Source organism: Protopterus annectens, chromosome 14.part0 (assembly GCF_019279795.1).
Source record: "Protopterus annectens isolate FY-2018-M chromosome 14.part0, PAN1.0, whole genome shotgun sequence".
Classification (NCBI taxonomy): domain Eukaryota; kingdom Metazoa; phylum Chordata; order Ceratodontiformes; family Protopteridae; genus Protopterus; species Protopterus annectens.
Window position 1 is genome coordinate 835,159,341 of NC_056748.1, and position 72,089 is coordinate 835,231,429.

The window sequence follows — 72,089 nt, forward strand, 5'->3', positions numbered from 1 at the left end:
GGTGCTGCTTACTAAGAAATGTAAATTTTAAGTTTCTGTTATCCTGGGAACCATAGAAGTGTCAAGAATGATGTAATGTGAAATGACTGAGCAGTACTGTGTTATCAATTAAGACTTTCTCAGAGAGAGAGAGAGAGAATTAAGCATTTTGGATTTTGTCTGAAGACATCAACTCCCTAGCACTCTGACTTTGCTCTGTAAGTGGGATCTTAGAGCTTAGTATTTCTCTTAAAGTCAGATAGAAATTTAGCCAGATTAGTCTAGATGTTTTCTATGTTTATGTCAGACTATTTTACAGTATTGTTTTAAAGCATTTTCCTGTGATCTCTGAACTATGTAATGTTATTGTCTTGAAGTAATAAGTATTGTCCTGTGCTATTATTTATTAAATATTTTTAAACCTTTCAACTGTGGCTTTTTTCTGTAGAGATAATTTAAACTCAGAGTACGTTGCATGTAATCAGGATACTGTGAATGCCACTCCAATAGCTTTAGCCCTTGTTCACACTTACTATTTGGATAACAGTAATATTGCATGGTGAAACTGGTCACCATTTTGGGAAGGGCCTTATAGTAGCTGATATTAGTGGTTAGTGGCAATGATTTCTATCTTATAGTCTGGAGAGAAGGGGCATAGCTGGAGAACCTGTGCCAGCCTTCCTCAGGAGTGTCTGTGTGTTGTATATAACTCATATATCAAAGTGTGTGTGTGTGTTTCAGCTACTTAGGCAGGGACATGAAGCACTGGCTGGCTGGACAGAGGATGCTGGAGGTTTTGGCTTGACCACTAGGTTGAGATCTGTACTCTATAGCTGTTCCAGTTGGAAGTCTTATTGGGGCTCTGAAGAGAAAGGGAAAAAACAGCCCCAGATTGACTGTGATCTCTATGTGCTCTTAAAGGTACTTTGCTGTATGTGTACTTGTTATCCTTCCTAATGTGAACACCCCTCACTGGTGCTAGTGGTGAGGACTGAAGCTCTTTGATTACTGGGCCAGTGCATGGGCATCACAAAATGCTTAACTGCTTAAGTGGTGAACTGCTTGTGAAGGAACTGCTTAAGAACTGCTTAAGTGATGAATTGCTTGTGCACTGTTTAAGAACTTAAAAGGAAAAGTGCTTGTGAACTGCTTAAGTGGTTAAGAATGGCTTAAGTTGTGAACTGCTTAAAAGGAAACTGCTTGTGAAGTGCTTAAGAACTGCTTAAAAGGAAAACTGCTTGTGAACTGCTTAAGAACTGCTTAAGTGGTGAACTGCTTGTGAGGGAATTGCTTAAGTGGTGAACTGCTTGTCAACTGCTTAAGAGCTGCTTACAAGGAAAACTGCTTGTGAACTGCTTAAGTGGCAAACTGCTTAAGAACTGCTTAAAAGGAAAACTGCTTGTGAAATGTTTATGTGGCAAACTGCTTGCAAACTGCTTAAGAACTGCGTAAAGTGCTTGCAAACTATTTGGGAACTGCTTAACAGGAAACTGGAAAAGAACTGCTTAAGTCCTGAACTGCTTAAGAACTGCTATATGAACTGCTTGAAAGAAGAACTGCTTAAGGCTGCTTAAGTGATGAACTGATTAAGAACTGCTTAACTGCTTAAGAACTGCTTAAGTGGCATACTGCTAGTGAACTGCTTAAGAACTTTTTAAAAGGAAAACTGCTTGTCAACTGCTTAAGAACTGTTTAAGTGGCGAACTGCTTAAGAAAGGAAAACTGCTTGTGAACTGCTTAAGAACTGGTCAACTGTTTAAGTGGCAAAATGCTTATGAACTGCTTTAGAACTACTTAACTGCTTAAGGACTGCTTAAGTGGTGAACTGCTTGTGAAGGAACTGCTTAAGAACTGCTTAAAGGAAACTGCTCAAGAACTGCTTAAGTGCCGAACTGCTTGTCAGAGAACTGCTTAAGTGAAGTGCTTGTGAGAAAACTGCTTAGGAACTGCTATGTGAACTGCTTAAAAGGAGAACTGCTTAAGTGATTAACTACTTATGAGAACTGCTTAAAAACTGCTGAAGTGGCGAACTGCTTGTGAACTGCTTATGAACTGCTTAAATGGAAACTGCTTAAGTGGCAAACTGCTTAAAAAGAAAGCTGCTTTTGACCTGCTTAAGAACTGCTTAAAAGGAAAATGGCTTGTGAACTGCTTAAGAACTGCTTAAAAGGAAAATGGCTTGTGAAATGTTTAAGTGGTAAACTGCTTGTGAACTGTTTAAGAACTGCTTAACAGGAAACTGCTTAAGAACTGCTTAACTGGTGAACTGCTTGTGAACTGCTTAAAAGGAGAACTGCTTAAGAACTGTGTATTAACTGCTATGTGAACTGCTTAAAAGGAGAACTGCTTAAGTTGTGAACTGCTTGTGAATTGCTGAGGAAATGCATAAAAGGAAAACTGTTTACTGCTTAAGTTGCAAACTGTTTAAGAAATGCTTAAAAGGAAAATTGCTTGTGAAATAAGTGGAAAACTGCTTGTGAACTGCTTAAACTGCTTGTGAACTGTTTAAGAACTGCTTAACAGGAAACTGCTTAAGGACTGCTTAAGTGAACTGCCTGCAAGAACTGCTTAAGAACTGCTTAAGTGGTGAACTGCTTGTGAACTGCTTAAAAGAAAAACTGCTAGTAAACTACTTAGGTGGTGAACTGCTTAAAAGCTACTTAAATGCTTAACTGCTTAAGTGGTGAACTGCTTGTGAGGGAACTGCTTAAGAACTGCTTAAAAGGAAAACTGCTTGCAAACTGATTAAGAACTGCTTAAGAGGCATTTTGCTTAACTATTAAGAACTGCTTAAAAGAAAACTGCTTGTGAGCTACTTAAGAACTGCTTAAGTGGTGAACTGCTTGTAAACTGCTTAAGAACTACTTAACTGCTTAAGAACTGCTTATGTGGTGAACTGCTTGTGAGGGAACAACTTTAAAACTGCTTAAGTGGTGAACTGCTTAAAAGCAAAATTACTTATGAAATGATTAAGAACTGCTTTACTGCTTAAGAACTGCTTAACTGGCATACTGCTTAAGAATGTTTTAAAAGGAAAACTGCTTGTGGACTACTTAAGTGGCCAACTGCTTGTGAACTGCTTAAGAACTGCTTAACTGTTTAAGAACTACTTAACTGATGAACTGCTTGTGATGGAACTGATTAAGAAATGCTTAACTGGTGAGCTGCTTAAGAACTGCTTAAGTGAACTGTTTGTGAACTGCTTAAAAGGAAACTGCTTGTGAACACACTGCCTGTGAACTGCTTAACTGCTTAAGAACTGCTTAAGTGAAATGCGTGTAAGGGAACAGTTTAAAATCTGCTTAAGTGGCAAACTGCTTGTGAACTGCTTAAGAACTGCTTAAAAGGAAACTGCTTATGAACTGCTTAAGAACCGCTTAAAAGGAAAACTGCTTAAGAAATGCTTAACTACTTAAGAACTGCTTAAGTGGTGAACTGCTTGTGAGGGAACTGCTTATGTGAACTGCTATTGGACTGCTTAAAAGGAGAACTGCTTAAGAACTGCTTAAGTCCCAAACTATTTGTGAGAGAACTGCTTATGAACTGCTATATGAACTGCTTAAAAGGAGAACTGCTTAAGTGGCGAATTGCTTATGAACTGCTTAAAGGGAAAACTGCTTTTGAACTGCTTAAGAACTGCTTAAAAGGAAAATGGCTTGTGAACTGCTTAAGAACCGCTCAAAAGGAAAATGGCTTGTGAAATGTTTAAGTGGTAAACTGCTTGCAAACTGTTTAAGAACTGCTTAACAGGAAACTTCTTAAGACCTGCTTAATTGATGAACTGCTTGTGAACTGCTTAAAAGGAGAACTGCTTGCTTATGAACTGCTTATGAACTGCTATGTGAACTGCTTAAAAGGAGAACTGCTTAAGAACTGCTTAAGTGGCAAACTGCTTGTGAAATGCTGAGGAACTGCTTAAAAGGAAATTGTTTGTGAACTGCTTAATTGGCAACCTGCTTAAGAAATGCTTAAAAGGAAAATTGTTTGTAAAATGTTTAAGTGGCAAACTGCTTGTGAACTGCTTAAACTGCTTGTGAACTGTTTAAGAACTGCTTAACAGGAAACTGCTTAAGAACTGCTTAAGTGAACTGCTTGTGATAACTGCTTAAGAACTGTTTAAGTGGTGAACTGATTGTGAACTGCTTAAGAGCTACTTAACTGCTTAGCTGCTTGAGGGAACTGCTTAAGAACTGCTTAAAAGGAAAGCTGCTTGTGAACTGCTTAAGAACTATTTAAGAACTTCTTAAGTGGCGTAATGCTTAACTACTTAAGAACTGCTTAAAATGAAAACTGCTTGTGACCTGCTTAAGAACTGCTTAAGTGGTGAACTGCTTGTGAGGGAACTGCTTAAGTGGTATACTGCTTAAGAACCTTTTAAAAGCAAAACTGCTTGTGCACTACTTAAGTGGCAAACTGCTTGTGATCTGCTTAAGAACTGCTTAACTGTTTAAGAACTACTTAACTGGTGAACTGCTTGTAAGGGAACTGCTTAAGAAATGCTTAACTGGTGAACTGCTTAACTGCTTATTAAATCCCCAAATTATGTGAATATTCTACAAAAGGGCCTTACAGAAACAGATGCCTGGTTCCAGAGCCATGGGCTCAAGCTTAATGCCAAGAAATTTATAGTTATCCCCTGTGGAAAAAAAACATGTACCCATGATTTACCACATAGATGGTAGTACACTAAACATCGAAAGTGTGATGAGGGACTTAGGGACACAGGTGGACAGTGATCTCACTTTCAATAACCACATCACCACAACAGTCAGGAAATCCCTCTATGTGGCACACCTCATCACTAAAGGCTTTTCATCCAGAAAAAATTAGGTAATTGTCCCACTGTACTCATCTCTCATTAGACCCATTATAGAGGATAATGCCCCATTTGGTATGTACCTCACAAGACATCTGCAACAGCTGGAAAGGCCACAGAAATACCTCACTAAAAGATTCATAGGCCTAAAGCAGATGCCATATGCTGACCATCTAAAAAACTCCAGCTATACTCTGTGGCATATCTTCTACTTAGAGTCGATCTCTGCTTAACATACAAGGCCATGTCAAACCCTGAGCTGTTGGACATGCTCCACTTAAAGAAATCCCAATCCTTCAGTGCCACATGCTCCAGGGATCTAAACCTTGTCATCACAATGAACAAAACATGCTGGAGGGATAGGTTCCTGACCCAGAGTCTCCCCATACTCTGGAATAGACTGCCCATACATGTCAAGCAGAGTGCCTCCTTGGCCCACTTCAAAAGGAACCTTGATGATTGGATGGGAGATAGGAAATTCACCCCAGGGATCATGTCAGTCGCCCTGCTAAACAGGGGTCCAGAGAAGTAAATATTGTAGAAATAAATATCCAGTGAACTGTTATGGCTAGGCTTGTAGAGGCCCTAGGGCCGATAGCCTAATATCAACCTATGAACCTATGAACATGTAAGAGCTGCTTAAGTGAACTGCATGTAAGGGAACTGCTTAAAAACTGCTTAAGTGGCAAACTGCTTGTGAACTGCTTAAAAATGGTTAAAAGGAAAACTGATTGTGAACTGCTTATGATCTGCTTAAAAAGAAAACTACTTAAAAACTGCTTAAGTGGCAAACTGCTTAAGAATGGCTTAAAAGAAACACTGCTTAAGAATTGCTTAACTGCTTAAGAACTGCTTAAGGTAACTACTTGTAAGGAAACTGCTTAAAAATTGCTTAAAAGGAAAACTGCTTATGAACTGCTTAAGAAGTGATTAAAAGGAACATTGCTTGTGAAATGTTTAAGTGGCAAACTGCTTGTGAGCTGCTTAAGAACTGCTTAAGTGGAGAACTGCTTGTGAAATGCTTAAAAGGAGAACTGCTTAAGAACTGCTTATGTGCCTAACTGCTTATGAGATAACTGCTTAAGCACTGCTTATGTGAACTGCTTGTGAGAGAACTGCTTAAGAATTGCTTAACTGGTGAACTATTTAAAAACTGCTTAATTGAATTTCTTGTAAAGAATCTGCTTAAAAACTGCTTAAGTGGTGAACAGCTTGTGAACTGCTTAAGAACTGCTTATAAAGAAACTACTTAAAAACTGCTTAAGTAGCAAACTGCTTGTAAGCTGCTTAAGAACTAGTTAAAAAGAAACTGCTTATGAACTGCTTAAGAACCGCTTAAACGGAAAACTGCTTAAGAAATGCTTAACTGCTTAAAAACTGCTTAAATGGTGAACTGCTTGTGAGAGAACTGCTTAAGAACTGCGTATGTGAACTGCTTTTGGACTGCTTAAAAATAAAACTGCTTAAGAACTGCTTAAGTCCCAAACTACTTGTGAGAGAACTGCTTATAAACTACTATGTGAACTGCTTACAATGAGAACTGCTTAAGAACTGCTTAAGTGGTGAACTACTTGTGAGAACTGCTTAAGTGGCAAACTGCTTACGAGGTAAAATGCTTGTGAACTGTTTACAAACTGCTTAAAGGGAAAACTGCTTAAGAACTGCTTAAGTGGGAAACTGCTTAAGAACTGCATAAAAGGAAAATGGCTTGTGAACTGCTTAAAATAAAAATGGCTTGTGCACTGCTTAAGAACTGCTCAAAAAGAAAATGGCTTGTGAAATGTTTAAATGGTAAACTGCTTTGAACTGTTTAAGAATTGCTTAACTGGTAAACTGCTTGTGAACTGCTTAAAAGAAGAACTGCTTAAGAACTGCTTAAGTGGAAAACTGCTTGTGAACTGCTGAGGAACTGCTTAAAAGGAAAACTGTGAACTGCTTAAGTGGCAAACTTCTTAAGAAATGCTTAAAAGGAAGATTGCTTGTGAAATGTTTAAGTGGCAAACTGCTTGTGAACTGCTTAAACTGCTTATGAACTGTTTAAAAACTGCTTAACAGGAAACTATTTAAGAACTGCTTAAGTGAACTGTTTGTGAGAACTGCTTAAGAACTACTTAAGTGGTGAACTGCTTGTGAACTGCTTAAAAGAAAAACTGCTTGTGAACTGCTTAATTGGTGAACTGCTTAAGAACTACTTAACTGCTTACCTGCTTAATTGGTGAACTGCTTATTATGGAAATGCTTAAGAAATGCTTAAAAGGAAAACTGCTTGTGATCTGTTTAAGAACTGGTTAAGAACTTCTTAAGTGGCGTACTGCTTTACTTAAGAACTGCTTAAAGGAAAACTGCTTGTGAGCTGCTTAAGAACTGCTTAAGTGGTAAACTGTTTGTGAACTGCTTAAGAACTACTTAACTGCTTAAAAACTGCTTAAGTGGTGAACTGCTTGTAAGGGAACTGCTTTAGAACTGCTTAAGTGATGAACTGCTTAAAAAGAAAACTACCTATGAACTGATTAAGACCTGCTTAATTGCTTAAGAACTGCTTACGAACTTTTTAAAAGGAAAACTGCTTGTGAACTACTTAAGTGGCAGACTGCTTGTGACCTGCTTAAGAACTGCTTAACTGTTTATGAACTACTTAACTGGTGTACTGATTGTGAGTGAACTGGTTAAGAAATTCTTAACTGGTGAGCTGCTTAAGAACTGCTTAAGTGAACTGCTTGTGAACTGTTTAAAAGGAAATTGCTTGTGAACACACTGCTTGTGAACTGCTTAACTGCTTAAGAACTGCTTAAGTGAACTGTGTGTAAGGGAATTGCTTAAAAACTGCTTAAGTGGCAAACTGCTTGTGGACTGCTTAAGAGCTGCTTAAAAAGAAAACTACTTAAAAACTGCTTAAGTGGCAAACTGCTTATGAACTGCTTAAGAACGGCTTAAAAGAAACACTGCTTAAGAACTGCTAAACTGCTTAAGAACTGCTTAAGTGAACTGCTTGTAAGGGAACTGCTTTAAAATTGCTTAAAAGTAAAACTGCTTATGAACTGCTTAAGAACTGATTAAAAGGAAAACTGCTTGTGAAATGTTTAAGTGGTAAACTGCTTGTGAGCTGCTTAAGAACTGCTTAAGTGGTGAACTGCTTGTGAACTGCTTAAAAGGAGAACTGCTTAAGAACTGCTTAAGTGCCTAACTGCTTGTGAGAGAACTGCTTAAGCACTGCTTAAGTGAACTGCTTGTGAGAGAACTGCTATGTGAACTGCTTAAAAGGAGACCTGCTTGAGAAGAACTGCTTAAGTGACCTGCTTGTGAGGGAACTGCTTAAGAGCTGCTTAACTGCATAAGAACTGCTTGTGAACTGCTTAAGAACTTTTTAAAATAAAAACTGCTTGTGAACTGCTTAAGTGATTAAGAACTGCTTAAGTGGCAAACTGCTTAAGAACTGGTTAAAAGGAAAATGCTTAATAACTGCTTAAAAGGAAAACTGCTTGTGAACTGTGTGAAGGCTGCCAGCCTAGCTAGATAGAATTTTGTAAATAATTATATGCCAGTGATTTCTATCTTATAGTTGGAGAGAAGGGGCATAGCTGGAGAACCTGTGCCAGCCTTCCTCAGGAGTGTCTGCGTGTTGTATATAACTCATATTTCAAAGTGTATGTGTTTCAGCTACTTGGGTAGGGACACGAAGCACTGACTGGACAGAGAGGGCACTAGAGGTTTTGGCTTGACCACTAGGTTGAAATCTGTACCCTATAGCTGTTCCAGTGGGGATTCTTATTGGGGCTCTTGGAGAGAAAAAAAAAACAGCCCCAGATTGACTGTGATCTCTATGTGCTCTTAAGGGAAATTGTACTTTGCTGTGTGTGTACTTGTTATCCTTCCTAATGTGCACACCCCTCACTGGTGCTAGTGGTGAGGACTGAGGCTGCTTGATTACTGGGCCAGTGCACAGGCATCACAAACTGCTTAACTGCTTAAGAACTGCTTACGTGATGAATTGCTTGTGCATTGCTTGTGCACTTTTCCTTTTAAGTTCTAAAGCAGTGCACAAGGAATTCATCACTTAAGCAGTTCTTAAGCAGTGCACAAACTGCTGAACTGCTTAAGTGATGAATTGCTTGTACACTGCTTAAGAACTTAAAAGGAAAAGTGCTTGTGAACCGCTTAAATGGTTAAGAACTGCTTAAGTGAACTGCTTATAAGGAAACTGCTTGTGAACTGCTTAAGAAGTGCTTAAGTGGTGAACTGCTTGTGAGGGAACTGCCTAAGTGATGAACTGCTTGTCAACTGCTTAAGAACTGCTTACAAGGAAAGCTGCTTGTGAAGTACTTAAGTGGTAAACTGCTTACGAACTGCTTAAAAAGAAACGGCTTAAGAACTGCTTAAGTGCCAAACTGCTTGTGAAAGAACTGCTTAAGCACTGCTTAAGTGAACTGCTTGTGAGAGAACTGCTTTAGAACTGCTTAAGTAGTGAACTACTTGTGAGAACTGCTTAAGAGCTGCTTAAGTGGCGAACTGCTTAAGTGGAGAACTGCTTAACTACTTAACTGCTTAAGTGGTCTGCTTGAGAGGGAACTGCTTATGTGATGAATTGCTTGTGCACTGCTTAAGAACTTCTTAAAAGAAAAACTGCTTGTGAACTGCTTAAGTGGTTAAGAACTGCTTAACTGGTGAACTGCTTAAGAACTGCTTAAAAGGAAACTGCTTGTGAACTGCTTAAGAACTGCTTAACTTCTTAAGAACTGCTTAAGTGGTGAACTGCTTGTGAGGGAACTGCTTAAGAATTGCTTAAGTGGTGATCTGCTTGTGAACTGCGTAAGAACTTCTTAAAAGGAGAACTGCTTATGAACTGCTTAAGAACCACTTAAAAGGAAAACTGCTTAAGAACTGCTTAACTGGTGAACTGTTTGTGAGGGAACTGCTTAAGTAAACTGCTTGTGGACTGCTTAAAAGGAGAACTGCTTAAGAACTGCTATGTAACCTGCTTAAATGGAGAACTGCTTAAGTGGTGAATGTGTGAGAACTGCTTAAGAAATGTTTAAGCGGTGAACTGCTTAGGAGCTGCTCAAAAGGAAAATGGCTTGTGAAATGTTTAAGTGGCAAACTGCTTGTGAACTGCTTAAGAACTGCTTAACAGGAAATTGCTTATGAACTGCTTAACTGGTGAACTGGTTGTGAACTGCTTAAAAGGAGAACTGCTTAAGAATTGCTTAAGTGGTGAACTCCTTGTGAACTGCTTAAGAACTGCTTAAAAGGAAAACTGCTTAAGAAATGCTCAACTGATTAAGAACTGCTTAAGTGGTGAACTGCTTGTGTGAACTGCTTAAGAACTGCTTAAGTGGTGAACTACTTCTGAACTGCTTAAAAGAAACCTGCTTGTGAACTGCTTAAGTGGTGAACTGCTTGTGAACTGCTTAAGAACTACTCAACTGCTTAACAACTGCTTAAGTGGTGAACTGCTTGTGAGGGAACTGCTTAAGAACTGATTACAAGGAAAACTGCTTGTGAACTGCTTAAGAATTGCTTAATAACTGTTTAGGTGGCATACTGCTTGTTAACTGCTTAAGAACAGCTTAAAAGAAAAACTGCTTGTCAGCTGCTTAAGAACAGCTTAAGTGGTGAACTGCTTGTGAGCAGGTCTATATTAGAACATCAAAGTTTCAGAACTTTGAATGTTCTAATATTGACCCCTATTACGTGAAAACTGATAACATCGAAAATTCAGAACAGCGAATGTTTTCCTAGGGAGTTCCAAAACACATACACACAACACAAACACACCAAACAAACAGCAATCCACACACATACACTTAAAATCTTACATCTAACCTACACTAAACTGTACATACACCACTATCTACCCACTTACCTTAACCCAAACCCTAATCCTAAGGTCTGTCACTTTCACACACACACCTCACCCACACCCTAACCCTAACTCACCTACCCTGCCCTAACCCTCACGTCCACACATTCGCACACTTACCTGACCCATGCCCTAACCCTAACTCACCTAACTGCCCTAACCCTCACATCCACACAATCATACAATTACTTGAACCCAACCTGTAACTTTCCACCACAGTGCTGAAAATAGCAAAGTGACAGGAATGGACAACCAAATTAATATAGACCCCTTGAGAACTGCTTAGGAACTACTTAACTGCTTAAGAACTGCTTAATTTGTCAAATGCTTGTGAGGGAACTGCTTTAGAACTGCTTAAGTGGTGAACTGCTTAAAATAAAAACTGCTTATAAACTGATTAAGAATGTTTAACTGCTTAAGAACTGCTTAAGTGGCATACTACTTGTGAACTGCTTAAGAACTGCTTACCTGCTTAAGAACTACTTAACTGGTGAACTGCTTGTGATGGAACTGCATAAGAAATGCTTAACTGGTGAGCTGCTTAAGAACTGCTTAAGTGAACTGCTTGTGAACTGCTTAAAAGGAAACTGCTTGTGAACAAACTGCTTGTGAACTGCTTAACTGCTTAAGAACTGCTTAAGTGAACTGCTTGTAAGGGAACTGCTTAAAACTGCTTAAGTGGCAAACTGCTTTTGAACTGCTTAAGAACTGCTTAAAAGGAAAACTGCTTAAGTGGCAAACTGCTTATGAACTGCTTAAAAACTGCTTAAAAGGAAAACTGATTGTAAAATGCTTAAAAGGAAAACTACTTAAGAACTGCTTAAGTGCCAAACTGCTTAAGAACTGCTTAAAATGAAACTGCTTAAGAACTGCTTAACTGCTTTAAAACTGCTTAAGTGGTGAACTGCTTTTAAGGGAACTGCTTAAAACTGCTTAAGCGGTGAACTACTTGTGAACTGCTTAATAACTGCTTAAAAGAAAATTGCTTGTGAATTATTTAAGTGGCAAACTGCTTGTGAGCTGCTTAAGAACTGCTTAAGTAGTGAACTGCTTGTGAACTGCTTAAAAGGAGAACTGCGTAAAACTGCTTAAGTGCTGAACTGTTTGTGAGAGAACTGCTTAAGCACTGCTTGTGAGAGAACTGCTTAAGAACTGCTATGTGAACTGCTTAAAAGGAGACCTGCTTAAGAAGAACTGCTTAAGAACTGCTTAAGTGGTGAACTGCTTAAAAGGAAACCTGCTTGTGAACTGCTTAAGAACTGCTTAAAAGGAAACTGCTTGTGAACTACTTAAGAACTTAACTGCTTAAGAACTGCTTTAGTGGTGAATTGCTTGTGAGGGAACTGCTTAAGTGATGAACTGCTTGTAAACTGCTTAAGAACTGCTTAAAAGAAAAACTGCTTAAGAATTGCTTAATTGGTGGACTGTTTGTGAACTGCTTAAAAGGAAAACTGGTTAATAACTGCTTAAAAGGAAAACTGCTTGTGAACTGTGTAAAGGCTGCCAGCCTAGCTAGAATTTTGTAAACAATTCTATGCCATTTGTAAATATTAATATAATCCACATGGTTGGTTTACAAATGTAAAGAGAATGATATGTTATGATTAAACTATATGTTGTACTGAGCTTTGAAAATGTAACCACAGTGCACTCTGCTGGAAGAAAGCTGATAAGTTGTGTCAAGCATTGTATGACTGTTTGATCTCAAGCCCGGAGACAGGATGTTTGGGGCAAGAAATTATTTCTATTGTCTTGATTTAAGTGATAATTACTAAGGTTTTACATTTATAATGTCTTTTATTGCTGTGGCTTCCTGACCAAGTGCTGCTTATTAAGAAATGTAAATGTTGAGTTTCTGTTATCCTGGGAACCATAGACGTGTCAAGAATGATGTAATGTGAAACAACTCAGCGGTACTGTGTTATCAATTAAAGACTTTCTCAGAGAGAGAGAATTAAGCATTTTGGATTTTGTCTGATGACATCAACTCACTAGCACTCTGCCTTTGCTCTGTAAGTAGGATCTTAGATCTTAGTATGTCTTTTAAAGTCAGATATAAATTTAGCCAGATTAGTCTAGATATTTTCTATATTTATGTCAGACTATTCTACAGTATTATTTTAAAGCATTTTCTTGTGATCTCTGATCTCTGTACTGTCATTGTGTTGAAATAATAAGTATTGTACTGTGCTGTTTTTTATTATAAATATTATTAAACCTTTCAACTGTGGCTGTTTTGTGTAGAAATAATTTAAGCTCTTAGAGTACATTGCATGTATTCAGTGATACCATCAAAGCCACTCCAATAGCTTTAGCCCTTAGTCACACTTACTATTTGGATAACAGTAATATTGCATGTTGAAATTGGTCACCATTTTGGGAAGGACCTTATAGTAGCTGATATTAGTGGTTGGAGGCAGTGATTTCTACGTTATAGTCTGGAGAGAAGGGGCATAGCTGGAGAACCTGTGCTAGCCTTCCTCAGGAGTGTCTGTGTGTTGTATATAACTCATATCACAAAGTGTGTGTATGTGTGTGTGTGTGTGTGTGTGTGTGTGTGTGTGTGTGTGTGTGTGTGTGTGTGTGTGTGTGTGTGTGAGCTACTTGGGCAGGGACACAAAGCACTGGCTGGACAGAGAGGGTGCTGGAGGTTTTGGCTTGACCATTAGGCTGCGATCTGTACCCTATAGGTGTTCCAGTGGGGAATCTTATTGGGGCTTTGGAGACAAAGGGAAAAACTAGCCCCAGAATGACTGTGATCTCTATGTGCTCTTATGGGAAATTGTACTTTGCTTTGTGTGTACTTGTTATCCTTCCTAATGTGCACACTGCTCACTGGTGCTAGTGGTGAGGACTGAGGCTCCTTGATTACTGGGCCAGTGCACGGGCATCACAAATTGCTTAACTGCTTAATAACTGCTTAAGTGCTGAACTGCTTGTGAGGGAACTGCTTAAGAACTGCTTAAGTGATGAATTGCTTGTGCACTGCTTAAGAACTTCTTAAAAAGAAAACTGCTTGTGAACTGCTTAAGTGGTTAAGAACTGCTTAAGTGGCAAAATGCTTAAGAACTGCTTAAAAGGAAACTGCTTGTGAACTGCTTAAAGGGAAAACTGTTTCTGAACAGCTTAAGAGCTGCTTAACTGCTTAAGAACTGCTTAAGTGGTGAACTGCTTGTGAGGGAACTGCTTAAGAACTGCTTACGTGAACTGCTTGTGGACTGCTTAAAAGGAGAACTGCTTAAGTCCCAAACTACTTGTGAGAGAACTGCTTATGAACTGCTATGTGAACTGCTTAAAAGGAGAACTGCTTAAGAACTGCTTAAGTGGTGAACTACTTGTGAGAACTGCTTAAAACTGCTTAAGTGGCAAACTGCTTGTGAACTGCTTAAGAGGAGAACTGCTTAAAGGGAAACTGCTTAAGTGGTAAACTGCTTAAGGACTGCTTAAAATGAGAACTGCTGTTGAACTGGTTAAGAACTGCTTAAAAGTAAAATGGCTTGTGAAATGTTTAAGTGGTAAACTACTTGTAAGCTGTTTAAGAACTGCTTAACAGGAAACTGCTTAAGAACTGCTTAACTGGTGAACTGCTTGTGAACTACTTAAAAGGAGAAATGCTTAAGAACTGATTATGAACTGCTACGTGAACTGATTAAAAGGAGAACTGCTAAAGAACTGCTGAAGTTGTGAACTGCTTGTGAAATGCTGAGGAACTGCTTAAAAGGAAAACTGTTTGTGAACTGCTTAAGTGGCAAACTGCTTAAGAAATGCTAAAAGGAAAATCGCTTGTGAAATGTTTAAGTAGCAAACCGCTTGTGAACTGCTTAAACTGCTTGTGAACTGTTTAAGAACTGCTTAACAGGAACCTGCTTAAGAACTGCTTAAGTGAACTGCCTGTGAGAACTGCTTAAGAACTGCTTAAGTGGTGAACTTCTTGTGAACTGCTTAAAAGAAAAACTGCTTGTGAACTGCTTAAGTGGTGAACTGCTGGTAAACTGCTTAAGAACTACTTAACTGCTTAAGTGGTGAACTGCTTTTAAGGGAACTGCTTAAGAACTGCTTAAAAGGAAAACTGCTTGTGAACTGATTAAGAATTGCTTAACTGCTTAAGAACTGCTTAAGTGGCATACTGCTTAAGAACTTTTAAAAGGAAACTGCTTGTGAACTACTTAAGTGGCAAACTGCTTGTGAACTGCTTATGAAGTTCTTAACTGCTTAAGAACTACTTAACTGGGGAACTGCTTAAGAAATGCTTAACTGGTGAGCTGCTTGTGAACTACTTGTAAACTGTTTAAATGGAAACTGCTTGTGAACACACTGCTTGTAAACTGCTTAACTGCTTAAGAACTGCTGAGGTGAACTGTGTGTAAGGGAACTGCTTAAAAACTGCTTAAGTGGCAAACTGCTTGTGAACTGCTTAAGAACTTCTTAAAAAGAAAACTATGCTGGAAGAAAGCTGATAAGTTAATTGCCAAGCATTGTATGACTGTTTGATCTCAAGCTCAGAGGCAGGATATCTGGGGCAGGAAATTCTTTCTAATGTCTTGATTTAAGTGATAATTACTAAGGTTTTACATGTATAATGTATTTTATTGCTGTGGCTTTCTGGCAAGGTGCTGCTTACTAAGAAATGTAAATTTTAAGTTTCTGTTATCTTGGGAACCATAGAAGGGTCAAGAATGATGTAATGTGAAATGACTGAGCAGTACTGTATTATCAATTAAGACTTTTTCAGAGAGAGAGAGAGAATTAAGCATGTTGGATTTTGTTTGAAGGCATCAACTCCCTGGCACTCTGCCTTTGCTCCATAACTAGGATCTTAGAGCTTAGTATTTCTCTTAAAGTCAGATAGAAATTTAGCCAGATTAGTCTAGACGTTTTTTATATTTCTGTCAGACTATTTTACAGTATAATTTTAAAGCATTTTCCTGTGATCTCTGAGCTCTGTAATGTCATTGTCTTGAAGTAATAAGTATTGTCCTGTGCTATTATTATTTATTAAATATTTTAAACCTTTCAACTGTGGCTGTTTTGTGTAGAGATAATTTAAGCTGTTAGAGTACATTACATGTAATCAGTGATACTGTCAAAGCCACTCCAATAGCTTTAGCCCTTAGTCACACTTATTTGGATAACAGTAATATTGCATGGTGAAATTGGTCACCATTTTGGGAAGGCCCTTATAGTAGCTGATATTAGTGGTTGGTGGCAGTGATTTCTATCTTATAGTTGGAGAGAAGGGGTATAGCTGGAGAACCTTTGCCAGCCTTCCTCAGGAGTGTCTGTGTGTTGTATATAACTCATATTTCAAAGTGTATGTGTTTCAGCTACTTGGGCAGGGACACAAAGCACTGACTGGACAGAGAGGGCACTAGAGGTTTTGGCTTGACCACTAGGTTGAAATCTGTACCCTATAGCTGTTCCAGTGGGGATTCTTATTGGGCCTCTTGGAGAGAAAAGAAAAACCAGCCCCAGATTGACTGTGATCTCTATGTGCTCTTAAGGGTAATTGTACTTTGCTGTGTGTGTACTTGTTATCCTTCCTAATGTGCACACCCCTCACTGTTGCTAGTGGTGAGGACTGAGGCTGCTTGATTACTGGGCCAGTGCACAGGCATCACAAACTGCTTAACTGCTTAAGAACTGCTTATGTGATGAATTGCTTGTGCATTGCTTGTGCACTTTTCCTTTTAAGTTCTAAAGCAGTGCACAAGGAATTCATCACTTAAGCAGTTCTTAAGCAGTGCACAAACTGCTGAACTGCTTAAGTGATGAATTGCTTGTACACTGCTTAAGAACTTAAAAGGAAAAGTGCTTGTGAACCGCTTAAATGGTTAAGAACTGCTTAAGTGAACTGCTTATAAGGAAACTGCTTGTGAACTGCTTAAGAAGTGCTTAAGTGGTGAACTGCTTGTGAGGGAACTGCCTAAGTGGTGAACTGCTTGTCAACTGCTTACGAACTGCTTACAAGGAAAACTGCTTGTGAAGTACTTAAGTGGTAAACTGCTTAAGAACTGCTTAAAAAGAAATGGCTTAAGAACTGTTTAAGTGCCAAACTGCTTGTGAGAGAACTGCTTAAGCACTGCTTAAGTGAACTGCTTGTGAGAGAACTGCTTTAGAACTGCTTAAGTAGTGAACTAATTGTGAGGACTGCTTAAGAGCTGCTTACGTGGCGAACTGCTTAAGTGGAGAACTGCTTAACTACTTAACTGCTTAAGTGGTCTGCTTGAGAGGGAACTGCTTATGTGATGAATTGCTTGTGCACTGCTTAAGAACTTCTTAAAAGAAAAACTGCTTGTGAACTGCTTAAGTGGTTAAGAACTGCTTAACTGGTGAACTGCTTAAGAACTGCTTAAAAGGAAACTGCTTGTGAACTGCTTAACTGCTTAAGAACTGCTTAAGTGGTGAACATCTTGTAAGGGAACTGCTTAAGGATTTCTTAAGTGGTGATCTGCTTGTGAACTGCGTAAGAACTTCTTAAAAGGAGAACTGCTTATGAACTGCTTAAGAACCACTTAGAAGGAAAACTGCTTAAGAACTGCTTAACTGGTGAACTGTTTGTGATGGAACTGCTTAAGTGAACTGCTTGCGGACTGCTTAAAAGGAGAACTGCTTAAGAACTGCTATGTAAACTGCTTAAATGGAGAACTGCTTAAGTGGTGAATGTGTGAGAACTGCTTAAGAAATGTTTAAGTGGTGAACTGCTTAGGAACTGCTCAAAAGGAAAATGTCTTGTGAAATGTTTAAGTGGCAAACTGCTTGTGAACTGCTTAAGAACTGCTTAACAGGAAACTGCTTATGAACTGCTTAACTGGTGAACTGGTTGTGAACTGCTTAAAAGGAGAACTGCTTAAGAATTGCTTAAGTGGCGAACTCCTTGCGAACTGCTTAAGAACTGCTTAAAAGGAAAACTGCTTAAGAAATGCTCAACTGATTAAGAACTGCTTAAGTTGTGAACTGCTTGTGTGAACTGCTTAAGAACTGCTTAAGTGGTGAACTGCTTCTGAACTGCTTAAAAGAAAAACTGCTTGTGAACTGCTTAAGTGGCAAACTGCTTGTGAACTGCTAAAGAACTACTTAACTGCTTTACTGCTTAAGTGGTAAACTGCTTGTGAGGGAACTGTTTAAGAACTGCTTAAAAGGAAAACTGCTTGTGAACTGCTGAAGAACTGCTTAATAACTGTTTAAGTGGCATACTGCTTGTTAACTGCTTAAGAACAGCTTAAAAGAAAAACTGCTTGTCAGCTGCTTAAGAACAGCTTAAGTGGTGAACTGCTTGTGAGCAGGTCTATATTAGAACATCAAAGTTTCAGAACTTCGAATGTTCTAATATTGACCCCTATTACGTGAAATCTGATAAAATCGAAAATTCAGAACAGCGAATGTTTTCCTAGGGAATTCCAAAACACATACACACAACACAAACACACCAAACAGCAATCCACACACATACACTTAAAATCTTACATCTAACCTACCCTAAACTGTACATACACCACTATCTACCCACTTACCTTAACCCAAACCCTAATCCTAAGGCCTGTCACTTTCGCACACACACCTCACCCACACCCTAACCCTAACTCACCTACCCTGCCCTAACCCTCACGTCCACACATTCGCACACTTACCTGACCCACGCCCTAACCCTAACTCACCTAACTGCCCTAACCCTCACATCCACACAATCATACAATTACTTGAACCCAACCTGTAACTTTCCACCACAGTGCTGAAAATAGCAAAGTGACAGGAATGGACAACCAAATTAATATAGACCCCTTGAGAACTGCTTAAGAACTACTTAACTGCTTAAGTTGTCAAATGCTTGTGAGGGAACTGCTTTAGAACTGCTTAAGTGGTGAACTGCTTAAAAGAAAAACTGCTTATAAACTGATTAAGAACTGCTTATAGGTTCATAGGTTTAGGTTTATAGGTTTATACTAGGCTATCAGCCCTAAGGCATTTATAAGCCTAGCCCAGAGTTTTTGTGGCTTACGCCACCCCTTATGTTAAAAAATACTGTACCCATTAGTTTGTTTTGCCTCTGTCCAGCAGTGACACAGAGATGATTCCCAGGGTAAACCTACAATCTCCCATCCACCGGTCAAGATTTCTCTTGAACAGAGCCAGCGAGGTGCTCTGCCTCACATGGACCGGGATTTTATTCCACAACATAGGGAGTCTCTGGGTGACAAATCTATCCCTCCAGCATGTCCTATTTATATCCGTGCTAAGGTTTAAGTTGCTTGCTCTAGTGGATCTGGTAGATTTGGATTTTTTGAGGTGGAGCATGTCCATTAATTCCGGGTTGGACATGGCCTTGTATGTCAGGCACAGGTCACCTCTGAGCACGGTATGCAACTGAATAGAGCTGGAGTTTCTTCAGTCTGGCAGCATATGACAGATTTTGGAGTCCCTTTATCCTTTTGGTGAGGAACTTTTGGGGTCTCTCCAATTGCTGCAGGTGTCGGGTGAGATACATCCCGAATGGGGCATTGTACTCGATCATTGGTCTGATAAGTGAAGAGTACAGGGGAACAATGACCTCACTTGATCTGGATGTGAATCCCTTCATGATCATGTGGGCAATGTAGAAGGTTTTCTAACCACTTTAGCAATGTGAGTGTCAAAAGAAAGGCCACTGTCAACCTGGGTCCCCAGGTCCCTGATAACCTCTTCTGTGCTTAGTGGATTGCTACCTATATGGTAGCTTGGGGTTACCTTGTTTTTCCCGAAGGGTATGACTATACATTTTTTGGCATTTAACTTCAGGCCATGGCTCTGGCACCAGCTATCAGTTTCTGTGAGACCCCTCTGAAGGATATCTGTGTCCAATGTACTTTCCACTATGGCTCCCAGTTTGCAGTCATCTGCAAACTTTGTCAGCCATAGTCCTCCTATGTTAGCCTGTACTTCTGAGAAGTAGATGCTGAACAACAGGGGGCCAAGGACTGAGCCCTGTGGGACACCACTTGTGGCCAGCTTGGAGTCTGACATGGTGCCAGCTACTCTAACCCTGTGGGTTCTGTCCTTTAGACAGTTTGCAACCCATCTTTTGACATATGGGTTTACATTTAAGCTGGTAAGTTTCTCTATAATACCCGAGTGGGGTATTGTGTCGAAAGCTTTTGCAAGGTCAAGGTAGGCTGTATGGACTGCCTTTCCCTCATCAATGGCCTTGGTGACTGTTTCGAAGAAGTCGACCAAGTTCAAAAGGCATGATCTGCCCTTGACAAAGCCAAACTGGGTCAGGTCCAATGTCTGCAAGTCCCCTATGTCTTTGTTTATGAGTTCCATTATGATCCTCTCCATAGCTTTGCAGACCAGGCTTGTTAAGCTTATGGGGCGGTAATTACCAGGGTCCGTAGAGGCACCGCCTTTGTGGAGTGGGACCACAGTTGCCATACACCACTCCTTGGGCACGTATCCTGTGGTAAGGCTAAGATTAAACAGCTGCCTTATGTGTGGGTTTAGTTCCTCATTGAGTTCATGTAGCACACAGCCGGGGACACCATCTGGTCCCATTGATGCTGTGTTTTTAGCTTTAGAGAGAGCAGCTTTCACCTGCGCATTGGAGATGTCTGGGAGGCTGCACTCCACTGGGATAGTTATCTCTCCTTTTGGGGGGAGAGGGGAGTGAAGTTTGCACTGAACCTGTCTGCCAGTATGTTGGCAATGTCTGTGGGTTCAGTGATTTTTGTATCATTTTGGATTAATTCTGAGCATATCTGGGAGTTTCCACCCAGGTTTCTAACATAGCTGAAGAAGGCCTTATGATTGTCTTTTGAATCTATGGCAATTTTTCTCTCAAAGTTGGCCTTGGATGATTTTATGAGTGCTCGTATTTTTTACTAATAATGATCAAAGGTGTCTTCTTTTATGGATTTTGCTCTATCATGTAACAGCTTTCTCCTCTTATTGTAAAGTTTGTTTATGGCTGGGGTCCACCAGACTGGATGTTTGCCCTTGGTGGAAAGAGTCTTGGTTTTATTAGGGATTGCCTGATCCATGCAGTCCTGGAGGTGTTTGTAGAAGGCATTTGTAAGGGCTTCCGCAGCTTGGGTTGTGGTTTCCACTGGCTCAGGGGCCTTGAAGGATACCACACCAGTCTTGAGTAGTGTGAAGTTTGCTTTAGAGAAGTTCTTCACTGTGGTCTTTTTTGTTTGGGGTGGGTCGGGATGTGGATATCCAGTGAGATTAGTTTATGATCTGATCTCACCAATGAGGAATATACTTGCGGTGTGGAGCATTTTGTCCCCATGTTTGTGATGATGAGATCTAGTATATTTTCTCCTCTTGCGGGAACGGTGACTAGTTGTTCCATGGCATTTGAATTTATGAACTCCAGGAACCTTTGGGCTAGAAAGTTTGGGCTTGAGTAATGTTCCCAGTCTATATTCAGGTAGTTGAAGTCACCCAATATAACGGTGTTTGGAGATACATTTGTACCCTCCAGTGTCTTCAGGAAGGCTGTGTGGGTTCCTGAGTTTGAGAGAGTGGCCTGTAGCATGCTACAAATTGTAGAGCAGTTTTGCCTATGGTTAATTGCACCTGGATGGTTTCCAATGCTTAGGCGTTGCCACCAACCTGGAAGTGTGGGTATCCTTGATGAATATGGATACACCCTCCTTTTGTGGTGTGGTCCGGGTTTTGGGGCTGAACGCATGATATGAGGTAAAACCTGATAGTGCCGGGTGCTCTCAGGAGCCTTGAACCAGGTTTCAGTCACAGCACAGACATCGATGTTCTCCATACTGAGAAGGGCCTCGAAAGTGCATTTTGAGATTTAGACTTCTGGCATTGAGCAGCATTACCCTTAGTTTCTTCCCATTTTGTTTTCTAGGGTGGTAGGTTTAGAATTTGAGCCTTGCCTAAAAAAGGCACTATGGGGGTGGCAAGAGCCTTAGCCAATATCCGGAATCCCAGGGGTGACAGGTTCAAGCCGTCCCTTGCGAAGCAGCATGGCTTGTCAAGCATGTCATCCCAGGCAGACAGACACTGGATCCCCTTTGAATGACACCAGAAATTAAGCCAATTGTTAAAGCTGATCATCTTGTCTCTATGTTGCGGCATCATTCTTGGTGAAGGAAGGATGCTGCTCAGGGTCAGGGTCATACCTGCCTGGGCTACGTAATCAGAGAGCTCCTCTATGTCTCTTTTCATGTAGTCCAGGGAGGTACGTCTCAGGTCGTTCACACCAGCATGGACAATGACCGTGTCATATTTGTACTTGCTCCTGAGTGACCCGAGTACTTCTGTTTAACTTAACTGCTTAAGAACTGCTTAAGTGGCATACTACTTGTGAACTGCTTAAGAACTGCTTACCTGTTTAAGAACTACTTAACTGGTGAACTGCTTGTGATGGAACTGCATAAGAAATGCTTAACTGGTGAGCTGCTTAAGAACTGCTTAAGTGAACTGCTTGTGAACTGCTTAAAATGAAACTGCTTGTGAACTGCTTAAAAGGAAACTGCTTGTGAAGAACCTGCTTGTGAACTGCTTAACTGCTTAAGAACTGCTTAAGTGAACTTCTTGTAATGAAACTGCTTAAAAACTGCTAAAGTGGCAAACAGCTTGTGAACTGCTTAAGAACTGCTTATAAGGAAAACTGCTTAAGTGGCAAACTGCTTATGAACTGCTTAAAAACTGCTTAAAAGGAAAACTGATTGTAAAATGCTTAAAAGGAAAACTACTTAAGAACTGCTTAAGTGCCAAACTGCTTAAGAACTGCTTAAAAGGAAACTGCTTAAGAACTGATTAACTGCTTTAAAACTGCTTAAGTGGTGAACTGCTTTTAAGGGAACTGTTCAAAACTGCTTAAGTGGTGAACTACTTGTGAACTGCTTAATAACTGCTTAAAAGGAAACTGCTTGTGAATTATTTAAGTGGCAAACTGCTTGTGAGCTGCTTAAGAACTGCTTAAGTAGTGAACTGCTTGTGAACTGCTTAAAAGGAGAACTGCGTAAAACTGCTTAAGTGCTGAACTGCTTATGAGAGAACTGCTTAAGCACTGCTTGTGAGAGAACTGCTTAAGAACTGCTATGTGAACTGCTTAAAAGGAGACCTGCTTAAGAAGAACTGCTTAAGAACTGCTTAAGTGGTGAACTGCTTAAAAGGAAACCTGCTTGTGAACTGCTTAAGAACTGCTTAAAAGGAAAACTGCTTGTGAACTACTTAAGAACTTCTTAACTGCTTAAGAACTGCTTTAGTGGTGAACTGCTTGTGAGGGAACTGCTTAAGTGGTGAACTGCTTGTGAACTGCTTAAGAACTGCTTAAAAGAAAAAACTGCTTAAGAATTGCTTAATTGGTGGACTGTTTGTGAACTGCTTAAAAGGAAAACTGGTTAATAACTGCTTAAAAGGAAAACTGCTTGTGAACTGTGTAAAGGCTGCCAGCCTAGCTAGAATTTTGTAAATAATTCTATGCCATTTGTAAATATTAATATAATCCACATGGTTGGTTTACAAATGTAAAGAGAATGATATGTTATGATTAAACTATATGTTGTACTGAGCTTTGAAAATGTAACCACAGTGCACTCTGCTGGAAGAAAGTTGATAAGTTGTGTCAAGCATTGTATGACTGTTTGATCTCAAGCCCGGAGACAGGATGTCTGGGGCAGGAAATTCTTTCTATTGTCTTGATTTAAGTGATAATTACTAAGGTTTTACATGTATAATGTCTTTTATTGCTGTGGCTTCCTGACCAAGTGCTGCTTACTAAGAAATGTAAATTTTGAGTTTCTGTTATCCTGGGAACCATAGACGTGTCAAGAATGATGTAATGTGAAACAACTCAGCGGTACTGTGTTATCAATTAAAGACTTTCTCAGAGAGACAGAATGAAGCATTTTGGATTTTGTCTGATGACATCAACTGCCTAGCACTCTGCCTTTGCTCTGTAAGTAGGATCCTAGAGCTTAGTATTTCTCTTAAAGTCAGATAGAAATTTAGCTGGATTAGCCTAGATGTTTGTGTCAGGCTATTTTACAGTATTATTTTACTTTATTATATTACGCATATAAAATGTAATAAAATATGTGAGGAGAGGAGCTGAACTGTATGTATAATAACCTCATTTGTGTACCTTTAATCTCCTCATCTCCTCACATATTTTATTACATTATATATGTGCATATACAGTTTTTTATATATATGCAGTATTTTATATACATGCAGTTTTTTATTTATATATATACATATATACAGTTTTTAATATGTACAAAGGTACAACAAATGTTTTTAACATCAGTGACTGTACATCTATGTTGGCGTTTTGTATATAGTTTTTATAATTATCTTTACAATTATTTCCATGTTATACAGCTTTAATACTATAATACTTTAATTGGCTTTCCCACCATTTTAGTATATATAATTTACCAGTTTGAACATTATAGTGTTGAGTCTGATGAAGCCTGAAGAGGTGAAAGCGCTAACTCGTTCTGTTTTGGAATAAAGCTTTTTGTGCCATATTTGAAGGTTGTGGATCTGGAATTTATACATCAAGTGTTTTACGTGGATATCTGTGGGTCTATAAGAAGATTTTATATCCTGTGCTGCCACGTTCCGCTCCGCTGCTGTACTATTATCTTTTTTACATTTCTGTTGTTCACAGAGGAGCGGTTTACTCTACATCTATTCTATTATTTCCTTGTTTACTTTGAGACATGGCAGAGGGATCAACGATACCGGTAGAGCTACCGTACGTCATTAAGAGGAATGACACTGTTGCAGAGACTGTTTTTGGTACCGCAAGATCTATCAGTGACCATTTTTTTGACTGTTTGAGAGAACGCCAGAATCCGTTGGCGTCATACGAGGATAATGGAGATATTTCGAACAGTATAGAGACACCCTACAACACAGAGGATTTAAATAAAGAGCTACAAGCAATAGAATCTGACCTTTAGAAACTTAAACGCATGCAAACGCAACGTTTACATTTCGATGTGTGCTTGCAGAAACGCATTATTCCAAGGGGTCTACGTGTCTTGAAGATGCCAACGACCGGCACCACTTACCCTGAGCTGCTGTACCAATGGCAGCAGCTCAACATAGAGGTGAGTTTGAAGTACATGACATTATTAAACCAGTTTTTTGCTCCAATTGAAGAAGCTCTACGCACATCGATTGAACTAAAACAAAAGAGAATGTATGACTGTTATCCGCACACATTGTTGGATGCTAGTTTTCATAGCATTCTAGATAGTACTAGTGCCTATGAGAGGAAACTTTTCTCTCAGAAAAGAAACAAGCTACAACGGGATATGTCCGATTTTCATTTAGGTCATATTTTTACTTGGCCCAGGACCTCTGCACCTATGACCAACACGAATAGTACTCTTAGTTCTAGAGCGGCCAATTCTAACTTTGATCAACCTGCCTTGGCAGAAAACAGATGGGCGAACAATACAGTGAAAGTTGGGAAGAAGGGAGATTTCCCAATGAAAGAGATTACACTAGAGACACGACATCCATCGGTGCATGAAGATGTTGGCACTATTACTGATAGAGTACCTGACCATGATCTTAATACTAATATCAGTTCTGACAATGCAAATAGTAATGTCGATAATAATACAACTATTTGCACTTCTGATGTAATAATAGTTTCACATGATTTTAACAATCCTGATTCTAACGTTGAACCTGTTGTAAGAAACAAAACAACAGTTTCTAATACAGGAATTTCCAACACAGGAATTTCTTCATTATCTAGAGGCAATAGTGTTGTCACCTGTAACACCACTAACAACACTCCTGTTTTTGATTCCTCTCACCCTTTTCCGATCAGGGTAGAGCAGGGGGAAGGGAGGTACAGATCTCAGAGCAGAGGGAGACAGAAAAGGAAACTACCTGTAGAACACATGCCCAACAAGAATATAAAGAAGATGTGGGAAAACAGGGGGCAAGGGAAAACTTAGTGTTTAACCTATCCTCCCATCTTTTGACAACCGAAGAAGTATCTGTATTACAGAAGGGTCTCTCCTTCATACCTACGACCCATAGTGTTTTTGAGGAAACTATTCGTGATTTCAAACTGTTTGTACGCAATTTATCCCTTCAATTGTATTTTAGGGACAAAGGAGAATATTCCACTCATGTGAAATTTCATCGTCCCAGTGTTTTTGTACCACAGCTGCACCCCCTACTTGCCGCCTTCAGTAAATTGGTAGAAGATGATCTATATAAAAAGAGAGACAATAAAATGAAATGCCAGTATTATAGATATAACCTCATGCTTCAAGAGAACATAGCTCTGAAAAAACTGTCCAGAGATACTAATATATCAATCAGACCAGCCGATAAAGGCGGAGGTATAGTGGTGATGGACAGCACTTACTACACTAATAAGATGCTAACCATGTTGAGTGAAACACAATTTTATGAGCCTCTAGCATTAGATCTTATTCCATTCTATACACACAGAGTACATTCTGCATTATTGCATTTATTGAATAGCAATTTGATTGATAACACTCTCTTTCTGTTTTTAGATGTCCCTAAACCTACCATCCCCCTTATCAATGGTCTTATTAAAATACACAAGGATCCTATTGATCCACCTCTAAGACCAATTGTAGCTGGTAGGGGATGGTTAACAGAACCAGCCTCTATGTATATAGAGAATAATCTGAGACAGATAGTTGATGACAACATATATGTGTTAAAAGATACACGACAGTTTTTACTTGATTTGTATACACATTTGAAAGGAATATCAGGAGAAGTGGATTTTATTTTTGTAACTATGGATGTTCAATCCCTTTTTACTGTCATACCTAACTCAGTAGGTATTGACATGGTAGAACGTTATTTAAGACGTGAATCTAGTATGATTGATTCTAAGGTGAACCTGTTGACTTCTCCATTAAATCTGGTATTGTATAACAATGTGTTTTACTTTGAAGGGAGATGTTTTCTACAGAAGGATGGCGTAGCTATGGGCACGCCCTGTGCCAATAGCTACGCCAATCTCTTCATGGCAGAGTGGGAACATGAGCACATGTGTCCTTTACCTGCGTTTATAGAACACGTCTTTTTTTATAGACGTTTTGTAGATGATCTGTTCTTTCTTTGGAAAGGAAGTCATCAAGAGCTATTATGCTTTATACAAACCATCAATTCATCTACAACATATTTGAAGTTTAGCTATGAGCTGTCTGTACATAAAATATCTTTTTTAGACATCTTTGTAGAGAAATTACCGAGTGGGCTAATTAATACAGGAGTTTACAGAAAACCGTGCCACATGAATACTCTGTTGTATCGTTCTAGTATGCACCCCCCCTATGTATTTAATAACATTATTAAAGGACAGGCCACTAGAGTCTCCAGGTACAATCCTAGTTCTGTTGGGTTTGATGATGATATGAACCAATTACATGATAGATTGATTGACCATGGTTACAGTGAGAATGAGATATCTAGGGGCCTAGAGAACATCTCTGGCTCCAGGACAGGGATGGCTGCACCATATTTCTCTGATATAGGATCATATCCAACAGATAGATCTGATGTACCTGTTACATCCACTGTGAATCGTACATCTTTCTCTATTTTTTATACTAAATATGTTGGCTACATCAAAGATATAGTCAAGACACATTGGAATGTCTTGATGGTAGATCCGTTGGTCAGAGACACTTTGGGAGAAACACCCGCTTTTAGGCACAAGAACAAGAAAAATCTCAAGAGTATATTATGTGACAGGAGACCCATAGATCATTCCAGTTTTAATGTATCAAATGGGACATATAGATGTAGACACTGTAATTTTTGTGAGTACATCAATCCTAGCCCCACTTTTGTACACCCCGTCACTCAACATCAGTTTTTCATCAAAGCATCTGGAGACTGTATGACTAACAACATAGTCTATTTAGCCACCTGCTCTTTGTGTCCATCTTTTTATGTTGGAAAGACCAACAGGTCTTTCAGAGATCGCATACGTGAACACCTATACAGCATAAGAATGGCACACAAACATAATGCTTTAGCTAAAGATGTTATTGAGTGTGGTTCTTTGCACACTTTTAGTTTCAGGATTTTAGAGAGAATTGACATTAATAGTAGGGGTGGGGATGTCAAGACACACACAGAAGGTAGGGAGAATTTCTGGATCATGAGATTCAGATCCGATACCTCACCAGGTTTAAATGTCAAACTTTCTGTCAAACCTTTTTTGAAGATGAGGAGATTAAAGGTACACAAATGAGGTTATTATACATACAGTTCAGCTCCTCTCCTCACATATTTTATTACATTTTATATGCGTAGTGTTTCACACATATGCATTTTTTTTATATATATGCAGTATTTTATATACATGCAGTTTTTTATTTATATATATACATATATACAGTTTTTAATATGTACAAAGGTACAACAAATGTTTTTAACATCAGTGACTGTACATCTATGTTGGCGTTTTGTATATAGTTTTTATAATTATCTTTACAATTATTTCTATGTTATACAGCTTTAATACTATAATACTTTAATTGGCTTTCCCGCCATTTTAGTATATATAATTTACCAGTTTGAACATTATAGTGTTGAGTCTGATGAAGCCTGAAGAGGTGAAAGCGCTAACTCGTTCTGTTTTGGAATAAAGCTTTTTGTGCCATATTTGAAGGTTGTGGATCTGGAATTTATACATCAAGTGTTTTACGTGGATATCTGTGGGTCTATAAGAAGATTTTATGCTGGAAGAAAGCTGATAAGTTAATTGTCAAGCATTGTATGACTGTTTGATCTCAAGCTCAGAGGCAGGATATCTGGGGCATGAAATTCTTTCTAATGTCTTGATTTAAGTGATAATTACTAAGGTTTTACATGTATAATGCATTTTATTGCTGTGGCTTTCTGGCGAGGTGCTGCTTACTAAGAAATGTACATTTTATATTTCTGTTATCCTGGGAACCATAGAAGTGTCAAGAATGATGTAATGTGAAATGACTGAGCAGTACTGTGTTATCAATTAAGACTTTCTCAGAGAGAGAGAGAGAATTAAGCATTTTGGATTTTGTCGGAAGACATCAACTGCCTAGCACTCTGCCTTTGCTCTGTAAGTAGGATCTTAGAGCTTAGTATTTCTCTTAAAGTCAGATAGAAATTTAGCTGGATTAGCCTAGATGTTTGTGTCAGGCTATTTTACAGTATTATTTTAAGGCATTTTCCTGTGATCTTTGAACTCTGTAATGTCATTGTCTTGAAGTAATAAGTATTGTCCTGTGCTATTATTTATTAAATATTTTAAACCTTTCAACTGTGGCTGTTTTGTGTAGAGATAATTTAAGCTCTTAGAGTACATTTCATGTACGCAGTGATACTGTGAAAGCCACTCCAATAGCTTTACCCTTGGTCAAACTTACTATTTGAATAACAGTAATATTGCATGGTGAAATTGGTCACCATTTTGGGAAGGGCCTTATAGTAGCTGATATTAGTGGCTGGTGGCAGTGATTTCTACCTTATAGTCTGGAGACAAGGGGCATAGCTGGAGAACCTGTGCCAGCCTTCCTCAGAAGGGTCTGTGTGTTGTATATAACTCATATCTCAAAGTATGTGTGTGTCAGCTACTTGGGCAGGGACCCAATGCACTGGTTGGACAGAGAGGGTGCTGGAGGTTTTGGCTTGACCACTAGGTTGAGATCTGTACCCTATAGCTGTTCCAGTGGGGAGTCTTATTGGGGCTCTGGAAAGAAAGGGAAAACAGCCCCAGATTGACTGTGATCTCTATGTGCTCTTAAGGGAAATTGTACTTTGCTGTGTGTGTACTTGTTATCCTTCCTAATGTGCATGCCCCTCACTGGTGCTAGTGGTGAGGACTGAGGCTGCTTGATTACTGGGCCAGTGCATGGGCATCACAAACTGCTTAACTGCTTAAGAACTGTTTAAGTGGTGAACTGCTTAATAACTGCTTAAGTGATGAATTGCTTGTGCACTGCTTAAGAACTTCAAAAAGTGCTTGTGAGCTGCTTAAGTGGTTAAGAACTGCTTAAGTGGTGAACTGCTTAAAAGGAAACTGCTTGTGAAGTGCTTAAGAGCTGCTTAAAAGGAAAACTGCTTGTGAACTGCTTAAGAACTGCTTAAGTGATGATCTGCTTGTGAGGGAACTGCTTAAGTGGCAAATTGCTTGTCAACTGCTTAAGAGCTGCTTACAAGGAAAACTGCTTGTAAACTGCTTAAGAACTGCTTAAAAGTAAAACTGCTTGTGAAATGTTTAAGTGGCAAACTGCTTGTGAACTGCTTAAGAACTGCGTAAACTGCTTGTGAACTATTTAGGAACTGCTTAACAGGAAACTGCTAAAGAACTGCTTAAGTCCTAAACTGCTGAAGAACCATGTGAACTGCTTAAAAGGAGAACTGCTTAAGACTGCTTAAGTGGTGAACTGCTTGTGAACTGATTAAGAACTGCTTAACTGCTTAAGAACTGCTTAAGTGGCATACTGCTTGTGAACTGCTTAAGAACTTTTTAAAAGGAAAACTGCTTGTCAACTGCTTAAGAACTGTTTAAGTGGTGAACTGCTTAAGAAGGGAAAACTACTTGTGAACTGCTTAAGAACTGGTCAACTGCTTAAGAACTGCTTAAGTGGCAAAATGCTTATGAACTGCTTTAGAACTACTTAACTGCTTAAGAACTGCTTAAGGGGTGAACTGGTTGTGAAGGAACTGCTTAAGAACTGCTTAAAGGAAACTGCTTAAGAAATGCTTAAGTGGTGAACTGCTTGTTAACTGCCGAGGAACTGCTTAAAAGGAAAACTGTTTGTGATCTGCTTAAGTGGCAAACTGCTTAAGAAATGCTTAAAAGGAAAATTGCTTGAAAAATGTTTAAGTGACAAACTGCTTTTGAACTGCTTGAACTACTTGTGAACTGTTTAAGAACTGCTTAACAGGAAACTGCTTAAGGACTGCTTAAGTGAACTGCTTTTGCACTTTAAGGAATTGGAACATTATTGTGTTAAAGAATGCTTGTGAGAACTGCTTAAGAACTGCTTAAGTGGTGAACTGCTTGTGAACTGCTTAAAAGAAAAACTGCTAGTGAACTGCTTAAGTGACGAACTGCTTGTGAAATGTTTAAGAACTACTTAACTGCTTAAGTGGTGAACTGCTTGTGAGGGAACTTCTTAAGAACTGCTTAAAAGGAGAACTGCTTAAGCGGTGAGCTGCTTGTGAACTGCTGAGGAATTGCTTAAAAGTAAAACTGTGAACTGCTTAAGTGGCAAACTGCTTAAGAAATGCTTTAAAGAAAAATTGCTTGAGAAATGTTTAAGTGGCAAACTGCGTTTCAACTGCTTAAACTACTTGTGAATTGTTTAAGAACTGCTTAACAGGAAACTGCTTAAGGACTGCTTAAGTGAACTGATTTTGTACTTTAAGGAATTGGAACATTATTGTGGTGAAGAATGCTTGTGAGAACTGCTTAAGAACTGCTTAAGTGACAAACTGCTTGTGAAATGCTTAAGAACTACTTAACTGCTTAAGTGGTGAACTGCTTGTGAGGGAACTTCTTAAGAACTGCTTAAAAGAAGAACTGCTTAAGCGGTGAGCTGCTTGTGAACTGCTGAGGAACTGCTTAAAAGGAAAACTGTTTGTGAACTGCTTAAGTGGCAAACTGCTTAAGAAATACTTTAAAGGAAAATTGCTTGAGAAATGTTTAAGTGGCAAACTGCTTTTCAACTGCTTAAACTTGTGAACTGTTTAAGAACTGCTTAACAAGAAACTGCTTAAGGACTGCTTAAGGGAACCGATTTTGTACTTTAAGGAATTGGAACATTATCGTGGTGAAGAATGCTTGTGAGTACTGCTTAAGAACTACTTAAGTGGTGAACTGCTTGTGAACTGCTTAAGTGGTGAACTGCTTGTGAACTGGTTAAGAACTACTTAACTGCTTAAGTGGTGAACTGCTTGTGAGGGAACTTCTTAAGAACTGCTTAAAAGGAAAACTGCTTGTGAATTGCTTAAGAACTTAAGTGGGGTACTGCTTTACTTAAGAACTGCTTAAAAGGAAAACTGCTTGTGAGCTGCTTAAGAACTGCTTAAGTGGCGAACTGCTTAAGAACTATTTAACTGCTTAAGAACTGCTTAAGTGGTGAACTGCTTTTGAGGGAACTGCTTTAGAACTGCTTAAGTATTGAACTGCTTAAAAGGAAAACTACTTATGAACTGATTAAGAACTGTTTAACTGCTTAAGAACTGCTTAAGTGGCATACTGCTTAAGAACTTTTTAAAAGGAAAACTGCTTGTGAACTACTTAAGTGGCAAACTGCTTGTGAACTGCGTATGAACTTCCTAAATGTTTAAGAACTACTTAACTGGTGAACTGCTTGTGAGGGAACTGCTTAGGAAATGCTTAACTGGTGAGCTGCTTAAGAACTGCTTAAGTGAACTGCTTAAAAGGAAACTGCTTGTGAACACACTGCTTGTGAACTGCTTAACTGCTTAGAACTGCTTAAGGGAACTGCGTGTAAGGGAACGGCTTAAAAACTGCTTAAGTGGCAAACTGCTTGTGAACTGCTTAAGAACTGCTTAAAAGAAAAACTGATTGTGAACTGCTTAAGATCTGCTTAAAAAGAAAACTACTTAAAAACTGCTTAAGTGGCAAACTGCTTATGAACTGCTTAAGAACAGCTTAAAAGAAACACTGCTTAAGAACTGCTTAACTGCTTAAGAACTGCTTAAGTGAACTGCCTGTAAGGGAACTGCTTAAAAATTGCTTAAAAGGAAAACTGCTTAAGAACTGTTTAAGAACTGATTAAATGGAGAACTGATTGGGAAATGTGGCAAACTGCTTGTGAGCTGCTTAAGAACTGCTTAAGTGGTGAACTGCTTGTGAACTGCTTAAAAGGAGAACTGCTTAAGAACTGCTTAACTGCATATCTGCTTGCAAGAGAACTGCTTAAGCGCTGCTTAAGTGAACTGCTTGTGAGAAAACTGCTTAAAGAACTGCTTAAGTGGTGAACGGCTTGTGAACTGCTTAAGAACTGCTTATAAGGAAAACTGATTGTGAAGTGCTTAAGAACTGCTTATAAGGAAACTACTTAAAAACTGCTTAAGTAGCAAACTGCTTAAGAACTGCTTAAAAGGAAACTGCTTATGAACTGCTTAAGAACCGCTTAAAAGGAAAACTGCTTAAGAAATGCTTAACTGCTTAAGAACTGCTTAAGTGGTGAACTGCTTATGAGGGAACTACTTACGTGAACTGCTTGTGGACTGCTTAAAAGGAGAACTGCTTAAGTCCCAAACTACTTGTGAGAGAACTGCTTATGAACTGCTGTGAACTGCTTAAAAGGAGAACTGCTTAAGAACTGCTTAAGTGGTGAACTACTTGTGAGAACTACTTAAAACTGCTTAAGTGGTGAACTGCTTGTGAACTGCTTATGAACTGCTTAAAGAGAAAACTGCTTAAGAACTGCTTAAGTGGCAAACTGCTTAAGAACTGCTTAAAAGGAAAACTGCTTTTGAACTGCTTAAGAACTGCTTAAAAGGAAAATGGCTTGTGAACTGCTTAAAAGGAAAATGGCTTGTGAAATGTTTAAGTGGCAAACTGCTTGTGAACTGTTTAAGAACTGCTTAACAGGAAACTGCTTAAGAACTACTTAACTGGTGAACTGCTTGTTAACTGCTTAAAAGGGGAACTGCTTAAGAACTGTTTATGAGCTGCTATGTGAACTGCTTAAAAGGATAACTACGTAAGAACTGCTTAAGTACCTAACTGCTTGTGAGGGAACTACTTAAGCACTGCTTAAGTGAACTGCTTGTGAGAGAACTGCTATGTGAACTGCTTAAAAGGGACCTGCTTAAGAACTGCTTAAGTGGTGAACTGTTTGTGAGGTAATTACTTAAGAACTGCTTAACTGCATAAGAACTGCTTGTGAACTGCATAAGAACTTCTTAAAATGAAAACTGCTTGTGAACTGCTTACATGGTTAAGAACTGCTTAAGTGGCAAACTGCTTCAGAACTGCTTATGAACTGCTTAAAAGGAAAACTGCTTAAAAGAAAAACTGCTTGTGAACTGTGTGAAGGTTGCCAGCCTAGCTAGGTAGAATTTTGTAAATAATTCTATGCCATTTGTAAATAATATAATCCACATGGTTGATTTACAAATGTAAAGAGAACTGTATGTTATGATTAAACTATATGTTGTACTGAGCTTTGAAAATGTAACCACAGTGGACTCTGCTGGAAGAAAGCTGATAAGTTGTGTCAAGCATTGTATGACTGTTTGATCTCAAGCTCAGAGACAGGAAATCTGGGCCAGGAAATTATCTTCTATTGTCTTGATTTAAGTGATAATTACTAAGGTTTTACACATATAATGCATTTTATTGATGTGGCTTCCTGGCCAGGTGCTGCTTACTAAGAAATGTAAATTTTAAGTTTCTGTTATCCTGGAAACCATATAAGTGTCAAGAATGATGTAATAATGTGAAATGACTGAGCAGTACTGTGTTATCAATTAAAACTTTCTCAGAGAAAGAGAGAATTAAGCATTTTGGATTTTAACTGAAGACATCAACTCCCTAGTATCCTGACTTTGCTCTGTAAGTGGGATCTTACAGCTTAGTATTCTCTTAAAGTCAGATAGAAATTTAGCCAGATTAGTCTAGATCTTTTCTATGTTTATGTCGGACTATTTTACAGTATTATTTTAAAGCATTTTCCTGTGATCTCTGAACTATGTAATGTTATTGTCTTGAAGTAGTAAGTATTATCCTGTGAGATTATTTCTCAAATATTTTTAAACCTTTCAACTGTAGCTTTTTTCTGTAGAGAATCAGTGATACTGTGAAAGCCACTCCAATAGCTTTAGCCCTTGGTCACCCTTACTATTTGGATAATAGTAATACTGCATGGTGAAATTGGTCACCATTTTGTGATAGGCCTTATAGTAGCTGATAGTAGTGGCTGGTGGTAGTGGTTTCTATCTTATAGTCTGGAGAGAAGGGGCATCGTTGGACAACCTGTGCTAGCCTTCCTCAGGAGTGTCTATGTGTTGTATATAACTCATATCTCACAGTGTGTGTGTGTGTGTGTGTGTGTGTGTGTGTGTGTGTGTGTGTGTGTGTGTGTCAGCTACTTGGACAGGGACACGAAACACTGGCGGGACAAAGAGGGTGCTGGATGTTTTGGCTTAACTACTAGGTTGAAATCTGTACTCTATAGCTGTTCCAGTCAGGAGTCTTATTGGGGCACTGAAGAGAAAGGGAAAAAACAGCCCCAGATTGTCTGTGATCTATATGTGTTCTTAAGGGTACTTTGCTGTGTGTGTACTTGTTATCCTTCCTAATGTGCACTCCCTTCTCTTGTGCTAGTGGTGAGGACTGAGACTTTTTGATTACTGGGCCAGTGCACGGGCATCACAAAATGCTTAACTGCTTAAGAACTGCTTGTGAGGGAACTGCTTAAGAACTGCTTAAGTGATGAATTGCTTGTGCACTGCTTAAGAACTTAAAAGGAAAAGTGCTTGTGAACTGCTTAAGTGGTTAAGAACTGCTTAAGTGGTGAACTGCTTGTGAAGTGCTTAAGAACTGCTTAAAAGGAAAACTGCTTGTGAACTGCTTAAGAACTGCTTAAGTGGTGAACTGCTTGTGAGGGAATTGCTTAAGTGGTGAACTGCTTGTCAACTGCTTAAGAGCTGCTTACAAGGAAAACTGCTTGTGAAATGTTTAAGTGGCAAACTGCTTGTGAACTGCTTAAAAACTGCATAAACTGCTTGTGAACTATTTAGGAACTGCTTAACAGGAAACTACTAAATAACTGCTTAAGTCTTGAACTGCTTAAGAACTGCCATGTGAACTGCTTAAAAGGAGAACTGCTTAAGGCTGCTTAAGTGGTGAACTGATTAAGAACTGCTTAACTGTTTAAGAACTGCTTAAGTGGTGTACTGCTTGTGAACTGCTTAAGAAATTTTTAAAAGGAAAACTGCTTGTCAACTGCTTAAGAACTGTTTAAGTGGGAAACTGCTTATAAAAGGAAAACTACTTGCGAACTGCTTAAGAACCGGTCAACTGTTTAAGTGGCAAAATGCTTATGAACTGCTTTAGAACTACTTAACTGCTTAAGAACTGCTTAAGTGAACTGCTCGTGAAGGAACTGCTTAAGAACTGCTTAAAGGAAACTGCTTAAGAACTGCTTAAGTGCCGAACTACTTTTCAGGGAACTGCTTAAGCACTGCTTAAGTGAACTGCTTGTGAGAAAACTGCTTAGGAACTATGTGAACTGCTTAAAAGGAGAACTGCTTAAGTGAACTACTTGTGAGAACTGCTTAAAAACTGCTTAAGTGGTGAACTGCTTTTGAACTGCTTAAGAGGTGAACTGCTTACAAACTGCTTAAAGGGAAACCTCATTAAGAACTGCTTAAGTGGCAAACTGCTTAAAAGGAAAGCTGCTTTTGAATTGCTTAAAAACTGCTTAAAAGGAAAATGGATTGTGAACTGCGTAAGAACTGCTTAAAAGGAAAATGGCTTGTGAAATGTTTAAGTGGTAAACTGCTTGTGAACTGTTTAAGAACTGCTTAACAGGACACTGCTTAAGAACTGCTTAACTCGTGAACTGCTTGTGAACTACTTAAAAGGAGAACTGCTTAAGAACTGTTTATGAACTGCTTAAAAGGAGAACTGCTTAAGAACTGTTTAAGTGGTGAACTGCTTGTGAACTGCTGAGGAAATGCTTAAAAGGAAAATTATTTGTTTACTGCTTAAGTTGAAAACTGTTTAAGAAATGCTTAAAAGGAAAATTGCTTGTGAAATGTTTAAGTGGCAAACTGCTTGTGAACTGCTTAAACTGCTTGTGAACTGTTTAAGAACTGCTTAACAGGAAACTGCTTAAGAGAACTGCTTGTGATAACTGCTTAAGAACTGCTTAAGTGGTGAACTGCTTGTGAACTGCTTAAAAGAAAAACTGCCTGTGAACTACTTAAGAACTGCTTAAGTGGTGAACTGCTTGTGAGGGAATTGCTTAAGTGGTGAACTTGTCAACTGCTTAAGAGCTGCTTACAAGGAGAACTTCTTGTGAACTGCTTAAGTGGTAAACTGCTTAAGAACTGCTTAAAAGGAATACTGCTTGTGAAATGTTTAAGTGGTAAACTGCTTGTGAACTGCTTAAGAACTGCTTAAACTGCTTGTGAACTATTTAGGAACTGCTTAACAGGAAACTGCTAAAGAACTGCTTAAGTCCTGAACTGCTTAAGAACTGCTATGTGAACTATTGAAAAGGAGAACTGCTTAAGGCTGCTTAAGTGGTGAACTGATTAAGAACTGCTTAACTGCTTAAGAACTGCTTAAGTGGCGTACCGCTTGTGAACTGCTTAAGAACTTTTTAAAAGGAAAACTGCTTGTCAACTGCTTAAGAATTGTTTAAGTGGCAAACTGCTTATAAAAGGAAAACTACTTGTGAACTGCTTAAGAACTGGTCAACTGTTTAAGTGGCAAAATGCTTATGAACTGCTTTAGAATTACTTAACTGCTTAAGAACTGCTTAAGTGGTGAACTGCTCGTGAAGGAACTGCTTAAGAACTGCTTAAAGGAAACTGCTTAAGAACTGCTTAAGTGCCGAACTACTTGTCAGGGAACTGCTTAAGCACTGCTAAAGTGAACTGCTTGTGAGAAAACTGCTTAGGAACTATGTAAACTGCATAAAAGGAGAATTGCTTAAGTGAACTACTTGTGAGAACTGCTTAAAAACTGCTTAAGTGGTGAACTGCTTGTGAACTGCTTAAGAGGTGAACTGCTTACAAACTGCTTAAAGGGAAACTGCTTAAGAACTGCTTAAGTGGCAAACTACTTAAGAACTGCTTAAAAGGAAAGCTGCTTTTGAACTGCTAAAAACTGCTTAAAAGGAAAATGGATTGTGAACTGCTTATGAACTGCTTAAAAAGAAAATGGTTTGTGAAATGTTTAAGTGGTAAACTGCTTGTGAACTGCTTAAGAACTGCTTAACAGGGCACTGCTTAAGAATTGCTTAACTCATGAACTGCTTGTGAACTACTTAAAAGGAGAACTGCTTAAGAACTGTTTATGAACTGCTTAAAAGGAGAACTGCTTAAGAACTGCTTAAGTGGTGAACTGCTTGTGAACTGTTGAGGAAATGTTTAAAAGGAAAACTGTTTGTTTACTGCTTAAGTTGAAAACTGTTTAAGAAATGCTTAAAAGGAAAATTGCTTGTAAAATGTTTAAGTGGCAAACTGCTTGTGAACTGCTTAAACTGCTTGTGAACTGTTTAAGAACTGCTTAACAGGAAACTGCTTAAGGACTGCTTAAGAGAACTGCTTGTGATAACTGCTTAAGAACTACTTAAGTGGTGAACTGCTTAAAAGAAAAACTGCTAGTGAATTGCTTAGGTGGTGAACTGCTTGTGAACTGCTTAACTGCTTAAGTGAACTGCTTATGAGGGAACTGCGTAAGAACTTCTTAAAAGGAAAACCACTTGTGAACTGCTTAAAAACTGCTTAAGAGGCATTCTGCTTAAATACTTAAGAACTGCTTAAAAGGAAAACTGCTTGTGAGCTGCTTAAGAACTGCTTAAGTGGTGAACTGCTTGTGAGGAACAGCTTTAGAGCTGCTTAAGTGGTGAACTGCTTAAAAGGAAAACTACTTATGAACTGATTAAGAACTGCTTAACTGCTTAAGTGGCATACTGCTTAAGAACTTTTTAAAAGGAAAACTGCTTGTGAACTACTTAAGTGGCAAACTGCTTGTGAACTGCTTAAGAACTGCTAAACTGTTTAAGAACTACTTAACTGGTGAACTGCTTGTGAGGGAACTGCTTAAGAAATGCTTAACTGGTGAGCTGCTTAAGAACTGCTTAAGTGAACTGCTTGTGAACTGTTTAAAAGGAAACTGCTTGTGAACACACTGCTTGTGAACTGCTTAACTGCTTAAGTGAAATGCGTGTAAGGGAACAGCTTAAAATCTGCTTAAGTGGCAAACTGCTTGTGAACTGCTTAAGAACTGCTTAAAGGAAACTGCTTATGAGCTACTTAAGAACTCCATAAAAGAAAAACTGCTTAAGAAATGCTTAAGTGCTTAAGAACTGCTTAAGTGGTGAACTGCTTGTAAAGGAACTGCTTACGTGAACTGCTTATGGACTGCTTAAAGTGAGAACTGCTTAAGAACTGCTTAAGTCCCAAACTATTTGTGAGAGAACTGCTTATGAACCGCTATGTGAACTGCTTAGAAGAAGAACTGCCTAACTGGTGAACTGCTTGTGAACTGCTTAAAATGAGAACTGCTTAAGAACTGCTTATGAACTGCTATACGAACGGCTTAAAAGGAGAATTGCTTAAGAAATGCTTAAGTGGCAAACTGCTTGTGAAATGCTGAGGAACTGCTTAAAAGGAAATTTCTTGTGAACTGCTTAAGTGGCAAACTGCTTAAGAAATGCTTAAAAGGAACATTGCTTGTGAAATGTTTAAGTGAAAAACTGCTTGTGGACTGCTTAAACTGCTTGTGAACTGTTTAAGAACTGCTTAATAGGAAACTGCTTAAGAACTGCTTAAGTGAACTGCTTGTGAGAACTGCTTAAGGACTGCTTAAAAGGAAAGCTACTTGTGAACTGCTTAAGAACTGCTTAAGAACTTCTTAAGTGGTGTACTGCTTAACTACGTAAGAACTGCTTAAAAGGAAAACTGCTTGTGAGCTGCTTAAGAACTGCTTAAGTGATGAATTTGTGAGGGAACTGCTTTAGAACTGCTAAAGTGGCAAACTGCTTAAAAGGAAAACTACTTATGAACTGATTAAGAACTGCTTAACTGCTTAAGAACTGCTTAAGTGGTATACTGCTTAATAACTTTTTAAAAGGAAAACTGCTTGTGGACTACTTAAGTGGCAAACTGCTTGTGACCTGCTGCTTAACTGTTTAAGAACCACTTAACTGGTGAACTGCTTGTGAGAGAACTGCTTAAGAAATGTTTAACTGGTGAGCTGCTTAAGAACTGCTTGTGAATTGCTTAAAAGGAAACTGCTTGTGAACACACTGCTTGTGAACTGCTTAACTGCTTATTAAATCCCCAAATGATGTGAATATTCTACAAAAGGGCCTTACAGAAACAGATGCCTGGTGCCAGAGCCATGGGCTCAAGCTTAATGCCAGGAAATGTATAGTTATCCCCTTTGGAAAAAAAACATGTACCCCTGAATTACCACATAGGTGGCAGTACACTTAACATCGAAAGTGTGATGAGGGACTTAGGGACACAGGTGGACAGTGGTCTCGCTTTCAATAACCACATCACTACAACAGTCAGGAAATCCCTCTATGTGGCACACCTCATCACTAAGGGCTTTTCATCCAGAAAAAAGGAGGTCATTGTCCCACTGTACTCATCCCTCATTAGACCCATTATAGAGTATAATGCCCCATTTGGTATGTACCTCACAAGAAATCTGCAACAGCTGGAAAGGCCACATAAATACCTCACTAAAAGATTCACAGGCCTAAAGCAGATGCCATATGCTGACCGTCTAAAATAACTCCAGCTATACTCTGTGGCATATCATCTACTCAGAGGTGATCTCTGCTTAACATACAAGGCCATGTCAAACCCTGAGATGTTGGACATGCTCCACTTAAAGAAATCCCAATCCCTCAGAGCCACACACTCCAGGGATCTACACCTTGTCATCACAATGAACAAAACATGCTGGAGGGATAGGTTCCTGACCAAGAGACTCCCCATACTCTGGAATAGACTGCCCATACATGTCAAGCAGAGTGCCTCCTTAGCCCTCTTCAAAAGGAACCTTGATGATTGGATGGGAGATAGGAAATTTACCTCGGGAATCATGTCAGTCGCCTGCTAGACAGGGGTCCAGAGAAATAAATATTATGGAAAGAAATATCCAGGGAACTGTTATGGCTAGGCTTGTAGAGGCCCTAGGGCCGATAGCCTAGTACCAACCTATGAACCTGTAAGAACTGCTTAAGTGAATTGCATGTAAGGGAACTGCTTAAAAACTGCTTAAGCAGCAAATTGCTTGTGAACTGCTTAAGAACTGTTTAAAAGGAAAACTGATTGTGAACTGCTTAAAATCTGCTTAAAAAGAAAACTACTTAAAAACTGCTTAAGTGGCAAACTGCTTATGAACTACTTAAGAATGGCTTAAAAGAAACACTGTTTAAGAACTGCTTAACTGCTTAAGGTAACTGCTTGTAAGGGAACTGCTTAAAAATTGCTTAAAAGGAAAACTGCTTATGAACTGCTTAAGAAGTGATTAAAAGGAAAACTGCTTGTGAAATGTTTAAGTGGCAAACTGCTTGTGAAAACTGCTTAAGAACTGCTTAAGTGGTGAACTGCTTATGAACTGCTTAAAAGAAAAACTGCTTGTGAACTGCTTAAATGGTGAACTGCTTAAGAACTACTTAACTGCTTAAGTGGTGAACTGCTTATTAGGGAAATGCTTAAGAAATGCTTAAAAGGAAAACTGCTTATGAACTGCTTAAGAACTTCTTAAGTGGCATACTGCTTAACTACTTAAGAACTGCTTAAAAGGAAAACTGCTTGTGAGCTGCTTAAGAACTGCTTAAGTGGTGAACTGCTTGTGAGGGAACTGCTTAAGTGGTGAACTGCTTAAAAAGAAAACTACCTATAAACTGATTAAGACCTGCTTAATTGCTTAAGAACTGCTTAAGAACTTTTTAAAATGAAAACTGCTTGTGAACTACTTAAGTGGCAAATTGCTTGTGAACTGCTTAAAAACTGCTTAACTGTTTATGAACTACTTAACTGGTGAACTGATTGTGAGGGAACCGGTTAAGAAATGCTTAACTGGTGAGCTGCTTAAGAACTGCTTAAGTGAACTGCTTGTGAACTGCTTAAAGGGAAACTGCTTGTGAACACACTGCTTGTGAACTGCTTAACTTAAGTGAACTGTGTGTAAGGGAACTGCTTAAAAACTACTTAAGTGGCAAACTGCTTGTGAACTGCTTAAGAACTGCTTAAAAGGAAAACTGATTGTGAACTGCTTAAGATCTGTTTAAAAAGAAAACTACTTAAAACTGCTTAAGTGGCAAACTGCTTAAGAAGTGCTTAAAAGAAACACTGCTTAAGAACTGCTTAACTGCTTAAGAACTTCTTAAGTGAACTACTTGTAAGTGAACTGCTTTAAAATTGCTTAAAAGGAAAACTGCTTATGAACTGCTTAAGAAGTGAGTAAAAGGAAAACTGCTTGTGAAATGTTTAAGTGGCAGTAAACTGCTTGTGAGCTCTTAAGAACTGCTTAAATGGTGAACCACTTGTGAACTGCTTAAAAGGAGAACTGCATAAGAACTGTTTAAGTGCCTAACTGCTTATGAGAGAACTGCTTGAGTAAACTACTTGTGAGAAAACTGCTATGTGATCTGCTTAAAAGGAGACCTGCTTAAGAAGAACTACTTAAGAACTGCTTAAGTGGTGAACTGCTTGTGAGGGAACTGCTTAAGAGCTGCTTAACTATATAAGAACTGCTTGTGAACTGCATGAGAATTTCTTAAAATAAAAACTGCTTGTGAACTGCTTAAGTGGAAAACTGCTTAAGAACTGCTTAAAAGGAAACTGATTAATAACTGCTTAAAAGGAAAACTTCTTGTGAACTGTGTGAAGGCTGCCAGCCTAGCTAGATAGAATTTTGTAAATAATTCTATGCTTAATATAATCTACAGGGTTGGTTTACAAATGTAAATAGAAGTATATGTTATGATTAAACTATATGTTGTACTGAGCTTTGAAAATGTAACCACAGTGCACTCTGCTGGAAGAAAGCTGATAAGTGTCAAGCATTGTATGACTGATCTCAAGCTCGGAGACATGATGTCTGGGCCAGGGAATTGTTTCTCTTGTCTTGATTTAAGCAATAATTACTAAGGTTTTACATGTATAATGTATTTTATTGTTGTGGCTTTCTGGCCAGGTGCTGCTTACTAAGAAATGTAAATTTTACGTTTCTGTTATCCTGGGAACCATAGAAGTGTCAAGAATGATGTAATGTGAAATGACTGAGCAGTACTGTGTTATCAATTAAGACTTTTTCAGAGAGAGAGAATTAAGCATTTTGGAGTTTGTTGAAGACATCAACTCTTTGGCACTCTGCCTTTGCTCCATAACTAGGATCTTAGATCTTAGTATTTCTCTTAAAGTCAGATAGAAACTTAGCCAGATTAGTCTAGATGTTTTTATATTTCTGTCAGACTACTTTACGGTATTATTATAAAGCATTTTCCTGTGATCTCTGAACTATGTAATGTCATTGTCTTGAAGTAATGAGTATTATCCTGTGCTATTATTTATTAAATATTTTAAACCTTTCAACTGTGGCTGTTTTGTGTAGAGATAATTTAAGCTCTTAGAGTACATTGCATGTAATCAGTGATACTGTCAAAGCCACTTCAATAGCTTTAGCCCTTGGTCACACTTACTATTTGGATAACAGTAATATTGCATGGTGAAATTGGTCACCATTTTGGGAAGGGCCTTATAGTAGCTGATATTAGTGGTTGGTGGCAGTGATTTCTATCTTATAGTCTGGAGAGAAGGGGCATAGCTGGAGAACCTGTGCCAGCCTTCCTCAGGAGTGTCTGTGTGTTGTATATAACTCAGTGTGTGTGCGTGTGTGTGTGTGTGTGTGTGTGTGTGTGTGTGTGTGTGTGTGCATGTGTGTGTGTGTGTGTGTGTGTGTGTGTGTGTGTGTCAGCTACTTGGGCAGGGACACGAAGCACTGACTGGACAGAGAGGGTACTAGAGGTTTTGGCTTGACCACTAGGTTGAGATCTGTACCCTATAGCTGTTCCAGTGGGGATTCTTACTGGGGCTCTGGAGAGAAAAGAAAAACCAGCCCCAGACTGACCATCTCTATGTGCTCTTATGGGAAATTGTACTTTGCTGTGTGTGTACTTGTTATCCTTCCTAATGTGCACACCCCTCACTGGTGCTAGTGGTGAGGGCTAAGGCTCATTGATTACTGGGCCAGTGCACGGGCATCACAAATTGCTTAACTGCTTAAGAACTGCTTAAGTGCTGAACTGCTTGTGAAGGAACTGCTTAATAACTGGTTAAGTGATGAATTGCTTGTGCACTGCTTAAGAACTTCTTAAAAAGAAAACTGCTTGTGAACTGCTTAAGTGGGTAAGAACTGCTTAATTGGGTAAGAACTGCTTAAGTGGCAAAATGCTTAAGAACTGCTTAAAAGGAAACTGCTTGTGAACTGCTTAAAGGGAAAACTGCTTGTGAACAGCTTAAGAGCTGCTTAACTGCTTAAGAACTGATTAAGTGGTGAACTGCTTGTGAGGAAACTGCTTAAGTGGCAAACTGCTTGCCAACTGCTTAGGAACTGCTTAAAAGGAAACTGCTTGTGAAATGTTTAAGTGGAAAAATGCCTGTGAACTGCTTAAGTACTGTGTAAACTGTTTGTAAACTTTTTAGGAACAGTGAACTGCTTATGAACTGCATTAGAACTACTTAACTGTTTAAGAACTGCTTAAGTGGTGAACTGCTTGTGATGGAACTGCTTAAGAACTGCTTAAGTGGTGAATGGCTTAAGAACTGTTTAAAAGGAAAACTGCATGTGAACTGATTACGAACTGCTTAACTGCTTAAGAACTGCTTAAGTGGCATACTGCTTGTGAACTGCTTAAGAACTTTTCAAAAGGAAAACTGCTTGTCAACTGCTTAAGAACTGTTTAAGTGGTGAACTGCTTAAGAAAGGAAAACTTGTGAACTGCTTAAGAACTGCTTAACTGCTTAATAACTACTTAAGTGGTGAACTGCTTGTGAGGGAACTGCTTAAGAAATGCTTAACTGGTGAACTGTTTAAGAACTGCTTCAGTAATGAACTGCTTGTGAACTGCTTAAAAGGAAAACAGCTTCTGAACAAACTGCTTGTCAACTGCTTAACTGCTTGTAAGGGAACTGCTTGTGAAATGTTTAAGTGGCAAACTGCTTTTGAACTGCTTAAGAACTGCTTAAAAGGAAAACTGCTTAAGTGGCAAACTGCTTATGAACTGCTTAAAAACTGCTTAAAAGGAAAACTGCTTAAGAACTGCTTAAGTGATGAGCTGCTTGTGAGGGAACTGCTTAAGAACTACCTAAGTGGTGAACTGCTTAAGAACTGCATAAAAGGAAAACTGCTTGTGAACTGCTTAGGAACTGCTTAAAAGGAAATCTGCTTGTGAAATTTTAAGTGGCAAACTATTTGTGTGCTGCTTAAGAACTGCTTAAAACTGCTTATGAACTGTTTAAGAACTGCTTAAGTGTCAAACTGCTTGTGAGAAAACTGCTTAAACACTGCTTAAGTGAACTGCTGGTGAGAGAACTGTTTAAGAACTGCTGTGTGAACTACTTAAAAGGAGACATGCTTAAGGAGAACTGCTTAAGAACTGCTTAAGTGGTGAACTACTTGTGAAAACTGCTTAAGTGGCAAACTGCTTAAGAACTGCTTAAAAGGAAACTGCTTAAGAACTGCTTAAGTGGTGAACTGCTTATGAGGGAACTGCTTAAGCGCTGAATTGCTTGTGTACTGCTTAAGAACTTCTTAAAAGGAAAACTGCTTGTGAATTGCTTACGTGGTTAAGAACTGCTTAAAAGGAAACTGCTTGCAAATTGCTTAAGAACTGCTTAAAAGGAAAACTACTTAAGAACTGCTTAAGTGGCGAACTGCTTGTAAACTTAAGAGTTGTTTAAAAGAACTGCTTGTGTACTGCTTAAGAACTGCTTAAAAGGAAAACTGCTTGTGAACTGCTTAACTGTTTAAGAACTGCGCAAATGAACTGCTTATGAGGGAAGTGCTTAAAAACTGCTTAAGTGATGAATTGCTTGTGAACTGCTTAAGAACTGTTTAAAAGGATCCAATAGAAAAAGGCAAAGCATGACCATCCATATAAAGCAGGGTTTATTACATCAAACTTTTGAGTTGAATCAAAAAGTAAAAGGCTTAAAAGGAAAACTGCTTAAGAACTGCTTAACTGGTTAAGAACTGCTTAAGTGGTGAACTGCTTCTGAACTGCTTAAGAACTGCTTAAAAGGAAAACTGCTTGTGAACTGCTTAAGAACTGCTTAAAAGGAAACGGCTTAAAAACTGCTTAAGTGAACTGCTTAAAAGGAGAACTACTTAAGTGACAAACTGCTTGTAAGAAGTGCTTAAGTGGTGAACTGCTTGTGAGAGAACTGCTTAAGAACTGCCCAAAAGGAGAAGTGCTTAAGTGGTAAACTACATGTGAGAGAACTGCTTAAGAACTGTTTACATAAAGAACTGCTTAAAATTGCTTGAGAACTGCTTAAAAGAACTAGTTAAGAACTTTGCAAATTGCATAGCAGAACTGTCTAAGATCTGCGTAAAAGATGAATTGCCTAATTACTTAAAAGTAGCTGAAAAACAATTCAAACTAGGAAATAAATCCACGAAGCTGAATAGAAACCACTGAACTGTTTGTTAGTAAATTAAGCACTTTTGTTAGGTGTTTGCCCCAAGACATCATCAGAATAATGAAATTAATTAAACATTTTCTTTAAATACAGAGTAACTTATCACATGTCAAATCCATACATCCCAATTGGTTAAAACCTACACGAAACATTAAAACAAGTCTCTTATTCCTAACATGTGTTTCTAATTGCCAGAACCAAATGGTTCATATTTAAATAAATTCATGGTCAAATTGAACACATTATTGCCTGAGTCATGATAAAATAAATGTTAAACTCCAGTAGTCCAACTATCTTGTTCAATAAAACTTCCCATTCCATACAATACAATTTTGGTCAAAACATTTACAGATGAAATTCAGACTTGAGTTTTAAATAACTTGAAATAGATAATGTATAATTTAAACTATAATTGTTCGTAGCATTACATCTCAACTGCCAGAGTAATTTCCTATATTCAAGGAATAACTCAACAGGTCCACCCCTGGTCCCTTCAAAACATACTTGTTCCAAAACAGAAAATTTAAACGTATGCTGTGGGTTTTCAATAACATGTCTAGCCAGTGCATTTTTAATATTGGCCTTCCTAACATCATACATATGCTGATAAATACACTTATGTAACATATTAATGGTTTTGCCAATATAGAAACGTTCACATACTTGGCAAATTGCAATATAAACAAGGCATTTAGTCTGACAGTTATATTTTTAGCCAAAAAACTTTTCCATAACCCCTGATGTACACCATATTGGTTTCTAATATCAGATGACACTGTGCACACCTTCCACATTTACACATGTGCCCATCTTTTTGGCGAGAATGGTTAACTTCCAGTAAATTTTTAAAGCACCTATCTCTCTTGTATACTACACAGGGTATTTCCCCCATCCTGGTTTTACATTTGTCATCCATACCAATTACTATCCAATTATTGCATATAACTTCCTTAATGTTATAAACTAATGTGTTAAAAGTAAGTACCAAAGCCTCAGTATATGGACCATTATTGGTGACCTGATCTTCAGTCACCAAAGTCCCTTTATCCCCATAAAACTACCAGGTAAAAACCCTAAAAGTGGGTTAAATTGATCATTATATCTTTTCATTATAACCTCATCAAAAATGGGTTCCATAAATATCCTGGGATAACCCCTTCTAATAAACAATGTCCTCAAAGTCTCAATTTCTTCTAGAAAAACCCCATTATCAGATATCATCCTTGATAATCTCACACCCTGCCCTTTCACTAAGGACTTTTTTGATGTAAAGGATGGCAACTGTCATAGTGAAACAGGGTGTTAGAATAAGTGAGTTTTCTAAATAAAGTAGAGGTAATTTTTTTTATTTTCCATATCCTTATTCAAAGTAATATCCAGGTAGTTAATGGTGTCAAAATTAAATTCCATAGTAAATGTGAGGAATCCAGTGCTATAGTTCATAAACTCAAAAAATTCCTGAAGTTGTTCTGACCCATCCCAAAAAACTAGCACATCATCTAAGAATCTTCTATAAAATTTACAATAACCAAATAGGTCATGTTTGAACACTATATTCAGTTCCCACTGTGCCAATACGATGTTCGCAAACAGGGGGGCACATGCCGCCCCCATTGCAACTCCTGTCTTTTGTTTAAATAACTGATTCTCAAATATAAAATTATTCTGTAGAATTAACTCCATTAAGGTCCTGTACATAAGTATCGTGGAATGACTTTCAGAAGAAAAAGTACATAAATCCTCATAGAACATATCAATGCCCTGGTCATGGGGAATAGTTGTAAACAGATCTTTAATATCCATGGTCACCATTATTAAATTCTCACTAAACATATCATTATTCACTTTTTTCAGGCAATCCCATGAATCTTTAAGAATATGGGCCTGTTGTCCTAAAAGATGTTTCAGCTTTTGATCTATAAATTTAGCTAAGTTAAAGGTTTTAGAAGCTTTTGCGTCAACTATTGATCTAAAGGGAAGATCTTCCATACATTTATGTATTTTGGGGATACCACATTGTGGGGATACGTGGATGTTTTTGTGTTAAAAAAAGTGTGTTCATTCAGGGACAACTGCTCGTTATACAATAAATCATTGAGTATAATATCTATATTTCTATAACAAATGTTTAGTTCATTTCTAGATATTTCCTCATAAGCATCAGTAAACAAATGAGTTTGCATTTTATCTAAATAACTCCCTTGATTCATAATAACCAGCCCCCCTTGTCTGGTTTCATCACCCATATTGAAACACAATGACTATTTCATGGAATAATTCCATTTCTGCCATAGATACGTTGTGTAAAACATCCTTCTTGTACTTCTGGTGCAACCTTCTAATTTGTTCCATACATAAATTTTCAAATACCTGTATGGTAGGGTGCTGGTTTTCCTGCATACACATGTGCTAGTAAAATTATCGTCATTGAACCACATTTTAAAATTCAGTTTCCTGACAAAAAGTTTTAGCTCTAATAATGCATTGTCCACTCTAGGTGCCATAGTAGGTACAAAAGTCAACCCTTTCTGAAGGAGATTTGCCCATGCTGGGCTCACCACTATATCACTATAGTAAATTTTAAAATCCCCAGTTTCATTTAAAATAATGCTGAAGGGTTGTCCGGTGCCATCCCTTACCACCTGTTCACAGTCCCTCTCCCCCTGTACAGCCTGCCTCTGTTGGAATAATATGTCTGTGAATTGAAATTGTTCACCACCCCCGGATTGTAGCAATGTTGTTGCTGGTTCTGGAGACGTTCTGACCTCCTCAAGGGCATAGCTAAAGGGACCATCTCTTCATTTACATCACTCATATTCTCATCCCCAATTCCAGGCTCCCCCCCATTTGAGCGTCCACCTCATTAACATATGTTTCAGTATTGTTATTGTTGCCTAAAGGGTATGCCCTCCCTTGTTCATATTCAATCCTGTCCCTTTCTAATTTTTTAGCCTTTTTGTTTTTAAAAGAAGTAATAATCTTATCAATGTTCACCATTGCAGCATTATATTCATTCATTTTAGACTGAAACAATAGGGCATTGTGAAGACCTTAATTTATGGTATCAATTCTTACTTTTATATTTTGTGTTTTTTTATCGTTGTCTCTCATAAGCACTTCAAGAAGCTCACACCAGTGTCTGTTAAATAATGCTAAAAGTTCATTATGTAAAACAGAACCACCAACAGTACCTGTTGGAAATTTCCAAGTCCTGAGTCCCTTTGGAATTTGCTGCCTGTGGATACATTCCTTTAAATAACAGTTCTCAATTTGAAGTTTACAAAACTTCAATATTTCCTTTTCAAAATCCTTGATTTGTTGGTCTACAGTTCTGCGAATTTGGTTGCTGTTATCGACTCCAAAGTCCCATTGGATCCCATTGTTGAACCATTTATTGAAGGACCGTGGTGTACCAGATGTCGAGCTGTTGTTTCCGCCATGGTTATTGTCATGTGTAGAATTAGAACCAATAGGAGAGCTACTGGTTCTTAAAGGCACTGTCTTCAGACTTCCTTGCTCAGGTGGAATAGAGGCATAAAACGATCCATTAGTAGCCTGTGTAGAACTTGCCAGTTGCCCAAAAGTTGTTGGCACACCCGTGAGATTTCTCCCAAGGCCAGATAACTGTGCAGTCAGCACCTTGATCAAGGCTGACAAATTCCCAATAGAAGCGTTCAGCTTTTGTAAGGGAACTAGCCCAGCAGCATCATTGTCAACTCCTGGCTCCATAAAACTCACTGAAAAACATTTCAAACTAGGAATTAAATCCACGAAGCTGAATAGAAACCACTGAACTGTTTATTAGTAGATTAAGCCCTTTCGTCAGGCGTTTACCCCAAGACTTCATCAGAATAATGAAATTAAACATTTTCTTTAAATACAGAGTAACCTATCACATGTCAAATCCATACATCCCAATTGGTTAAAACCTACACTAAACATTAAAACAAGCCTCTTATTCCTAACGTGTTTCTAATTGCCAGACTGTTTAAGAATTGCTTAACTGTTGACCTGCTTGTGAGAGAACTGCTTAAGAACTGCTCAAAAGGAGAAATGCTTAAGTGGTAAACTACATGTGAGAGAACTGCTTAAGAACTGTTTACATAAAGAACTGCTTAAAATTGATTGAGAACTGCTTAAAAGAACTAGTTAAGAACTTTGCAAATTGCATAGCAGAACTGTATAAGAACTGCTTAAAAGGTGAATTGCCTAATTGCTTAAAAGTAGATCAGCTTAAGAACTGCTTATGTGAAAACTGCATAACTGCTTGAAATGATAACTATTTAAGTAGAGAACTGCATAAAATTGTTAAAATAAACAAGTGCTCAAGAGCTGCTTAAAAAGAGAAGTGTTTAAGAAATGATTAAATGAAGACCTGCTTAAAACAGAACTGTTTGGAACTGATTAAGAAGTGAATTGCTTTCCAGAACTGCTTAACTACTTGAGAACTGCTTAAAAGGTGAATTGCTTAAGAACTGGTTAAAATGACAGCTGCTTGAAAACTGCTTAAGAAGTGAATTTATTAAAAGAAGTCAATTGTTTAAAAAAGAACTGCTTAAGAACTGCTTAAATGGATAACTGCTTAATAACTGCTTAAAAGAGAAATTGTCTAAGAACTGTTAAAGCTGAGATCTTATTTCAGAACTACTTAAAAAAAGAAATGTTTAAGAAATGCTTATAAATTGCTTTAGTTTAAATCTGCTTAAGAGCTAAAAACTGCTTAAAACAGAGACTGTTTTGAGAATTGCTTAAGTGAAGCACTTTAAAAGAGAACTGCTTAGAACAGCTTAAGAAATGCTTAAAATGAGAACTGTTTAATAACTGCTTAAAAAGGGAATTGCTAAAGCATGGAACTGTTTAAGAACTGATCTAGAACTGGTTAAAAGGAGAATTGCTTAGGAACTGCTTGAGGGCTGCTTAAAAGGAGAACTGCTTGTGAACTGCTGAAGTTGGGATCTGCTTAAGAACTGCCTAAAGGGAGAACTGCTTAAGAACTGATTCACAACTGCTTAAAGTAGAACTACATAAGATCAGCTTAAAGGTAGAACTGTTTAAGAATTTCTTAAATGAGAACTGGTTAATAAATGCTTAGAGAACTGGTTCATAACTGCTTAAGGTCTATTTGAGAACTGCATAAAACAAATTTAGAACTGCTTAAGAGTTGTCTTTCTGAAGGCACACCATTAGCCTATATTGTCAGGAATCAAAAGGATGAAGTGCTTAGGAAGTGAACTTAGAGATCTGCTTAATAGAAATACTAAAAACTGCTTAAAACACTTAAAAGTTAAATTGAGAGCTGCTTAAGAAATTTAGAGGAGCTGTATGAACTTTTTGAGATCTGCTTAAATGAGGAATTGCTTGATATCTGGTAAAGAACTGCTTCTGGGCTGCATAAATGGCAAAGTGGTTAAGATCTGCTCAAGGAGCTCATATATAATGTATCTGTGTTTGTCTGCAAGTATGAGTAATTGCATAAATATATAATTTATGTTAGTTTATAATGGTTTTAATGAAGATCCCATTTGATCAGGGATCTGAATCCACGCTATTAGAATACAATGTCAAGACACACAAGGATGAAATACATTGAATATTAAATATTCCTACTGGTGCAGAGTTAGGAATGAGTACTATCACATAGTTTAATGGGCCACAGTGTTGTATATCAATGGTATAATCATCATGGGATTGTGGTCCCTGGCATAATGGTCCTTATTAACACTAGTATATTTGCATAAAATGAGGTTGAGAACTGCTTAATAGTACAACTACTTAGAGAACTGCTTGAGATCTGCTTATAGACTACTTAAATAGAATGTTGTCAAATAACTGCTTAAATGGACAACCGTATTATGGTTAAGAAGTAATAGGAACTATTTAGAGGGGTTGACAAAGAATAAGAGGACTCTCACAGAACAAGAAAAGGTACAACTGCAAAGTTCTAAAGGGAAAATAATGGATTATCTAGATAATGTGCCTGAGTTTAGAAAGATTACTTCTTGATAAAAAAATCTCCAAAGCAGAAAAACTTTTAGCATGTTGATTTAGGCAACAGAAAGTAGAAAGGGTTGTTGACAGACTTGGGGAGCCTTCATATGAGAAGAAAAAAAAATGCCAAAAATCCTGTAGAGGTATTAGATATATTTCAAACATTTTATGAAAATTTATATAAAGCAAATACATGTGGAAATCAAGAAACAGCACAAATGGAAATATTTATGGAAGAATTAAGTATGCCAAGGTTAGAGGTAGATGAAGCACAATGATTAACAGTTAATTTAAGAAGAGAGGAGAAAAACATGGTGATATACAACCAATCTGCAGGAAAGTCTCTAGGAACAGATCATATTCCAGTGGAAGTTTGGAAACTAGGAGGGAAGAAATGGATAAAGATACAGAAGGTTTTATTTAACAGCATTTTAAAATTAGGAGAAACACCAAAATCCTGGGAAAAATACCTAAAGATGGTAAAAACCCATCATGCACAGCTTCATGTTGGCCCATTTCAGTTGTAAACTATTATTATAAAGTGTTTATGTCTATATTAGCTAAAAGAATGGCAAGGATATTACCAAAATGTATATATATGGATAAATGTGGTTTTATGGAGGGGAGGCAAACATTTAACAACACTAATATAAGAATGATGATCCAGAGGGAAGCAGAGTATAAGAAAATACCACTGTTGTCGGTGGGTCTTGACAGAGAGAAAGCATTTGGCAGAGCATGCTGGGATTTTATGAGTAGGGCAATGGAAGCATGTGTATTCACTGATACAATAATAGGGTTAACTAGAAGGATATATGAGTGATCAGAGGCAAAATTAAGTGGGAGGGTTCCTTTCTAGCAAGTTGTGTCTGAACAGAAGAACCAGGCAGGGGTGTCCTCTGTCCCCTTTATTTGCTTTATTTTTAGAGCCACTTGTAAAGAAAATAAAGGACTCAGAAATTCAAGGATATAATTGGTATAGTAATGAAGAAAAGTTGGTTTTACTTGCATGCAATATTATTTTGTACCTGAAAAACTAGAAAAGGACATCTCAGTCTTGCAGAACATCTTGAGACAGTTTCAAGTCTTTTCTGGGTATAAAATTAATGAAAAATAAAACAAAGGCTGCAGGTTGTAAACTGTGTACCCACATGAATTGATCCTGGGAACAAAATAAAATGAAGTATTCAGTAGTATGGATTAAAAAGAATTTTGTTATGTCAGCTAAAGATATGTGGGAAGAGACTAAAATATAATACAAAATGTGAAAAACTGGAATCTCTTCTTTATGGAAATATGTGCTCATAGGTGTCTACAATGACCACAAGTGCCTTTTCAAGCCAAGCCATGTATCCCAAATATGGATAACAAGATACAAGCAGTGAACATGTTTTTAGTCCCTTTAGTTTTATATACAAGTCAGGCATATTTTTATCAACTAGAGAAGTTGTGGACAGTAATTAAACAATTGAAAAATTTTATCTAGGGGAAGGTCAAGGGTCAAGTGGGATAAGCTGATCCTACCAACAGACTAAGGTGGTTTAAGGTTACCTGATTTGAAGTGATATTTTACAGCTAGATGGTTATGGTTCATATACAAAACATAAGCAGAAAGCTATAATTCAAATTGTAAAGGGGTGATGATGAAGCAGTGGAAATTCAAGACATTGGAAGAGTGTGTGATTTTGGATGCAGATCATTAAGGAGAACAACAACCATACAGAATATTGTATTCATAAAGTATCAGAAAATTTTCTAAGAACTAAGCCAACATGAGAATGGAAAAAGGAGATTGTTCTGCTAGGGATGACTGCAATTAGGGGTACAGAGAATAAGCAAGAGGGAACTTGAATTTACTGGAGAAAACTGACAAAAGGACCAAGCCACTGGGAGCAAATAACTAGAGAGTAGAAAGTAATAGAGTGGGAAGAGGCCAAGAAAACATTTGGACTATAGTCTAGATACTGTTTCTCTATCAGGAACTGATATTTGAGAACAGGTAAAGAGAAAGGGATAGGGAAATCCTAAGTAAAAGACATACAATTTTTACTTTAATCTAGAATAGACACTGCTCTTAAAAAAGGGATAATTAGTAGGGGATATAAAATAGTGCATGTCATGAAAGGTGATACTGCCAGACCTGCTTTCTGGAATTTTGTAAATAATTATATGCCATTTGTGAATATTAACATGATTCATATATGATGCTTGTGTTACAACTGTATTAGAACTGTATCATGTGTATATCAAACTAGGTTTGTGCAGACATGTTGAAAATATATTTTATAAATTGCTTGTGCTTAAAATGTAACCACAGCAGTAACCACAGCATGCCCTACTGGAATAGAACAGAAACTCTTACTTTTCCTCCCCGATCTCTTATTAACCACAAATCTGCCTTTGCTATTAAATCTTCTAACAACACAATTATCCAACCTGATACCCACACAAAACTCATTGGAATCATAATTGACGATGAACTGAAATTTAACCTGCACTTACTCCAATGTATAAAAAAACACACCAGAAATTGGGGCTACTGTATTGTAATAAAAAAATTCTAACCCACAATGCTAGACTCACACTGGCACAAGCATTCCTCCTTCCCTCCCTCCTATATGCCACCCCAGTACTCACCAACATCCAAACTACAACCCACAACAAACTCCAACAAACTTACCACAAAATTGCTAAATTTATCTCAAACTCTCCTTACAATGCTCATCATTGTATTGCTCTAAACTCTCTCTAATGGCTTTAGCTCCCCCAACAACTCCAACTATCTCAATTTCAAATGCTGCACAACATGCTTTACAAACCTTCATCCTGTCTATCTCTTTCATTTTATATCTCTACCTATACTTCATCTCGGTCACTCTGTACCTCTAACCAACAACTACTTGACATCTACCAAACTAAGAAAACAGTTGGTAAACTACTATATAAATATTATGTTGCCCTTGCTTGGAACAAACTTCTATTAAACATATGTACCATCACTCACCCATTACTCTTCAAAAATGAACTAAAACACCATATGCTCAACTCCAAGACCTGTCCCTGCCACAATCCAACATAAAGACCTTTCACTCTCCTTAAATCACTAAGTTTTTTCTCCACTCTTCACATTTCCCACAACTCCATGCTTGTTACCCAATTCCAATTACTTTTTAGCAATTAAGATATATAATTCTCTTGTGCAAGTACGTGATTGTTTTGTATAAATATTGTGTTTTTGTCATATCATGTAAACTCTCTATTTGTTTTTACTCATGCTGCATTAACAGATTAGTTATTTTGATCCTTGTACAATCTCTCATATATGTATGTGATTAAAACTTTTTAACATCAATATTGTTTTTCATGTAACTGTTTTTTGGTGCTTTTCTCCTTGGGTCTCTACCGAAAATGAGCCTTAAGCCCAGTTGCACTAACCTGGTTAACAAATGTCAATAAATAAATAAATAAATAAAAATGTACATGCACTATTGTAACTGTCTAAATGTATATATTTTAAAAGTGGAAATGAACACAGGAGGTTAACTTCAGAAAAATAGCTAAAATTAAATTACTTTATGTCAGCAAGGAGACACAATGCCTGTACTAGGGAGTCTTCTGTATTGTCTTGGAAGTGTTTTATGACTTCCAGCCTTCACAAAGATCTGGGGTCTATGTATTTTCACAGGCAAATTCTAAAGCTACCAGATGCCATCAATGGTTGTTTTGAGCCTGGAAACTAGGAGTCAGATGACAAGCAATGATGTCATTTTGCAAATTATCCCATCAGTAATATTTGAGATATTCATTTGAGAACTCTCTGAGACACCATTCTGTATTCTGCCTTGGATCTGGCAAAAAGACCCATTCACCACACATTTGCCCTGCTCTATAAGTAAGTTAACCATGGTGTAGTAATTCTCTTAGATTCAGTCAGGAATATAGAATGTGTCAGCTACTTGAGCAGGGACACAATGGTTGGACAGAGAGGGTGCCGGAGGTCTTGGCTTGGCCACTCAGCTGAGATCTCAACTCTATAGCTGTGCCAGTGGGGAGTCTTACTGGGGATCTGGAGAAAGAGGGAGAAACCAGCCCTGGACTGGCAGTGGTCTCTGTGTGCTCTTAAGGGAAATTGTACTTGATGCAGAGAGCTGCATCTGGAAATACTGTGTGTGTAACTTGTAGTCCTCCCAATGTGCATCCCCCACTGGTGCCAGTGGTGAGGACTGAGGCTCCTTGATTACTGATCTAGTTGTGGGTTGTCACATTTATTGGTTGGAAGTGGTGGGATCACCACATCACATATTAAGATACTGAATTCCTGTAGCCTGTAAACAGTGGTCACCAAGGAAGATGTTTTTACTCTGAAGCAGCCACACAGTGAACATTCAGAGTTTCATATCACAATAGTTTTATTTATTTTTTGTTAGCTTAGTTAGTCAGGGAGAGCAGGCAAGGATGTCAGCAGAGGAGTATGGCAAGCTGACAAGGAGCCAATTGACTGAGATGTGCCAAGCCAAAGGACTGGGGCATACCAACCTGACTAAAGCAGAGATGACTGCAACCTTAGTCACAGCTGCATCACTGACCAGCAACCAGGAGGACAACCAGATTGGCTTTGGGGATGTACAACTCTCAGAAAATGGACAGTTCAACTTTGCCTCAGAGGACTTAAAATTCATCTGGAGTTACAGTGACTTGAACTGGAGGCCAAACGTTTGGAAATAGAATCAGCAGAGAGACTGTGGCATTTGGAGGCTGAAGAAAAGGAGAAACAGAAAGAAATGGAATTAGACTCTGCACAGAGACTGAGACATCTGGAAACTGAGGAAAATGAGAGGCAGCGGCAACATGAAAAGGAGATGTTAACTCTTCGCCAGGCCCATAGAAGTAATAGAGAAGGGAGTAAACGAACCTCAGAAGCAACAAAAGTCAGTAAATTTCTTCCACAATTTACAGAGGGTGACAATTTTGATAGTTTTATTCATATGTTTATTTATTTGTTTATTTATATGTTTATTCATATGTTTGAAAGGGTATGTAAACCATTTAATGTTGACCAAGGGCTCTGGGCATGGTTCCTGACCCCCTTACTCCATGGTAAAGCTGTAACTGCTATTTATAAATTGATACTGATTGCTTAATTTACAATACTGCTGTTAACACCTGAAGCTTACAGAAAAAAAGTTTTGTGAGCATAGACGCAAAGCAGATAAAAGTATGTGTGAATATACTGCTGAGTTGAGCACTTATTTTCATAGATGGATGAGTGGGTATCAGGTCACCACTTTTGAAGGGCTGGCAGACATTTTGATGAGGGAGCAAGCACTTAGCTTAGCTTAGAGAATCTGGTTAGTGGATAGAGAATGTAACACAGCATGTGAGTTGGGGAGAAAGAAAGACCCATGCCTAGCAAGAAGGGCAACGCTGCACAGGAAAGGGATACCCAGTGATGCTCATGGGTCTAAGGGAACCCATGGTGGGCAGCCTAAACTGCCCCAACAGAGTCCACCAGTAACAGGGGAAGCCACTAGTTCAGTTACACAGCTAGGATCAAGGGTTAAATGTTTTAAATGTAACCAGTGGGGCCATGTAGAATATAGATGTCCACTGAGGCAAGGTGGAGAACAAAAGATGGGAAAACCAGTAAGTGGGGATGACAGAATGCCAGAAGTAAGCTGTCTGGAGACAAGAAGGGTACCAAACTACAACAAGAGGTTATATCCTATCTTAGTAGATGGGGAACAGGCCACTGCCAAGAGAGACAGCCTCTGACCTAACCATTGTGAAGAATGCAATGGTTAAAGAGACGCACTACTTTCTTGGGCATTCTACTCAAATCAGAACTTTAGGAGGGACCCCATTCCAAATACTTTTGGCTAGGGTTCACCTTGACTGGGAGGATGGAAAAGGTAGCAAGCAGGTAGGTGTGTTTGAGGATATCCCTGCAGATATCTTGATAGGGAATGATTTTGATAATGTAGTACCTTGTGTGCATGCAGTTACACACAGTCAGGCTTGGAAACAAGCATGTGGGTCTGGTTGCCTGGGGGGACCCAGACAGACTGCACACTTGAAGCCAGGACTGGTGAGGTGGTTACTTCAGGGCGGGAGCTACTCTGTAGCAGTGAGACTGAAGGTGAGCCACAGCAGCTGCTTGTGGGTACTGATGTTCCCTTAGACAGAGTGACTACAAGGGCAGAGGTGAGTAGTAGTACCCAGGTTGACAGTGAGACACTACTGTCAGAGGATACAAGACTTCCTGTGGAAGGGGAGCTGGGAAGGGTTACAAAGAGAGAGTTAAGTCTCAGCTCTCAGACTCTATATTACAAGGCTTGAGGGAAGTAGCCAGTGAGGCACCTGATTCTGAAGGAAAGGGGGAATCTGTATACTGAGACAAAAGGTTACTGTATAGAGAATGGACCCATGAGGGAGGGCAAGAGGGTGACAGAATATAGCAATTGGTAGTGCCCAAAGCCTACAGTCTGGCAATTTTAGCCATAGCCCATGAAGTTCCCTTTGCCGGTCATATGGGCATAAAGCATACCAAGAGATGTATTATGCATAACTTTTATTGGCCTGGGATTTCCAGGGATGTTATAGGGTACTGCAGGACCTGTGAGCAGTGTCAAAGGTAGGCAAGGCTGGTGCCTTTGCCTGTGATTGAGGAGCCATTTCAGAAGGTAGCTGTGGATATTGTGGGGCCTCTGAGTACCCCAACTTCCACAGGGAAGAAGTATATCCTAGTGGTAGTAGATTATACTGCCAGATACCCTGAGGCAGCGGCTCTATCCTCCATTGAGGGAGAAAATGTGGCAAATGCTTTTTAGAGATTTTCAGCAGGGTAGATTTCCCAAAAGAAATACTGCCAATTTCACATAAGACCTGCTGACTTGTCTGTGGGAGTGCTGTGGATTGAAGGACCTAAAGACTACCCCCTACCACCCACAGACTGGTGGAGAGGTTAACCTCTACACTAAAGACCATGCTATGTGCATCTGCAGGCCAGTTTAAGAAGAAGTAGGATGAATATTTGCCCCATATGGTGTTTGCTTACAGAGCGGTACCCCAGAAATACACAGGTTTTCACCTTTTGAGTTACTGTATGAGCATAGGGTGAGGGGACCTCTTGATTTGACTCAAGATGAGTAGGACGGTGAATGTGAATCCCACAAGGAGTCTGTTGTGGCATATGTCCTAAACCTCATGACAAGGCTCAGGGAACTCATGGGCTTGGCCCAGGAGAACCTGGCAAAAGCACAACAGCAGAAAAAGGTCGGGTATGTCAGGAATGCTCAAGCTAGAAAGTATGGTGTGGGGCAGCAGGTTATAGTTCTCATTCCTGTCAGACACAAGCTGCAGACAGCTTGGTAGGGACCCATCAACATGGTAAGGAAGGTCAGTGATGTTAACTACATGGTAGAACTCCTAGGCAGGAGGCAGGGACATAAATTGTACCATGTTAACATGATGAAACCTTACCATGATAGAGAGACCCTTCTGCTGGGTTTTTGCAGTGGATGGCAGGAGGAGTATGAGGGGGTTCTGATGACTGATCTCCTCAGTGAGACTCGGACTGATACCTCAGAGGAAGGGGTAGCAATGTCTCAGCAGCTATTCCATAGCCAGGTTTGAGAAATCTGAGCAGTATTACAGGTGTTGAGGGCATGTTCACTGGGATGCCAGGGTGTACCCACCTGGTGCAGCACCATGTGGATACAGGACCCCAAAGGCCTATTAAGCAGGCCCTTTATAGGGTGCCTGGGAGAGTCAAACAGACTCTGAGAGAGGAGGTACATGAAATGTTGGAACTGGGGGAAATCCAGGAGATCTGCAGTCCCTGGGCCTCCCCAGTAGTGCTGGTACCCAAGAAGGATGGCAGCACCAGGTTCTGTGTGGACTACAGGAAACTAAATAGTCGCACAAAGTCAGATGCTTACCCATGCCTAGGACAGATGAAGCTCTAGAGCAGCTGAGTGGGGCTAAGTATCTTACTACTGTTGATCTTACTAAGGGTTTCTGGCAGGTGCCCTTGTCTCCCAATGGTAGAGAGAGGTCAGCCTTTGTTACTCCTTTTTACTTGTATGAGTTCACAAAGATTCCATTTGGGATGAAAAATGCCCCAGTGACTTTCAAGAGGCTGGAAGATTGTATCCTACCAGGAGCAGGAGATTTTGCCCTTGCTACCTGGATGATATTGTCATCTACAGCCATTCCTGGCAAGAGCACTTTCGGCATGTTAGGGAGGTGCTGGGCAGACTACAGAGGGCAGTGTTGACCATTATTTCCAGTAAATGTCAGGTGGGTATGGCAGAGGTCGCCTACCTGGGACACAATTGGAGAGTGGTAAGATCAGACCAGAACCTGCCAAAGTAGAAGTCATTTATGCATGTCCTGCTCCTGTTACCAAAAAATCAGGTGAGGGCATTCTTAGGAGTAGCAGTGTATTACAGAAAGTTTGTCCTTAATTATAGTACCATAGTTGCTCCCCTCACAGAACTGACAAGGAAAAACAGGCCATACAAGGTAGTCTGGACCACAGCATGTGAGCAGGCCTTTCAGAAGCTTAAAGGAGCTTTGGGTGGACCCCTGTGTTAGCTAGTCCAGATTACAAGAATTTGTTGTACAAGTGGATCCTTCAAACCATGGGTTGGGGGCTGTACTCAGCCAGGTTTCCTCAGAGGGGGAAGACCACCAAGTGGTGTATCTCAGCTATAGGGTCCAACCCAAGGGGGAATGCTAGGCAGCTGTAGAAAAGGAATGTCTAGCCATGGTGTGGGCACAGCAGATACTTCAGACTTATCTGTATGGAAGAAATTTCACTGTAGTTACAGACCACAATTCCTTAACATGGCTACATCTAGCCAGCCAGCCAGCAAAATGCCATGTTACTAAGGTAGAGCCTAGGGTTGCAGGCTTATGATATGACAGTGCAGCACCACAGTGGAGTTAGCAATGTCAACGCAGATGGGCTGTCAAGATGGGGAATGGGGTAAGGTATTCCCAGATAGGCCCATCCCTCTCAAGCAATGTTTCTCAAGGGTCATTTGAAAAACTAGATTGAGTCTTCGAAGGGGGAAGAAGTGTCATGAAAGGGGATACTGTCAGCTCAGCTATCTGAAATTTTGCAAATAATTAAATGTCATTTGTGAATATCAACATGATTCATATGAGATGCTTGTATTACAACTGTATTAGAACTGTATGTCATGTGTATATCAAACTAGGTTTATACAGATGTGTGTTGAAAAGATATTTCATAAAGTGCTTGTGCTTAAAATGTAACCACAGCATGCCTTACTAGAACAGAACAGAAAAGTGCATGCACTATTGTAACTGTTTAAATGTATATATTTTAACAGTGGAAAGTGGAACACAGGAGATTAACATAAAAAATACCTGAAATTAAAATTACTTTATGGCAACGAGACAGAATGTCTGTACTAGTGAGTTTTCTGTACTGTATTGGAAGTGTTATATTGTTTTATGACTTCCAGCCTTTGCCAAAGATCTGAGGTCTATGTATATTCAGCGGTAGATGCTAAATGCTATCAGCTGTCATCAATGGTTATTTTGAGCCTGGGAACTGGGACTCAGATGACAAACAATGATGTCATTCTGCAAGTTATCCCAGCAGTAATATTTGAAATATCAATTTGAGAACTCTCTGAGAAACAACATAATCTATTACGTCTTGGACCTGGCAAGAAGATCCATTCACCACACATATGCCCTGCTCTGTTAAGTAAGTTGAGTATAGTAATTCTCTTAGGTTCAGTCAGGAATATAGCAAAACATAGCAGATGTTTTTTATTTATCTGAGACTGTCCTGCAATGTTGTTTCAAATATTTCCTATGATTTTGAACTCTGATGTCAATGTAATTATATACTGAATATTTTCTTGTTTGTTTATTAATTATTATTAAATATATTTAAACCTTTCATTGTGGCTGATCTTTGTGGAGCTATTTAAGTTCTGAGAGTACCGGCATATTTATTTGATGACACTGTGGGCCAATCCTAATAGTCTTGCTCTTGATCAAACTACAATTTGTATTAATAGTAACATTACATAGTAAGATTGGACATCCTTTGTTAAGGGCCTTAAAGTAGCTGATAAGTAGCTGGGTGGTGGCAGTGATAACTACCTTATAGTCTGGGCAAAAGGGGGCAGAGCTAGTAAACCTGTGTCAGCCTTTTCCAGGTGTGTGTGTGTGTGTGTGTGTGTGTGTGTGTGTGTGTGTGTGTGTGTGTAAATCAAAGCTGAAAGTGTGTGTGTGTGTGTGTGTGTGTCTGTGTGTGTCTGTGTGTGTGTGTGTGTGTGTCAGCTACTTGGGCAGGGACATAAAGCACTGTTTGGACAGAGACAGTGCTGGAGGTCTTGGCTTGGCCACTCAGGTGAGATCTCAACTCTATAGCTGTGCTAGTGGGGACACTTCCTGGAGATCTGGAGAAAGAGGCAAAATGAGCCCTGGACTGAGGTCTCTGTGTGCTCTTAAGGGAAATTGCACTTGATGCAGAGAGCTGCATCTGGAAATACTAGGTATGCAATTTGTAATCCTCCCAATGTATATCTCCACTAGTGCCAGTGGTGAGGATTGAGGCTCCTTGATTACTGGTCCAGTGGTGGATGATCACACTGCAGAATAACAATAGGAATGAATCAGAAGAGGTTAGAAAAGATTGGGAAGAGAGACTGGATTAGCAATTCATAAGGGATAAATGGCAAGGTACATGTATGGCTGAAAAATATACAACAAAGCCAAGAAGATTTAGAAATTTGCTTGGATGTATTTCTATTGTATTTTATACCCCAAACAGACTCCAAGGAATTTTTCCTCAGTTAGATGGCAAATGTTAGAGATGTGATGGGGAAGAAAAGGGTAACTGAGTACATATGCTTTGGGATTGTAATGTGTTGGCAGACATTAAAAGTTCCCTACAGAGTACTCTGTCAAAAAATATTGGGTGAGCAAATGAGTGTAACTAAGAAAATGATTTTTGAGCTGGGATACAGGCTTTAAATTCTCTAGACATAGCAAGGTCTTATTAAGTTTAATTTTGTAATCTGCCAAAAGCAACTGCTAGAAATGTCACTCAAAGTCTAAGCCAACTGTATTTTAAGTATTGAATATTATAAAAGAGATAAATGAGCTGGAAGTGGGATCTTTAGAAAGGTGTAGGAGCAAATTACATAAAAATGGAAACTGTGGAAACAGTACATGTAGAATAACGTTTTTGGAGAAAAGTGAATTTTAAGGGAAAGTGGGTATTGATCAATTTATGTAATGCTGAATTAATGAAAAGTATACAAAAGCATAAATGTGATGTAGAATGTATGCAACTGGAAATATATTAATATGCTTTGTTTTTTTGTATAAATGCATGTTTACCTATGTCTTAAGTGGTATTTCAATGAAGGTGTTAAAAATGGAGAACTGTTTGAGAACAGCTGTAATGTAGAACTGCCTAAGAACTGCTTGAATGGAGAACTGCTTACAAACTGTTGAGAACTGCTAGATAAAAACAGCTTAAGATATGAACAATTCTTAAGCACTTCTTCAGTTTAGCACTTATCAAGCAGTTCTTTAGTAGATTTCCATTTAAGCAGATTAGCTGTTCATAAAATTCTCAATTGAAAAAGTTCTTATCAATTCTAAAATAGTTCCTAAATTAATTTAAGAAGTTCTTAATCAGTTCTCATGCAGTTAAACATTTAATCAGTCATCTTAAACAGTTCTGACTATATTTATATATAAACAGTTTGCTTTGTTTTTTATTGGTTCATAGGTATACAATATGTTAACAACCAGTGAGGCCTTTATAAGCCTAGCCATGCAACTCAAATGTATTCCATGAGTTTTGTGATTTAGGGATTATTTTAAGGGGTGAATGTAAACTAGGGCATGATTTATCAGCTTTCTGTATGAGAGACACAAGTGCCAGGCCAGGGGAAAATTTCTGATTTCCCATCCACTGGACCAGATTTCACTTGAAAAAGTTAGGCTATGGCTCTGCTACACATGGATGGAATTCCTGTTCCAGAGAAGGGGATACTCTCAGATACATATCTGTCTCTCTAGCTTGTCGTATTTAGTCAAAACAAAGTTTAGGTGCTTAGATTGAGTAGTTCTGATGATATTCATTTAGTTGATATGCAAAAGGTCTATCAGAGCAGGATCCATGGATACCTTGTATGTCTGGCATGGGTCTCCTCTCAACAATCTGTAGGAAATAGAGTTTAGAGGTACACTTTGAAATGATTTGCATAGGATATGTTTATGCCCTTTATTCTTTGTGAGGAAACTTTGGCGACATTCCAGTTGTATGTGCTTGGCCAGTTACATACCAAGGGGATACTGTATGCAATTAAGGGGTCATAAGGGTCAAACATAGGGTTACAATGACTTTCCTGGATCTAGATGCCATGCCCTTGCTTAATAATTGAGAGACATAGAATGATTTTCTTACTACCTTAGACACATGATGTTCAAAAGCCAGGTTATTATCTGTATGTGTCCTCAGATCCCTGACTACTGGATTTACCCTTAGGGTTTTCTCAATGAGGTAATTTCCTAGGGCAGCTGACTTCTCAAAAGGTGCTATTATACATTTCTTGGCATTGAGTTTTAAACTGTGGTTTTGGCAGCAGTCATTTTTCTTTGTTAGTCCTTCCTGTATGATGTTAGGGTCTTGGACATTCTATGACTGCTCCTACTTTACAATCATCTGCAAACTTGATCAGGCAGACTTCCAAGTAGTAGATGCCAAAGAGGATCGGACTCAGCACACAGCCCTGAGGGACTCCATTGCTGACTGGTCACTTTGTTGAGGTAGTCATCCCTATCCTATCTGCCAGGGTTCTAAGAACCAACTGGCTGTCCAGCATGTTACATAGCAGTTTATGCCTAATTCTGTGAGTTGATTTATAGTGTCTGAATGTGGTATTATAGCAAATGCCTCAACCAGGTCAAGGTAGGCAGTATGCATTGTTTTGCCCTCATCCTTAGTCTTGGTGACCCTCTCAAAGAAGTTACCCAGGTTGAGTAGGCATGATCTGCCATTGATGAAACCAAACTGGGTTGGGGTCAGTGTTTGAAGGTTTCCTATGTCATTATTAATCATTTCCATAACAACTCTTATTATGAATTTACATATGAGCTAGTCAGACTAATGAGTTTGCGACTTCTGGAGTCCATTGATGGTACCCTTCTGTAGAAGTATGACACTGCAGTCCTGCATTTGAGTGGCATAAAGCCTGTCTGGAGGCTATGGTTGAATAGTGACTGCAATGGATCTGACATGTCACATTTCAGGCTATCTAGAAAGCATCCTGGGATGCTTTTGGGGCCCATCAAAGCTGTGGTCTTGGCCCCGGACAACACATCTAGGGCCCTCTCCCAAATGATAGTTGGAGGGAGTTATGTTTAATTGTATTTTCTGGGGTGGGCAAATGGGAGTAAGGGGTTAAAGTTGGAGCTGAATTTGTTGGCCAGGAAATTTGATATTTCCTATGGCTCTGTGAATGCAGCCCCATTTACAACCAGTCCTACAGACTTTTGTGTGCTGCCTTTGAGGTTTTGGACATAGCTAAAGAAAGCCTTATGTTTGCCCTTTGGCTGGCTGGCAATGTCTACCTCAAAAATGACTTTCTTAGACTTAATTAGCCCTCTTATCTGTCTTTCCAGCTTGATGAGAGAGTTACTATCTTGTTTGGTGTTGCACTTCCTAATTTTAATTATGATTTTTATTTCCTTTTGTTTTACAACCTGTTTAATTTTGGATCCTATCAGGGTAGTTTGTTTTTTGAGTTTGTTTTGGACTTATTTCTGGTAGGCACAACAGCCTCTATGCAGTTATTGACATAGTTGTACAGTATTTCTGTGAACAACTCAGCACAGGCTGCTGTGTTATCTGGGTTGGGAAAGGCTTGAAATTTTGGCAGGTAATCCCTTAATAATATATAGTTTGCCTTGTGATAGTTCTTAACTTTTACAGGATTTACTGGGGTTATAGAATTGATTTTTATTTTGAAGCATACAGCTTTGTGGTCTGACCTTACCAGAGAAAATACTACATTGGGAGGTTTCAGTGTTCTCCCATATTTGGGAGTACCAGTCCAACATGTTTGCACCCCCCTTGTGGGTTTATGGACTATATGGTCCAGGGTGTTTGTGTTTAAAAAATCCAGAAATCTCTGGGTCTGCATGTTAGGGGTAATGTAAGATTCCCTGTCTATACAGGGGTAATTAAAGTTGCCTATAAATGTGGTATAAGTTTGAATGGTGAGCGTCTCTAGTAGGTCTAAGTATGAGCAATTTTTTTAGGTCATAGATCAAGATATATAGATTGCTAGGTTATGATATGGGACTCTATCTACAGTAATTTGGCCTTGGAGAAACACCAGTGCATCATCCTTTTTAACCATTCTGGAGATATGTTTGTTATTAATGTAGGCTGAAACACCTCTACCTTTGGTCCATGCTCCACTGAATGATGCCAGAAGTTAAGACAAATATTAAATACAGCTCAAATAGTGTAGTGGTACACTGCTCTGACTATGGGGTACAGGGCCCTGGGTTCAAGTCAGAAGACAAATATTAAAATCAGTCATCTTCTGCTCATAGAATGCTGCTCAATGCTAGGCTTATACTAGCCTGAGATACATAGTTTAAGTGTTCTATAATGTGTCTCTTCATATTGTCCAGGAAAGCACATCTGAAGTCATTTACACCCACATGGAGCACAACTGAGTCATACTGGTACCTTGGTTTAGTGTCTTGAGTGCATGCATAACTTGCTTGATCCTGGCCCCTGATAAGCTTCAGCCTTATCTGTATGGAAGGAAATTCACTGTAGTTACAGACCACAGTCCCTTAACATGTCTACATCCAGCCAGCCAGCAAAATGCCAATTTATTAGGGTGGAGCCTAGGGTTGCAGGCTAATGATATGACAGTGCAGCCCCACAGTGGAGTTAGCAATGTCAATGCAGATGGGCTGTCAACACAGGGAATGGGGTAATATATTCCCAGATAGGCTCATCCCTCTCAAGCAATGTTTCTCAAAGGTAATTTGAAACACTAGCTTGAGTCTTCGAGGGGGAAAGAAGTGTCATGAAAGGGTATACTGCCAGCCCAGCTATCTGGAATTTTGTGGATAATTATATGCCATTTGTGAATATCAACATGATTCATATGAGATGTTTGTGTTGCAACTGTATTAGAAATGTATGTCATGTGTATATCAAACTGGGTTTATACATAACATACATGTGCATTGAAAAGATATTTTATAATGTGCTTGTGCTTAAAATGTAACCACGGCATGCCCTACTGGAAGAGAACAGAAATGTGCATGCACCATTGTAACTGTTTAAATGTATATATTTTATCAGTGGAAAGTGGAACACAGGAGGTTAACTTTAGAAAAATAGCTGAAATTAAAATTACTTTATGGCAGCAAGGAGAAAGAATGTCTGTACTAGGGAATTTTCTGTATTGTCTTGGAAGTGTTTTATTGTTTTATGACTTCCAGCCTTTGCCAGTGATCTGAGGTCTATGTATATTCACAGGTAGATGCTAAATGCTACCAGCTGCCATCAATTGTTATTTTAAGCTTGGAAACTAGGAGTCAGATGACAAGCAATGATGTAATTCTGCAAATTATCCCAACAGTAACACTTGAGATATTAATTTGAGAACTCTCTGAGAGACAGCATTCTGTATTAGGTCTTGGACCTGGCAAGAAGGCACACTGACTACACAGTTGCCATACTCTGTAAGTTAACTAGGGTATAGTAATTCTCTTAGATTCAGTCAGGAATATAACAAAGCATAGTAGACATTTTTTCTTTATTTATCTAAGACTGTTTTCCAGTGTTGTTTCAAATATTTCCTATGATTTTGAACTCTGATGTCAGTGTAATTATATACTGAATATTTTCTTGTTCTTTTATTATTTATTATTAAATGTATTTAAACCTTTCATTGTGGCTGATCTTTGTAGAACTATTTAAGTTCTGAGATTGCTGGCATATTTATTTGGTGACACTGTGGGCCTTGCTCTTGATCAAACTACTATTTGTATTAATAGTAACATTACATAGTAAGATAGGGCACCTTTTGTTAAGGGCCTTAAAGTAGCTGATAAGGAGCTGGGTGGTGGTAGTGATAACTACTTTATAGCCTGGGAAAAAGGGGTCATAGCTAATAAACATGTGCCAGCCTTCCCCAGGGGTGTGTGTGTGTATTATAAATCAAACATCAGAAAGTGTGTGTATGTCAGCTACTTGGGCAGTGATAAAAAGCATTGTTTGGACAGAGAGGGTGCTGGAGGTCTTGACTTAGCCACTCAGCTGAGATCTCAGCTCTATAGCTGTGCATGTGGGGAGACTTACTGGGGATCTGGAGAAAGAGGGAGAAACTAGCCATGGATTGAGGTCTCTGTGTGCTCTTAAGAGAAATTGCCCTTGACCGAGAGAGCTACATCTGGAAATAATGTGCATGTAACTTGTAATCCTCCCAATGTATGTCCCCCACTGGTGCTAGTGGTGAGGATTGAGGCTCCTTGATTACTGGTCCAGTGGTGGGTCATCACACTGCAGAATAACAATAGGAATGAATCAGAGGAGGTTAGAAAAAATTGGGAAGAGAGACTTGATTAGTAATTCATAAGGAATCAATAGCATGGTACATGTATGGCTGCAAAATATACAACAAAGTCTAGAAGATTTAGAAATTTGTTTGGATGTATTTCCATAGTATTTTAACCCCAAATGGACTCCAAAGAATTTTTCCTCAGTTAAATGGCAAATGTTATAGATGTGATGGGGAAGAAAAGGGTAAATAAGAACATATGCTTTGGGAGTGTAATGAATTGGCAGACTTTAAAAGTTCCCTACAGAGTACTCTGTCAAAAAATATTGGGTGAGCAAATGAGTGTAACTAAGAAAATGATTTTGTGAGCATAGATATGGACTTTGAATTGCCTAGACATAGCAAGGTCTTATTAAGTTTAATTCCGGAATCTGCCAAAAGCAATTGCTAGAAATGTCACTCAAAGTCTAAGCCAACTGTATTTTAATTAAATGAACTGGAAGTGGGATCTTTAGAAAGGGGTTGGAGCAAATTACATACAAATGGAAATTGTGGAAACAGTACATGTAGAATAACGTTTTTGGAGAAAAAGTGGAGTTTAAGGGAAAGTGGGTCTTGATCAATTTACATAATGCTGAATTAATGAGAAGTATACAAAAGCATAAATGTGATGTAGAATGTATACAATTGGAAATATGTCAATATGCTTTGTTTTCTTATATAAATGTATGCTTACCTATGTCTTAAGTGATATTTCAATGAAGGTGTTAAAAATGGAGAACTGTTTGAGAACAGCTGTAATGTAGAACTGCTTAAATGAAGAATTGCTTACAAACTGTTGAGAACTGCTAGATAAAAACTGCTTAAGATATAAACATTTCTTCAGCACTCCTTCAGTTTAGCACTTATCAAGCAGTTCATAGGTTCATAGGTTCATAGGTTTATACTAGGCTATCTGCCCTAAGGCATTTATAAGCCTAGCCCAAATTATTGTGGCTTACGCCACCCCTTATATGAAAAAATACTGTGCCCATTAGTTTGTTGTGCCTCTGTCCAGCAGTGACCCAGAGATGATTCCCGGGGTAAACCTACGATCTCCCATCCACAGGTCTAGATTTCTCTTGAACAGAGTCAGCGAGGTGCTCTGCCTCACATGGACCGGGATTTTATTCCACAGCATAGGGAGTCTCTGAGTGATAAATCTATCCCTCCAGCACGTCCTATTTATATCCGTGCTAAGGTTTAAGTCGCTTGCTCTAGTGGTTTTGGTGGATTTGGATTTTTGAGGTGGAGCATGTCCATTAATTCCGGGTTGGACATGGCCTTGTATGTCAGGCACATGTCACCTCTGAGCAGACGGTATGCGACTGAATAGAGCTGGAGTTTCTTCAATCTGGCAGCATATGACAGATTTTGGAGTCCCTTTATCCTTTTGGTGAGGAACTTTTGGGGTCTCTCCAATTGCTGCAGATGTCGGGTGAGATACATCCCGAATGGGGCATTGTACTCGATCATTGGTCTGATAAGTGAAGAGTACAGGGGAACAATGACCTCACTAGATCTGGATGTGAATCCCTTCATGATCAGGTGGGCAATGTAGAAGGTCTTTCTAACCACTTTAGCAATGTGAGTGTCAAAAGAAAGGCCACTGTCAACCTGGGTCCCCAGGTCCCTGATAACCTCTTCTGTGCTTAGTGGATTGCCACCTATATGGTAGCTTGGGGTTACCTTGTTTTTCCCGAAGGGTATGACTATACATTTTTGGCGTTTAACTTCAGGCCATGGCTCTGGCACCAGCTATCTGTTTCCGTGAGTCCCTTCTGAAGGATATCAGTGTCCGATGCACTTTCCACTATGGCGCCCAGTTTGCAGTCATCTGCAAACTTTGTCAGCCAAAGTCCTCCCATGTTGGCCTGTACTTCTGAGAAGTAGATGCCAAACAATAGGCGGCCAAGGACCGAGCCCTGTGGGACACCACTTGTGACCAGCTTGGAGTCTGACACAGCGCCAGCAACTCTAACCCTGTGGGTTCTGTCCTTAAGCCAGTTTGCAACCCATCTTGTGACATATGGGTTTACTTTTAAGCTGGTAAGTTTTTCTACAATACCCGAGTGGGGTATTGTGTCGAAAGCCTTTGCAAGGTCAAGGTAGGCTGTATGGACTGCCTTTCCCTCATCAATGGCCTTGGTGACTATTTCGAAGAAGTCGACCAAGTTCAAAAGGCATGATCTTCCCTTGACAAAGCCAAACTGGGTCGGGTCCAATGTCTGCAAGTCCCCTATATCTTTGTTTATGAGCTCCATTATGATCCTCTCCATAGCTTTGCAGACTAGACTTGTTAAGCTTATGGGGCGGTAATTACCAGGGTCCGTGAGGCGCCACCTTTGTGGAGTGGGACCACAGTTGCCGTACACCACTCCTTGGGCACGTATCCTGTGGTAAGGCTGAGATTAAACAGCTGCCTTATGTGCGGGTTTAATTCCTCATTTAGCTCGTGTAGCACACAGCCGGGGACACCATCCGGTCCCATTGATGCTGTGTTTTTAGCTTTAGAGAGAGCAGCTTTCACCTGCGCATTTGAGATGTCCGGGAGGCTACACTCGGCTGGGATAGTTATCTCTCCTTTAGGGGGTGGGAGAGGGGGGTGAAGTTTGCACTGAACCTGTCTGCCAGTATGTTGGCAATGTCTGTGGGTTCAGTGATTTTTGTATCATTTTGGACTAATTCTGAGCATATCTGTGAGTTTCCACCCAGGTTCCTAACATAGCTGAAAAAGGCCTTATGATTGTCCTTTGAATCCATGGCAATTTTTCTCTCAAAATTGGCCTTAGTTGATTTTATGAGTGCTCGTATTTTTTTACTAATAATGATCAGGGGTGACTTCCCTTTTATGGATTTTTTTCTATCATGTAATAGCTTTCTCCTCTTATTGTAAAGTTTGTTAATGGCTGGGGTCCACCAGACTGGACGTTTGCCCTTTGTGGAAAGAGTCTTGGTTTTATTTGGGATTGCCTGATCCATGCAGTCCTGGAGGTGTTCATAGAAGGCATTTGTAAGGGCTTCCGCAGCTTGGGTTGTGGTTTCCTCTGACTCAGGGGCCTTGAAGGATACCACACCAGTCTTGAGTAGTGTGAAGTTTGCTTTAGAGAAGTTCTTCACTATGGTCTTTTTGTTTGGGGTGGGGCGGGATGTGGATTTCCAGTGAGATTAGTTTATGATCAGATCTCACCAATGAGGGATATACTTCCGGTGTGGAGCATTTTGTCCCCATGTTTGTGACAATGAGATCTAGTATATTTTCTCCTCTCGTGGGAACAGTGACTAGCTGTTCCATGGCATTTGAATTTATGAACTCCAGGAACCGTTGGGCTAGAAAGTTAGGGCTTGAGTAATGTTCCCAGTCTATATTCGGTAGTTGAAGTCACCCAATATGATGGTGTTTGGAGATACA